Here is a 72,089-nt window from a genome sequence, read left to right on the forward strand (position 1 = left end):
ACAAGACCAATGACAAAAATTCAAGTCATTTGGGCCCATTTGGACCGAGGCACCTTGGTCTACGTGGGCGTCGTGGTGATGAATCAAACCTCGAGATTTGCACAGAAGCTTTGCGATAGAATACTATTCGCATTGAACTAGGGTTTTACAACTTTTGTGTTTAGAGAAGGGTCCCGAACCCTAGAAACCTTAATATGGTATTTATTAATAAGAGATCAGACTAAAGGGTATATCATCTCATCTCCCTTAAGATCAACTTCTCTTCTTCTATTATTTTAGTTTTAGGTTTTTATATTTTATATTTTTTTCTTTCTTAGTTTGAAGTTTATAAAGAAACTCTACCAGTTTCAAAATCAAGAAGTAATAAAAAATTCTTTTTCTCTCACCTCTACTCTTTCTTTCATGTTCTCTTTGTTTATTTTGACTTTATTGTTTTTGCGATAACTATTGGCTAAATTCTCTGTTAGATCAGTTGAGGAAGCTAGAGCAAGATTTTATCAGTGTTTTCATTGTTCTCATAATTGCTTCGTAGTTTTATTGTGATAGTTGATAGGAAATTATTATTGGGTTAAATATTGATTGTTTCTTAAGATTTTGATGGTTCATTCTTGGATAAGTTCAAGATGAACCATACTTCACAGAGAATAATTAATACTTATACAATAATCTTGGCTTAATTTATCACATATTTTCAATCTTTTTTCTAAAATAAATATTTGATTTTTTGATTTACAAGTATTAGCTTTGTTTAGTGGATCAAGATAAACAGAGAATCAAAAATCATTGATAAAACTTATGAATGTGGATCCAATTGATCTACACTTTCTCATCGTATTCTAAACATTTTTCTTTAATAGTTTATTTTAAAAAATCCCATCTTGAAAACTATTTTTAAAACGTTTGTTAAACTTAGATTGGATTTAAAGTAAAAGATTTCAAGGATTAACGTTGTTTCTATGGTTCGACCCTTACTTGCTAATGTTTTCTTTTATTTTTACTTTATCATCATCTCCAGCTCGAATATCTTGAATTCAAAATTCAGGGACATGACAAGCCTACAGTTTTCATAAGTTTTGCGACTCTAAAGCAAGACATGAATTAGAAATCATTTTTTCAATGAAGTGATACTCATGATCCAAGTCAATATCAATGTCCCTTTATGTTTAAAGGGCACAAATCATGTTTTTCCTTATTTTATTTTATTTTCTAAAAATAGTCATGTTTTAAGGTAACAACTTAAGGTGAAGAGAGATGGGTGCCTAATATTTTTCTCGTTCTCTAATCGAATCTCTTACCTAGACTTTAGGTAGATTGATTTCCTATTCGTACGAGAGTCATTATAAACAATTGAATTTCTGAAATCAATTTTCGGGTAGCCATTCACATTCACTTTCCAAAAATGAATAGTGATGACTCCGAACTATATAGTGTCAATTTTTCACACTCGAAAATCCCATACTACATTCTTCATATGAAAATAATGATTTTTATTTTTTGAATTAGCATTTAAATGAAGTTTAGTCTTTTTGTTTGTTTTATGATAAAAATATGTAATGCAACTTATATTATAATAAAAATATTATTATTTATATATTTTTATATTTTTTTCAATTTTATTTTCATACACTGAATTCAACTCCACAAGTGAACTTTTCTGGGTCCACTCATGATTGGTGTTATTATTTTATTGTATTTTATTCCATTCAAAATGCATGAGTCTAGGGAACCTCTCTTCTTAAAGGGAACCTCCAATTGTTTTGCCAAACTTTTTGACCACAATACAACCAACGTAGTATAAGTTGCACTTTGATGGGCTATGTACTACGAGGAAATCGATTTTCTATCTATCTATTTTTATATATGACCTATAAAAAAAAGAATTGCTTGGTAGGACTTTTTCACTTGATAAAAATATCCTCATTTTAATGTAAATTCCTTTAATATCCTAAACTAAATTAGATTAGTCTTTTCTTCGACTTCTCTTTAATCAATCAAATTCTGGAACTTCTACCATTAAAGCTCTAATACATCATCTATTTATCTATTATTAGTATTGTCACCTATATAAAAAGATAACTGCTCCCTATGACTTTTTCACTTGACTAAACTACTCTTGTCTACTAATATCTTACTTTCCAATCTTCGTACATTCACAACATGCAACTTAGTCCATAATGAAATTTCAGATTCTCCATCATTTTCTTTAGAGATTCAAAGCAATACAAATTTCCACATAAATAAAAACTCTTAATGTGAGCCACATTTCATGGTTTAAATTCCTTCCATAATTTAATGGGCATGACCAAAAGTTGCCCATCACTATTGGGTTGATCTCAATTATAAATCAGAGATAGGAGGAGAAAGCAACTTCAGTTCATGCTTTTTATGATTTCTTTTATTTACTTTTCTATTTATATGAGTCAAAAACTCTTTTAAAAAAAAGGCAATGTATCAGGTAATTAGAGGTATATGCCTACAACACAATCATCATTTAGGGTAAAAAAAGAAAATATAGTAAAATTGGAAAGTTATTATTAAAAAATGAGGGGAGAAAAAGTAAGATCATAAAGTTGAAGGGAGTGATGAGGAAAGACAAGATAGTGTGGATCCCACTCCACTGTAGTTGGAGGGGACGTTTATGCCCCATAACTATAATTAGAGTGGATCCCGCCCCACCATTGTGTTTTATTATATAGATTACCTAAAAATGGAAATAATAGATTGTCTAACACCTTCCCATTCTTTAATCAAATCTCCTTAACTAATTTTATAATGTAAATAAATCTTTTTGAGACACTTCTTTTGTAACGTTTATTTGAAAGAAAAATCTATCATATGGGTGATCATTCACATATTCCTTAGTCCAATGTATGGTGGCGACTTCCAACTCAAGTAATTCACTTGTCCTAAAATATATAAAAAATAATTCTACATAGCTACAATGACCATAGTACACGACCAAGTTTAAGGAGGTAGAAACATGGGAATGATGAACAATTGTTGAAGGTCAAGGCCATTCTTTGGGAGAGACATGGATGCTCAAATTCACTAAAATAATAATGATAATCTGACATCCGCACATGGCATACTCAAAATACTCTCCTGGCGTGGGATGTGCCAAAACCATAGATTTTTCTTTCATCAGGATATACAACTGTACAAATTTATGGGGATGTGTAATTGGGTATCCCAAGGCATAAAGTCTATGATTCTAGCACATGCCACATCGGGAGCATATTTTGAGTATGCCATGTGGGGGAGTCAAATTATCACGACTCTTCATTAAAATCACAATGTTGATACTATTGTATGGATATTTGCCAACATAAATATTAGTAGCGGTGCTTATGATAGCAATCATGGTCTCCAATTTCTTTTTAAATAAAATTTTACAAAAACTAGTACCTAAACAACAGCCAAGACACACAATAAAAGATATATGAGTATTGAGCTTTGAGATATGTTGTGCCCACTATTTATCAATTATGATAGTGAGGCTCATCTTTGTAAGAACCAGGAGTTCTATGTGCGCGGCTTATCTCTAAATCCTGGTTTTAGTACATTGTTCATTTTTATTCCCAAAACATACATTTCAAGTGAATTCGTCACTTTTACAATCAATGAATTCACTGGTATATCTACAAATTTGTAGATATTAAAAGTGACGAACATAGGAGTTCGTAGGTTATAAAAATGACGAATGCATGTTTTGGGAATTAAAATGAACAATATATCAAATTTGAAATTTCGTCATATTCATAAGGCTTCAAATGAAACGAATTTTATCCGAAATCCAAGTGCATCAAATCTGAATTTAGCGGATTTTGTTCCATCAAATATATCTGAATTAAAATATGGGTTAATGTTCCTTGATCTGAGTTGGATATAGATCAATTCTTATATCCGTCAAGATCTGAATGATATATTACTTTGCAAATTATATTTTTATATTTTTCAAGTTATTTTCCATCAATCAACAATAGTTAAATATAGTAGTCAAGACCTGTCTTCAAAATGGAGAGATCTTGAGTCCAAATCACCATTTGATCACATTTTACTTTGAATAGTTTGATATTATCCGACCTGAATCAATTAATTCAATCAGATTCAGATCCGAAAATAAATTCAAATAAAAAATTCAGATATGGATATGAATATACTCATATCCAGACTGTATTCGACCCATTTTAAGCCCTACATATTTAACACACAAAATGGAGATTCACCCAAAGAATTAACACACATCTTGGGGTGGCATTAGTAAAAGCTGGTGTGGCCATAGAAGATCTAAAAATAAAAGGTAAAAAAATAAATATATCCAATGGCTAAAACTTACTAATCGAATTGATTTTTTTTTTTTTTTTTCATGTTTCCACCGTAAGGTGATCATTGACCAATCACTAAAGGAGTGGGACCCTGAGGGAGTGATACGTGGCAAGAATAGAGGGTTGGAGTTGGATAAGAATCTTCTACTCGTGGAGGTAGAGGAATCAGAGACCAAAGCTGATTCCTGAACTCTTGGGCGAACCGAAAACAAATGTACAGAAAAACATGGTGCACGTTAACAAACATAACCCCACCGGCGTACATTAGCACTTGGTATAGCTTTCCTGCTTACCGTCTGCTTTCTTTGATCTTTCTCTCCCTATCATCTTCGTAACTCCATCCATATTCGCGTATCCTACGCACCATTCTCTCACTTCTTCGCTCCCGAAATTCTCCAATAATTTCTCTCTCTATTTTATTTCCCCACCAACTCAAGGTCTCGTCTTCTATGCTCCAACTTGTTGTTCTGCTCTTAGGGTTCCTCTCTCAGAACCTTCAAACCCTAATCCATGGATCGTAATCGAAACGGATTCTCGTACTCCAATCTCTTCAATCTTGAGGTTTGTGATATGGGTTTTTTATTCTTCAATGGGTTGTTTTTATACTTGATTTGAACTTCGTAAATAGGGTAATTGTTTGTGTGTTAGGGATTCCATGATTAGGGTTTTGATAATGTGTGGTTTTTATGAAATGGGTATGTGTTATTATGTTTATTTGTGTCTGTTTTTTTTTTTTGTTTTTTTTTTTTTGCTTTTGTGATAAATTGTTGGTTTATTTTTTATCTGTTTTTTTATTTTGGTGTTTTTTGTGTGTGTGTTTTTTGGGTTTTTTTTGTTGTATTGTAGTCTTTGGTGAACTTTCAACTTCCACAACAAGATGATGGTTTTGATAGTTATGGCAATAGTAGTCAGGATGAGAGCAGAGATAGCCAAGGTACTCTTAATTTTGTTATATATCCCCACTATATTTGTTGTGATTTTGAGTCGAAATCACAAGTGCCCATTTTTATTCCAAGATTGAAATAAGATTTAAAATGCATACTTCTTTTATTTTAGTTGCATTGTTAAATTTTCGATTTTCTAGAATGTGTTAATGAGGATGTTTGTGGCAGTCAATTTGGAGCTTATTTGCATGTCTTTGGTTTTTTTTTTCCCCATAATATTTAACAGGCTTTGGAACCATGGGGGACCATGGTAATGGGATTACGTCGAGGAGGTCGTCAGAATTGGGATTGAAAAAGAGGAAAAAGAAGAAACAATCCTACGTCGAAGCTGAGGCTGGTTCAAATTCTTCTGCAAAGAGAGAGACTGATAGCAACGACGGGTACGAGGAAGACGATTACGGGACCCACATTTCGGAGGAGCGTTACCGTTCAATGCTTGGTGAACACATTCAAAAGTATCGGAGGGTGAGGTTCAAAGACTCCTCGTCGAGGCCAGTCCCCACCCAAATGGGAATGTCTGCTCCAAAACGTAATCTTGGTTCCAAAGGAAGGAAATTGGGGAATGATGACAACTCGTTGGATTATGTCACTGACATTAGCCCTCTTAAGCAAGAGAACTATTATGAGTCTGATTTTACACCAGAGTATAGAGCCAATAGGCTCTCTTCTTCTCTCGATTCTGCTTATTTGGACATTGGTGAGGGCATTACATATAGGATTCCTCCAACTTACGATAAGCTTGCAGTGTCACTGATGCTTCCAAGCTTCTCAGATATTCAGTTGGATGAGTATTACTTAAAGGGTACTTTGGATATGGGTTCCCTAGATGTAATGATGGCAACCGATAGAAGGTTAGGATCTCGAGGCCGATCAGGGATGGGTGAGCCTCAACCCCAGTATGAATCACTTCAGGCCAGATTGAAGGCTTTGTCGGCTTGTAATTCTGTCCAAAAGTTCAGTCTCCAAGTATGTGATATTGGGTTGGATTCATCATCTATACCAGAGGGGGCCGCTGGAAGTATACAACGATCTATCATGTCTGAGGCAGGTACCATGCAGGTTTACTATGTGAAAGTCTTGGAGAAAGGAGATACATATGAGGTTTGTATTCACTTTGAGTTAAAAGTTTTTTATTTATTTATAAGTAAATGCAATTTGTATAAAAAAGTGGTCGAGATAACCAACAAGAAAGATTAACAAGAGATCAAAGAAGAAAAACCCCCATCTCCCCATGAAGTCCTCAAAGAAGACTCTAAACTCCTAAAAATTTACACTAAGATAACACTTTGAGTTAATAGTTATTTCGATGATCAGAGTCTTTTTTGGCTGTTTGCTTATTTAGTCTTCCCCTTTGATTACAGATTATTGAGCGCAGACTACCCAAGAAGCAAGTAATGAAGAAAGATGCTGCGACAATTGAGAAAGAAGAGATGGAGAAGATTGGGAAGGTTTGGGTGAATATTGTGAGAAGGGACATCCCTAAACATCACAGAATTTTCACTAATTTACATAGAAAACAATTATCCGATGCCAAGAGGTTTTCGGAAACTTGTCAAAGAGAGGTACGTGTAGTTTAATCCAATTTATCATCTTTTACATGTTAATAAAATAATTTCAACTTTCTCTAGTTCGATGCAAATACATAGTTAAAAATAGTTACTCTTTATTACTAATAGTTAATTTTCCTTGCCAGGTGAAATTGAAGGTGAGTAGATCAATCAAATTGATGAAGGGAGCCTCCATTCGCACTAGGAAACTGGCTAGAGACATGCTGGTATACTGGAAAAGAGTAGATAAGGAACAGGTACAATTCTTTTTTTCTTTGTCGAATTACCGGAAAACATGTTTTCTTGTCATGGATAATTATTCCTTAAGTATATTTGCTGCTTTTAATCATATGCCATTTGTTTGATTTTTTTTATTTAAATAAAATAAAATTATACTAGAAGGTGGCATGTGCTAAAGCACATGTTTCATAAGGGCCTATTTGTAATTTAAAATGTTAACTAAAGGGTTTTTAAAGATTATAGCATAAAAAGATAATTTTGTAATTTTGAAAGTTAATCAATTTGATTATAGGGACGTGGGATTCTTTTGACCAAAATGACTCTGATTATATTAAGTTTAAATGTAAAAGTGGGGGCATTTGCAGGATCCAAATTTTAGTGTCAAACCACTTATACTCTGCCTTATCTCATTATAATAGTACAGTTGTGGTCTCATTTTATATGATATTCAGTATTAATATCAATCTTGGTTGACCTCACGTCCTATGCCCTATGCATGACCAAATCATCAATAGAGCCCATTTAAAAGGTGAACCATCTCTTGGATGACACCTAGCCCATACTGTGAACTAATGGGAAGATCATAACCACCTAGGCCATAAAAAAAGTTGGATGGTACAAAAAACAAGGTTAACAATCAGGAAAGACTCATAATTCTGGCATTTGTGCAATAGTTATTCTATCTGTCTGATTTTTGGGCTAATCTTTCCGGACTTGATCTGGTATGTCACAGCCAGTATGCACAATATGGGATTGGGGTCTTACATATAGGCAATCACGTGTTTGTGTGCATATACAGAATATGAACAATTTCTATCTGTATTTTCATGGGACAAATGTGTTTATACCACATTCTTTCTTATGCTTAAGATGTTGCCTTCAATGCAATGGGTTCACATACATGTGTTGGTGTCAAACACTGATCATAGAAGTGTACCACGCCTCAGGAAGTGGAGGTCCTGAGTTCGATTCCCCCCCTTTGTGGCCATCCCCTTGGATTTAACTTAGTACACTTGGTACATGTGGAGGGGTGACATGCGTGCCCCGTGGGATTAATCGGGTGTCCTTTAGAGGCCCAGATACACAATGTATATAAAAAAATACTGATCATAGAAGTCAGATTTCATGACCCGGCAGATAAACTAAACCAATGTATCTCTAACAGTTTGTCTTATAAGTGTATTATTTCAGAGTAAAAGAATGTTATAGTATTATTTCAGAGTAAAAGAATTTTAAAAACTAAGTATTTGGTGAAACATATATCTAATAAAACTATATAAACAAAAACAAAATAAACCCCATTTTGTCATATAAGTGTATTTCTGTTATTCTGTCATTCATTGGACACAGACACGATTCCTACACATTCTTTGTTTTGATGGATGAATGCCTCGAGTTTCTCAGTTAGGGATTAAGTTATATACACATTTGAGAAAGATGTTAGCTTGCAAAGCTAAACTGCAGAAAATTTTACTTTTCTACACCCTCTTTTTTTTAGGCAGAAGTGAGGAAGAGAGAGGAAAAAGAGGCTGCAGAAGCGCTGAAACGCGAAGAGGAACTCCGCGAAGCAAAGAGACAACAACAGAGGCTCAACTTTCTATTGTCACAAACAGAGCTCTACAGTCATTTTATGCAGAACAAGTCGACCTCCCAACCCAATGAAGCTTTGCCCGTGGGTGACGAAGAATCAAATGACCCGGGGGCACCATTGAGTTCTTCTGATATTTTGCCAGGAGTTGAGGAAGATCCTGAGGAGGCTGAATTGAAAAGGGAGGCTCTTAGAGCTGCCCAACTTGCGGTCTCACAGCAGAAGAAGATAACTAGTGTGTTTGACAGTGAATGCTTGAAGCTGCGTCAAGCTGCCGAGCCCGAAGAACCTCCGAAGGATGCGTCAATCGCAGGATCTAGTAACATAGATCTACTGAATCCGTGAGTTTAAAATTTTCTTCTTTTTTATCGATTTTTTTTTGTCTTTCCTCGATTTTTTTATTCTTTATTTTTATATCTTACCTGGATAATATTTAGTCAATAGAGATTCTTTGTCCATTAATTCTGATCATAGTTACAAAAATCATGATTTTAATAGTTGTCGATTAAATCACGTTTTTTTGTTTTTTTCAAAAAATCACAAAGTTTTTGAAAAAATCACAGATTATTTTTGTTTTTAAAATTTCATAAGTATTTATTTAATATATAAAATACATTTTTTTATGCTTAAAATTAAAATAATTATTTTTTACCTTTTAATTTATTCGATGTTTTGCTGACTTTTTCTGAAGCTTTCTTTTGCTGAATTATTCCCAAACCCCAACTTTGTCACTATGATTCTGATGCAAATTTTGAATCTCCTCTTTTACATGCTTTCAGCTCAACGATGCCTGTAACATCATCGGTGCAGACACCAGAGATGTTTAAAGGTAGTCTAAAGGAGTACCAACTAAAGGGTCTACAGTGGCTTGTTAATTGTTATGAGCAGGTAATCTATGAGGCAATCTCGTAATGGACTTGACTTTCTCCTAGATTGGAAATGATATTGTTTCTAACTTCAGAAGTTTGCTCTTTGCCTTTTAGGGTTTGAATGGCATTCTTGCCGATGAGATGGGTCTGGGAAAGACCATCCAGGCCATGGCGTTCTTGGCGCATTTGGCTGAGGTGATTGATCCTCCTCTATTTTTTAATGTTTCTAAATTGTTGTTCCCCTATTTATTACTTGGATTGGTTGTACTTTGTAGGAGAAAAATATTTGGGGGCCCTTTCTGGTTGTTGCACCTGCTTCGGTCTTGAACAACTGGGCTGATGAAATTAGTCGTTTCTGCCCCGACTTGAAAACACTTCCATACTGGGGTGGGCTTCAGGAAAGAACGATACTTAGGAAAAATATCAACCCAAAGCGTCTCTATCGAAGGTAATTTTCCACATGAGCTACATTTATCTTTGTTTCTTTTTGGGTGGACATTTTTTATTTCGAAAGAAAATAAAAAGAAAGGGTATTTTAGAAACACCCTCTGTTAAATTGGTGATATTAGGTTTACCCCCCTTGACCGTAAGTCAACGTTTCTTTTACTTGATGATTTAACAGTGAAATTTTGATTTTGTAAATTAAGTGTTTGAAAAGCATAGTGAAAAAATTCAAAATTTTACCCTTAAATCATCAAGAAAAGGCGATGTTGAGTTACAGTCAAGGGGGTTAAATCTAATCTTGCATTTTGCAAAGGGGTAACCTAATATCACCAATTTAATGGGCGTGTATTTCTAAAATATCCTAAAAGAAACCCAAGGCTGCAATGGGGTTCCCAATACCCAACAAACACACATTTTTTTAATCTCCTTACTCGTTTAAGAAATCGATATTTGCCTCTTATGAGTTGCATCTAAATGAAACATCATGATTTTTTTCTAATGTCTTTCTATCCTACCCAATGAAGCAAGGTCTAAACTCCTAAAGACACCCATTGCTGTAGGAGAGATGACTTCTACATTCCGAAGGCTTTGTGAATTTCTACAAGAGTTCACATCATAGGAATTATGAATCTCAATGGAACTTTAAACTTTGTCATTATACTCCTCCCATTTCATATCTAAGGACAACCTTAGTGTGGAGAATCCCAGATTTTGAACTAATATTAGTTTCACGAGTTGTGTTCCAGTGGCTCTTTCCACCACTCCAATTCCATCCTTCGGAAAGTTGTAATTCCTTTGGGTCATCTATCTGATCATTGGTCGATACTTTGCTTTGTGGTTACTAAAATTATAAAATATCACATTTTTTTTTTTTTTTTACAGAGAGGCAGGATTCCACATACTCATTACCAGCTACCAATTGCTAGTATCAGATGAGAAGTATTTTCGGCGGGTTAAATGGCAATATATGGTTTTAGACGAGGCCCAGGCAATTAAAAGTTCACACAGGTATGTTAACTTTGTCTCTGATTATTGTGTAGCTAAAGGATGCCAGATAATTTGTGTCATGAGAGGATTCACTTTCCTGGGAGTAAAATTCTTTAAAAAAAATTCTTATTGGTTTAAATTTATCTCATTTTCAATAAGTTTGCTAAACAACTTGTCTTTCATATTTCATTTTATATTAAAAACATCATCCCATAGTCATTCTCTCCTTATCCTAAACTAGTAGGTGGCATATGCAAATGCACATGTATTACAAAAATTAGGATTTATACATGTTTTACATTTTTTATACTTTAAAAATTATTTTCAAAATTTTAAATAGATAGTCTAATTTATATATCATTTAATGTATTATAAGGGTATTTTTGTAATTTAATATATTAACTAAATTGATTTGGTAGACAACATAATAAAAATGCTATTTCTGTTCTTCAGAAAGCTCAAAACTAAAGTGGTTATCGTGATCGTGGGATTGTAATTCTATTCATTTTGATGAAAATGACCTTGATAATGGTTAAGGTTAAAGGCAAAAGTGGGGCCACTTTTAGTCTTTCGAATTTTGGTGTAAAAAACACCTATTTGGCCTTCTCATTATAATAGTAAAGATCTTGGTATTGGTCACATGGGACGTCTTTTTATCCCTTCAACTATATCTAGAGATACATCTTCTCTCATGTATCTTTTGATCTTTCTTAGTACCTCAAACATATCATTGTCTACTTTCCTTTTCTGTTTTAAATCCTTTCAACTTGCAACAAAGTGATCATTCTCTCTGTTGTGCTTACCCAAATAATCTCTATTGGCTTTCCTTCATTTTATTTTGTAACGGATCTATTCATGGGTTTTCTCAATTTAGTTATACAGATTTATATGCTAAAGGAGCAGTTTGTTATCTTACAATCAAATAAATGTGTCAGTATTTCGTTAATATTTAGCAATGTCATTGAGTGTAGAGATAGTTTTTTTTATTAGTATTAATTTATTAAATAAGGTGTATCATTAGATGGACTATAAATATATTTTTCTTTTTTTGTCTAAGGCATTCTTATCCATATCTCTGTTGACTATGATCTTTGCAGTATAAGGTGGAAAACTTTGCTCAGTTTCAATTGTAGAAACCGCTTGCTTCTGACTGGGACACCCATACAGAATAACATGGCAGAGCTTTGGGCTCTTCTCCATTTCATTATGCCCACCTTGTTCGATAGTCACGAGCAGTTCAATGAGTGGTTTTCAAAAGGGTCTGTATCCATGTGCCAAGATAATTATTTATGTTTCAACTTATTTGAGCTCTGAAAGTTCACAAGCTTCCTTCACTAATTAATTTCCTTCTATATTATCAGGATTGAGAATCATGCTGAACATGGAGGAACTTTAAATGAACACCAACTCAACAGACTGGTGAGTACTCTTCTGGTTCTTATGATTTCACTGGGAGTTTATTTAAAGATATCTAAATAGTCCAGCCAGTGTCCCATGATTAAGTGGTTAAGAATTAGTAGGTGAAGAAGGCAGGTTTTGAACCCAACTCATGGTATCAACACTCAGACCTTAACCAATTTTTATTTTTATTTTTTGACTATAAGATCTTATTGATAGAAAAAAGAGTAGAGGCCGCGGTGGCCCCTATACAAGAGAAGAAAAAAAAAACAAAGAAAAGAGAACCACAAGAACAACAAAGCCAAACAGCCCACAGCACATACCACTACCACACTAAGCACAACAAAGAGCTTCCCACTTGAAGACAAAATCTTCATAAAACATGGCTTCAAACTCTTCGCTTAGCTTGCTCAAAAAAAAAAAGCCCATGATGTCCAGAAACAACTCTTGAGTAGTCTTTTCCTACCCTTAGATCATCCTTCTGTTTTTCTCTTTCCAAATCCCCCGAAACACTGCTAAGGGAAGAATATCTCACAAGTTTCTTTTCCTATTAGAGAAAATGTTATGGGTCCATCTAAGGAAAAGAGTAAAGACCGAATTAGAGAATACCCGACCAACTTAGCAAGTAACTCTTTTAGGTCCTCTCCCCCCCTCTCCTAAGCTATTTGATGCTTTCACTTGGTTGCTTTAGGGGTATGATTGTCATTCTCCTGTATTGGTATTTGATATATCAATAAATTTGTTTCGCACTCTTAAAAAGTGCTACTAACCTTTTTATCTAGGATACAAATATTATTACCGTAGACATCTTCAAGAATAATTTCTGACATATATTTATTGGTTATTATCATTTTGGCAGCATGCAATTTTAAAGCCATTTATGTTGCGACGAGTTAAAAAAGATGTCATTACTGAGATGACGGGCAAAAAGGAGGTCACGGTGCACTGCAAGTTGAGTTCTCGACAGCAAGCTTTTTATCAAGCTATAAAAAACAAGATATCTCTTGCTGAATTGTTTGATGGTCGTCGGGGGCATCTTAATGAAAAGAAAATTCTGAACTTAATGAACATTGTCATTCAGCTAAGGAAGGTACTTTATTGATTTGCATTGAAATATTCCTGTACTGAGGGTCTGGTAGAACTGGAGGATCTTCTTGAGTTCATGATGTGTCCAGTACGTAGGGCTTAATATGGGTTGGATTTGAGCCAGATATGAGTATATCCATACCTAGATCTGAATTTTTTTCGGATCCTATTGGCTAAAACCATATCTGAACCATTTTGCTTTCACTAAATCCTGATCTGACCCAACCGAATTGCTTGATTCGGGTCAGTCGGATCGGAAAATTTCGGACCGTTCAACTATTTTTTTTTTTTGCTATTGCTATACAATTCTATTTTACTACAATAATTTTTTTTTTTATACGAATTCATGTTATGTTAAAGTCGTAGAAAAAAGATATTGTAACATAAAATTTTAATTTTCGAAGCAATATATCATTCGGATCTGGTGGTTATAGGGATGCATCCGTATCCTACCAGGATCTGACTTGGATCAAGGGACATCAACTCGCATTTGATCCATTTTTTATTTGGGTCTACTTCAAGGTTCCAAACCCGGATCACACTGGTTTTGCTTAAAATCCAATCCATTTTATGCACTACAGGTATAGTTCCGTTCTCAGTCATTGTGGAAAAATGATGAATGTTTCTTTTGTATATTCTGATAGGTTTGCAACCACCCAGAATTGTTTGAACGGAATGAGGGGAGTTCATTCTTGTACTTCGGAGATATCCCAAATTCTCTTCTACCCCCTCCCTTTGGGGAATTGGAGGATGTACATTATGCGGGAGGTCAGAATCCTATAACATACAAGGTACTTTCCTAAAATCGGTTCATTTTTGTTTCTTTTGGTGTCGAGAGTCTTTTTTTGTCTTCATTTTTTACATGATGCTTGGGTCAAATTTATCACTTCAGATACCAAAGTTGGTCCATCAAGAATCTCTCCAAAGTGCCGACATACCTTGCTTGGCAATGGGTCACGGTCTCAAGACAGGATTGTTTGAGAAGCTTTTTAATATATTCTCTCCTGAGAATATCCATCGATCTGTCCTTCCAGAAGATAAAGTCTCAGATGGGTCTTCTTCGGTTAACAGCGGAGCATTTGGTTTTACTCATTTGATGGATTTGTCCTCAGAAGAGGTTTCATTTTTAGCAAAAAGTTCTCTTATGGAAAGGCTGTTGTTTTCGATTATGACCTGGGATAGACAGTTTTTAGATGAATTCTTGGACCTGTTCATGGAAGCCGAGGGTGATTATCTTCAGAGTTACATTGATCTTGAGAGAGGGAAGGTGAAAGCTGTTACACGGTTGTTACTTATTCCACCAAAATCCGAGATTAATTTACTCAGAAAGAAACTTGTATGGGGTCTTTGCGATACCCCAATTGACACATTAGTTGTCTCTCATCAAGATAGGATTATTTCCAACACCACGCTACTTCACTCAACATATGCTTTCATCCCCCGAAGTAGAGCTCCGCCAGTAAGTCTGGTTTAATTCATGTATTTTTGAAAGAAATTGGTCTATTTCAATACCTTTAATGGTTCTCTTCTCCAATACAGATTAATGCCCACTGCTCTGATCGAAACTTTGCGTATAAACTAATTGAAGAACTGCACAACCCTTGGGTTAAGAGGCTGCTATTTGGGTTTGCACGTACATCCGAGTGTAATGGACCAAGAGAGCCTAATGGTCCTCCTCATCGGTTGATACAAGAGATCGATTCTGAGTTACCTGTTACACGGCCCATTCTTCAGCTCTCATGCAAGATATTTGGGTCTTCTCCACCCATGCAAAGCTTTGACCCTGCAAAGATGCTTACGGTAAACTTCTTCCTTTCTGGTTTCCATTTTTTGACCTTTTAATGATGTTTAAGCTGAACATATATTTTATTTCTATTTAGGATTCTGGGAAGCTTCAAACGCTGGATATATTACTGAAACGCTTGCGGGCTGGAAATCACCGTGTGCTTTTGTTTGCACAAATGACTAAAATGCTGAATATTCTTGAGGTATATCCAATTCCTAGTTTCTCTTCTTGTCAGCTAGTTAGTTGGAATGATAGACTTCTTCTCAATGTGGAACTATTGTGGGACACAAATCAAGTCAATAGTCACGAGTTTCAAAGAAAATTTTGTAATTATTTAGGTTTTCACTTATACCCTTCCCCAAGTAGAACAAAGTTAGAATCGAACAGATCTAGGTTGTCCTGCATTAGGATCTCTGCCAACTCAGAATGATTTGAATTGGTCTTTGCTCGGTCAAGTCAGTTCCACATCCATAATAACTTAATACAGGCTTTGTACCAGTACTGGTAGCCACTCACAACCCAAATTAGCCTTGCATTGATTTTTTTTTCTCGCCCTAAATATGAGAGACTTTAATAAGCTCTACTTGGTCCTGGAGTATGAAATCTCGTTAAATATGGAGTAATCTTGAGGAAGAGATTTCTTTCTCCTGAAGGGGTCCTTAATTAGCTGAACATGGTCTATTGAAGGCTTGAAATCTCATTAAGAATGAAAAGAATCTCATTAACTTAGAACATTTTTTGCTTCAAGGGATGGTTGAAGGTCATATGTCTCATGGTCAAAATGGTCTATAGGAGGCCTGAAATCTCATTAAGAATGAAAAGAATCTGATACATGATTTGTTCAAAAGCCTAGAAGCCATCTCTAGGTCCTAGGGCTTCTCTAAAACCTCTCAGTGTGTCCTCCAAGCTAAGGGCAACAAATATTGCCACCAACCCACTTCCAACAAACAGTTCCGTCCTAGTTTCTTATTACCATTTTGTGTTTTTTTTTCCCCTGAATTTAATTTTCAACTGACCAAATTATGTTGTCTTGCAGGACTATATGAACTATAGGAAATACAGATATCTTCGACTTGATGGATCCTCCACTATTATGGATCGTCGTGACATGGTCAAAGACTTCCAGCATCGGTAGGCATTTGTTAGATATATTATGGTTGATACACGTGCTATTAATTTTCAGAACTGCTATTGACACCCTAACTTTTACTTATCACACCCCAATTTCTTAAATTATTTATCACCCCTAATAAATATTAACACATTCTTCAAACATTACAAAGGTTTGAGTCAAATTATAATCTCAACATTACAAAACATTATAACACTCATACAAACAATTTTAGCAGTTGTTTTCAATTATGATTATGCCCATATAAAATCCTAAACCCAAAAAATAAAAATCTAGCCAAAAAATGAGAGCTTCTATTGGCACCCCAATTTTTACTTATTCTCAACCATTTACTTATTTTCTTTATTTTTAATTTGGGTGTAATCAGTAATAGTTGGGGTGTCAATATCAGCTCTCGTAATTTTTTTTTAGCAACTTTTAATCTTTCTGCTTCCTGTTCTCTCCTAGAAAATTAATCAGTGCCATCTGTTATTCATGTTGCAGGAGTGATATATTTGTGTTCTTGCTGAGTACCAGAGCCGGTGGTCTGGGTATTAACTTGACTGCTGCTGACACAGTCATCTTCTATGAAAGCGATTGGAATCCGACCTTGGATCTACAAGCAATGGATAGAGCCCATCGGCTGGGTCAAACTAAGGATGTTAGTTCAATATGTTATGTGGCACTCTGAATTTTACTTCTACCACTCAGGAAGTTGTCCCCATGCATTCCTTCTTGTTTGTAGGGCTTAAAATGTTTCGGGTTGGGACCGGATCTGAGTATATCCATATTCAAATTTTTTATCCATATCCGAATCTGACTTGGATCTTATTAGCTAAAACCGTATCCAAACCATTTTACTTTCAATAAAACTGGATCTAGGTTTGACCCGACCGAATTACTTGATTCAAGTCAATCGGATCAAATAATTCCGGACTGTTCATTTTTTTGTTGTTGCTATTTTCTTCTCTAATTGTTATACTATTCTATTTTACTGTTATAATTCTTTTATTTTATAGGAATTCATGTTGAATTAAAGTAGTAGAAAAAATTATATTTTGAAAAACATAAAAATATAATTTTCAAAGCATCTAGGCGGATATAGGGATGGACTTGTATCTGGCTCGGATCAAGCGACATCAACCCATACCCATTTTTTTGGATCTACTCCATGTGTCCAAACCCACTAAATTTGGATCTGGATCACTCGGATTTCGGATAAAATCCAACCCATTTTAAGCCCTACTTGTTTGAGTTGCTTCTCTGGTCACCCCTCCTTGCTTGGATATGTAGCAACTGATATAACCTTGGATTCTGAAATGCATTCACGTGCTCATGTTGACGTGGGGGTCACAGATGCAATGACTTTTTCTAATTGATGGTTATGAATTTTTTTTTTTTTTTTTGGGTGCATGTGTATAGGTCACAGTGTATCGATTGATTTGTAAAGAAACGGTTGAAGAGAAGATACTGCAAAGAGCCAGTCAGAAAAATACTGTTCAGCAGCTGGTCATGACGGGTGGTCACGTGCAGGGTGACCTCTTGGCACCTGAAGACGTTGTTTCTTTACTTCTTGATGATGCCCAGTTGGAGCAGAAATTGAGACAAATTCCACTGCAGGTATGATTTATATCTAGTTATTTGTGCCTTTTGAGCTAAAGCTATTGTAGTATCATACTCTCTCCTTCTGATAAAGATATGATTCATTGTTTCGGCAGTTTAGAGGAAAGCAATCATTCTTATCTTTATAATAAGGATAATAATGATTTATGTGATGTGTTACCTTACTGGATGTATGATGTACCTATTTATCAAAAAATAAAATAAAATAAAAATTATTATTATATATCTCTCTGTAGACAAGAGAATACGCTTGTGTTAAGCCCCATGACCTTCTTATATTCATAGTTCTCCCTCTCTCCAACAGATCGGTCTTTTGGAGTAGTTGGTTTGTTAACATGGTATCAGAGCACTAGGTTCGTATAGGTTATGGGTTTGATTTTTTCCACCCTTATGGGTGATGGGGAGTGTTGATTGTATATTTTCCTCCACTCTTGGGCAAGTCATACCCAGTTAAGACCCGTGACCCTCTTATATTCATAGTTCCTCTCTCTAACAGATTGGTCTTTTGGAATTAACAGTTTGTATATTTTCCCAAAAGGATAATTTCAATTGGGAAAAGTTATTTTTTTTTTTGAAAAGTATAATATATTGATCAGAAAGGGGAAATAAGAAACAAAGAGGCCGAGAAAGCCTCAAATAAGAACAAAAAAGAAAAGAAAAACAACATTAGTAATTACAAAATGAGTGCCATCTAAACACAAAATCATCAAATGTAGTCCCCGCAAACTCTATATGCTGCTTTGACCAAAGGTATAACAAACCCAAGATCTCCAAAAAACCTGCATGAGAACTGCTACTCTGATTATTGAACACTCTGTTATTTCTTTCGTTCCAGATCCCCCAAGCGATAGCTGAGGGGAGCAAAGCCCAAAGAATCCTTTTTCTGGAGTGGAAAACGTTACTAGTCCATTCTACTAACAACGAGGAGAACTTACGAGGAGGAACCCAATTCAAACCGAAGAGACCAAGGAATTTCGACCAAATATTATAAGAAAATGAGCAATGGATCAATATATGATCGACAGATTCCCCATCATTCATACAAAGAGGGCAACAATTGGGAATGATCCAACCCCGCACAATCAAATTATCCAACGTAAGGATCCTACCCAGATTGGCCAACCAAACAAAAAAAGATACTTTAGAGGGAACTAACCTGGACCAACTAATAGATCCCGCTAGGGAACTCTCTGCGTAGGAGGTAAGCCAAACATAGAAAGATCTGACAGAGAACCTTGAATCCTTAGCCCTTACCCATTCCCATTTGTCCTGTTCGCTGTCGTTGAGTTGAACTGTATGCATAAGATCAAGGAAAGATGTCACCTCAGTTAGCTCCCAATCATTAAAATTTCTTCTGAACCCCAATTGGGAAAAGTTATTTATCATAACATATGATAATTTCTTTCCAATATCTTGCTATAATGGAAGTGTCACACTAGAGTTCCTGGAGTGCTAGAATTAGACATGGGTGCTTTACCCTTTTAGAAGAACCTATGTAACATGGCATAGTGGTACATGTCTCGACTTGTACTAGAAAATTATTTCAAGTGATTAGGAACCTGTTTAAATATCTGTATTTCATAAATAAAAGATAACATATTTGGATGAATTAAGCATTTAAACTAATTTAGTTTATATCTGTATTATTACATTGTGAGACATCACTTATTTCTGATATTGTGCTCCATCTATTTTGAGATATCTAATCGTATGAGATCAAAAGTTAATTTTTCTATGGAGCACTATTTCATAAGGTTTCCCATGATTGTTGTCTTTACAGGCTAAGGATCGTCAGAAGAAGAAACAACGTGGAACAAAGGGCATACGTCTAGATGCCGAAGGTGTTGCATCCTTGGAAGATTTCGCAAATATCGAATCACAAGTTGTTGGGCAAGAGGCCACTCCAGAGCAAGATACTGGTAACAGAAAGGTATGCTAAACATGTCTCCATTTATTGTTACATGTTGTGAGTAAAATCCGAGCCCTGAATCAAGATGGGGTTCGTGATAGCTTTCTATTCCTACCCATGGCTAGACCATCTCTTGTTTCTATCTTTTAATGCAAAGTGAGGACCGATTCTACCCCACCATTAAAGGTATTCGATCCAGGAGGGAAATCGGCCGGTTGATGTGTTTTACATAGTTTTTTTGGGGCCTACATAGAGATGAGTGTATGGTAAGGATGATCTCTACGTCGTGTAGGCCCTTCAATGGACCGGATCAGACCCGAAATCTTATCCGTTCCGATCCGATAACTTCAGATCTGGATTGACATTTTGGATTCCAATAAGGTTTCAATCGGATATCTTATTGGATCGGATCTGGATTAACCATGTACCGATCCAATATTATGTTAGAAATTATATAAATATTCTATATATTTGTTGAGCTATATATAGTTTATTTAGATTTTGAATATAAAATCAGGTTTGACCCCATCCGGACCCAATCCCCAATCTGATTGTCGATCCAATAACTTCGGGTCTGGGTCGACATTTTGGATGCCGATAAGGATCCGATCCGATATCATATTGGAATGGATCTGGATCAGCCATGTCCCGGTTCGATCATACGTTAGAAAATATATAAATTATATTATATATTTGTTGAGACACATAAAGTTTATTTAGATTTTGTATATAAAATCAGGTTCGGTCTTATCTGGACCCGAATCGATTGTTAATGGATTGGATCTGGATCTTAATATGGAGATCCAATAAGGGTTTGATCCAGACCCGTTCCATTGACAACCCTAACATGATAGAGATCATCCTCACTGAAAATCAGCCCATCTTGAAACTACTTTACCTGATAATGAGTAGATAACAAGCTAAAACATTTCATGATTCTCCCTCTCATGGCTATAAACAAGTAGATTCATATTACGTAAATTCTTAATTTCAGATTCACAAAATCACGAGTTCAACATTCATAGCTAGTTTATACATTGTAGCTTTCTGATTTATTTACTCTTTGCATCATTTGGTTGCAGAGGAAAGTGAGGTTTGAAATGCAAGCCCCTCCGAAACCTCAAAGTTCTCATAGAGCTCCCAAAACTACTGATTCTTTTAAGGGGACGAATGAAGCTTCCACTGCAGGCTATGACTTTGAGGACCCCCTGAGAAACACAGAGCAGAAACCAAAGAGACCAAAGAGGCCTAAGAAAAGTGTAAATGAGAACCTTGAACCAGCATTCTCTGCTGCCACCATAGTAGCTCCAGAACCTAATGAGAACCTCACACCTATATATGGTTTTAACCAACCCGGTTTCGGAACAGAAGTAGGGGAGGGTATCTCACCTCGGCACCACTCACCAAGATAGGAGTATAGTAAGGAAATGTAAATCCAAAATAGTTAAGACTTCAAAATTTGAGGGTTGCATGTTCGTTCGACTTGGAGTTCAACGATAATAGATTTCTTGGAGCAATCGAAGCCATATTGATAACGTGCTTCAATGGGTTTGCACGAGATCCGGTGCATCAGGAAATGGACAAGTGCATTATGTGGGATCACTATTTCTTGTCATCTCAGGTGGGTAAGCTTTGTCTCGGTAGGGTTCTGTTATTCTTTTTGAAGTAAGCACATTGTATATCCAGATTTTTGTTGTTAACCATCTTCTGCGCGCTCCCGTAGTTGGGTTGGCGATGGGGAAGCACTCTGTATAAAGGTTGGGTGTCGAGGAAAGACGAATTTTATACCCTGGAGTGGATATAAGATGGTTAATCCACCGATTTATTACATCTTTCTATATTTTGAAGTTGAATACACTACCATTGATGGTTTATCCATTGGCTGTACACAAATAAAAATCAGAATATGACATTGTCTGTGGTCAAGATCCTTTATGATAAGATATCTGATCAAACAAAAAAAGGCAAATTGTTGATGCTGAAAAGTATTAATCTAGGCCCTTGCTAGCAATCTCCCGTTCAATTCGCTAAAAATTCATGATTTTTGTTTTGTTTCCATGATAGTATTATTCTCCCGATTATTGAATTAATCCGAGTAATTCCCGTATTTTAAATTTAAAAAAAAGAATAAAACACTTTTATTACAAATTTTGTCTTTTAAGAATTTTTATAAAATTAGATTGGATTTAAAAAAAGAGTACGGTAACTTATTGAATGTTATAAAGTGTAAACTTGTAAGTTGTAACGTGTAACATAAGTACGATTTTGACGCAATTCTGCTTCAAAATTTTGGGGGAATCTACCTTTTTTAGCTGATAAATATCTCTTTGTTCTTTTAAAAAATAATGTCTTTTTTTATATTTATTCAAGATACTATCTTAATTTTTCAAACTTATGATTTGTCTCATGACTTTTGTCTTCTCAATGTCCTCATTATTATCATCACCATTATTCCATCACCAATTTTATCATCATCATCACTATTTTGTTTTTGAATGTTTGAAATGAGACCGATAATATACATATAAAGGCATATGTTTTGTTTACCAAAATTTAAATCGGATGTTTGCAACACAAAATTGAATAAAATTTGAATTTTTCACGTATCAAATTTTTGCCATATTCTGAATTGTTAACAAGGGTCTCTATCATTTTGTAAATTTGGGCTTCGTGTGATTGATCAATATGGGATTTTGTTAAATCCCTGATTGACTTTACTGTGAGGGAAAAAAAAATTCCATTTCGCTCGTACAATTGAAAAACAAATTAAAAAAATTATGGACTTTCAAATTACTAACGAGAGAATAAAAGTTTTCCAGACTACTTTCCCAACGAGGTGGGACATGCTACACCACAGGGCACTAAAAATCCTAAATTTGTAATTAAAAAATTTCAAGATTGAAAATTAAATTTAATTGAATAAAAAAAATTAAAATTGTTTTTATTTTGTAATAATTTTGATGTGTGATTTAAACAAATACCATTCCACATTTTGGAGAATATTGGAGAGCATAGTAAAAACATTCGGATTCAATTATTATTGGGGGCTCAATACGCTTAATTAGGGTTTTTTTTTTTTTTTAAATCGCATAATAAATACATAAATTTCTTATGTCTGAAAATTTTGCATTTCTCAAGTTGTTATGCACATTGATAAAGGAATTATTAATTTTAAATTACATATTTCATTCAATTTTAGCCAAGTTTAATTTCTTTACTAGAATCGTTATCAATTTTAATTGACTCTCTTGCCTGCACAATAAGTATTTAAAAATAAAAAAAAACTTTTATTGATCAAATTAATCGGTTTTTTATTATTATTTATTATTCTTGTGGTTTTATCAATCTAATCACTAATTTTTGTTGTTTCACATCTAATTTTTTGGGTAGAAAAGATGGATTTAAAGATTTTTCTTATAAAATTCATCTCAAAATTGGATTATTTTGAGTTGATTGTATTACGGCTCGCTGTACTTTGATGTTCTATGCGAGCCCCTTTCGGATCTGAAAAGAGCGAGACTGATAGCGTATTTGCATGCGAGTTCCCCTCATTTAAATTCTCTAACCCTAATTTTCGATTTTTCAAATTTTGTTCCTTTGGATCTGAGTTTTCCCATTAAATCTCAAAGACTTTTGATGTTAGATTGCGATAATCCATGTAGACCCAACAATCCTTAGTAAGATTTCAAATCTTACTCATTTAGTCGTGCTATTCTAATTCATAAAGTAAGGTAACAAACTTGATAAACTATGAGGATTTTTGTAATAAAATTTTGCATTCCTGTTTAAGGGCATTGCTCACAAAATATATGTATATTCCTCAATTTTTTTTTTTTTTTTTCATTTAATAAATTTTATCGATCATCTTCAAACTTAGTTGTTACAATTTTGTTTGAATTTCACTTTAGATAATTTTCATTCATATATCATTCTACTCTCTACAAACACATCTTATGTGATACATCATCACACTTACATCATGAGTAAAATACTTATCTCTCCTTATATATTATAAATAGAGAGAGAAAATAAAACTCATGAAATATGTTTTTACTCATTAGTATATGAGTGAAACTATTTTGTTATGTGCATTAAAATGATATTAGCTGCACAACTGAAATATTGGAGGAAATTGATACAGGTAAAGCTAATCTGCGAATTTATTAATTTTCAATTACATATTACATTCTATTTTAGCTAGCCAAGTTTAATTGCTATATAATTTATCAATTTTAATTGAATCTTTTGTCAGCATTTTAAGTATTTGGAAAAAAAAAAAATTTACTTTGACGATCAAATAAATTGGGTTTTTTTTTTTTTTTTTTTTTTTTTAAATTCTTATGATTTTATTTTTTATCTAATAACTAATTTTTGTCGTTTCAAATATAATTTTTCAGGTAGAAAAAGTGGATGTAACGAACTTTGTCATAAAATTCATCTCAAAATTGGATTGTTTTGAGTTGATTGTATTGTGTTACCTTAAATCTCCAGATAGAAGCCAATTTATTCTTGAATGCGATCGATATGATTGTCACCGACTAGTTTGTGGTCTGAAAAAAAAGTCTAGGAGATACTGTTTTTACCAAAAAAAATAAAAATCTAAGTTGATATAACAGTGAATCTGTTTTCACTTTGATCTTCAATGACTTTTTGAAGTCCATCAACACTTTCCCCAAATCTCTAAATATAAAATTTATGTAATTTCTTAATACTATCAACTCATCGTTGACGCTGGCCAAACATGATATTATCAATGAAATCCAAAACAAAGCATTCTGTAGGCCTCGTCAATGCTAAGAACACAACAACAAATCACCTGTTGTGATCTAGAGCTCTTGGATACTCTGGGCATTAATAAAACAATTTTGTTGAGAAAACACTATCTGTATTAATTTATCAAATTTGAGCTTTTTACACAAACCGATCCTATCTTTACAAAGATTAATTAAAAAAACAAACACATTTCACATTCAACAGGGGTGATCCCTAACTATGGTTTAAAAGGCGACAATATTTTGAAAATCTCAGTGAAATCAATCAAATGCATCCCAGGCAACTGTAATTTTGTATATTTTAATTCAAAATAATTAATTTTGCTTCAATTTAAATATTTATTATCTAAATAAAATATGATTTTATGATTAAACATCTTCCAATCTATCTTATTTTATATATATAAAAAATTATAATTATTTTAATATAACTATTAATAAATAATTGTAAACCAAATTAAATGATTTATTTCGTGCAAAGCGAGTTTGACTCTTCCAAGACAACTCGGTCTCATCCATGAACAAGACGGAACATCAAACTGAGTTTTGAAACCATACTCGTAACCCAGAGGAACTAACTTGCATGCTTGCTTTTGAGCAAGCTCAAATAGGCATAAAATGAAACCTATTAGTCTGAAATCACCACTTCACAACAAGTTTATGCAGATCGATAATATCCATTGGCGATAAAAAGGTATCCGAATGTAAGACACGCAAATCAAATTTTAAAGTGATTCATTGTATCAACATAACATCAACAAAGGTCGTTCAAAATCACATTATTAACTTAATAATATCTTTAACAACACTTCTAAGTTCTATTTTCATCCAAAAGAAACTTTTTCAAGGAGATATAGTTGTAGAAGATATTGGTTGCCATTCTAGGGCTCAAAAAGGCTTCAGAAATATGAGATATTAAAGGACAAGAGCTTGTGCATGGTGTCGGATATGATCGTCGATAAAAGTAGCAATGAAGAAGTAGGAGTGATCATACCCAGGTTGCAATCGCAGAAGGAGTGGCACATTTGCACTCTTGCATGCTTCCTCAAGCTTGTGGGGCAGCAGTTGTTCATGCAAGAACTTGTCATCACCCCCCTGTGACCATACACATCATAAGATCATTATTGGCAAATATGTACCAAAGAAGAAAACATCAAAGAGAAAGGAGTAGATACATATCCAAGAAAAAACTGTACATTGTTAGAATCCAAAATGGGTACTTTTACCCACTAAAAAAAAAAGAGAGCTACTTATCACACCCCAATTTCTTAAATTATTTATCACACCCAAATTAAAGATTAAAACACAATATTCAAACATTACAAAGATTTGGCACAAGTTAGTAATCAAGATTACAGAACATTACAACACTCATTCAAATAATTTCAGTAGTTGTTTACAATTAGGATTAGGCTCAAACCTAAAAGAAAAAAACAAGAGAGAGAGAGAGAGAGCGCCACTATTAGCACCCCAACTTTTACTTATTCTCAACCATTCACCTATTTTCTATTTTTTAATTGGGAATTAATAAGTAAAAGTTGGGGTGCCAATAGCATCTCTCTTAAAAAATCATGCAGCATGATTGGAGGAAACAACCACCAACCAAGACTTTGTTATTGGAGATTCATTAAGTGATAATTCATGAGAAACCCCCAAGCATTACATCAGGAAATATCTTTTAATACTTTAGCAATGATGTATCTGCCAGAGAACTTCTATTGGCACCCCAACTTTTATTTATTACACCCCAATTAAAATTAAAAAACAAAAAAATTAATAAGGTGAGAATATCATTCTCTCACATTAGTAAAGAAAATTAATTCCACATATCTTCTTCTCTTTGATGAGAGATGTTGAAGAGAGGAGCATGAGATCAGAGTAGACGATCATCATTGATGTCAACTTGCTCTTTTTGATGGGTTATTGTTAATAGTGGCAATTCGTGACTTTTTAATTTTGTGCATGTATTATGAATAAAATTTTGATGTGGGACCATTATTCTTATTTTAAATGGAGTATGTTAATTTGCAATCAGGAACGGATAAATAATTAAAGCAATTTTGGGTGTAATAAGCAGAAGTTGGGGTGCCCATAGAATTTCTCAAATTTTATTAAACATTAAGGGGACACTATGACTAGGAAAATATTTTCTAATCCCTCAAAAAGAGATCCTTTTTTATCTTTAGAGAAGTCCCAGGGTGGCAAATTAAATTTTCTTCACACTAATTATATCGCCTATAACAAGAAAAAAAACAAAAACAGAAAACAGAAAACCCATATTCTTACTTGATCAATCAAGATGGTAGTCGAAACATTGTTGTACTTGGAAATTAGGCAAGTGGCATCATATTCCTGCAAATTTGCAGATTGTCATTTTTTAAAGTTAGTTTGAAACGTCTAAGAAATTGGCTATAAGAAATGTGCCAACATGATTGTGGAAAAAGCTTACCTCCCAATCTGATTTATTGCTGCCCAAATAATTTGAGAAAGCCTTCTGACCCCATGGACAGTTTATAGGATTGGTAATTGGTGAATAGGCAGACACCGACTGCAGGAAAAAATTACGTAAATCAAGGCATCCATGACAATGCCGACTTGAAGCCATAGATCGGGACATAGCAACATTTCTATCAACAATTAAAAAAATTGAGATAACACACCTTATACTTGTCTAGATTTTTCAAGTAGATTGTCAAAGCACCATGACCACCCATTGAATGTCCAAAAATGGATGCTCGTGATGTGTCAAGTTGCTCAAAATTTTCACTCAGAAGTTTCGGCAATTCCTTGACAACATAGTCATACATACGCCAGTTCTTCCACTTTTCTTGTGTGGCATTGAGATAAAATCCAGCGCCTGATCAAAAAATGAAATTTGATGGAGATTTCCATCATTTCCATAATATTTCTATCATTTTGAGATAAATGTTTCCACTTTACTACATTAGTCGAAGTGTTCCTACAGAACCATTTCCATTTCCAAGCAGACTGAAATGAGGACCAAAACCAAAATCCAACTGAAACCGGGGACTACAAGCGCGTAGTATGGGAAAATTTAGCTAACTCAGTAAATTTTAACCACTGCCGCACTAGCCTCTCAAAAAAATATGTTTGAGCTCCAAATTATGGAGCTAAAGGTCCAGTTACAAAATATGCTTGTTTAATACCTTGACCGTGACCTCAAGGTTGTGACAGAACACATCCAAGTTTAGCTAGCATATAAGTAGACCATTTTGGCACCAAACATTATTAATATTTGAATGTCAAAATTAATACAAAAACTGAAATAAATTATGGAACCAAGTTGCATACCTAAACCAAAATCCCAGTTGTCTGCCTCTCCTTCCACATTAAGGCCTCCTACAGTGCATTAAAAAGAATGAAATGAAGATTTAATCAGCACAAGGGCTCTCAAAACCCCAACGCCATTTAACTATGCAGCTTGGTGGAAAGGAAGACATGTTTAATGTAATGAAGTTGATTGGTAATAACCATTAACTTTTATGGCTGGAGAAAAACACAACTGATTGTGATTAAAAAAAAAGAAACCAAAGTTGAATTATAACTAGCATGAAGTTCACATGAACATGACCATTGCGTGCAGTATGGTTTCAATATATCTGTAAAGGTTACTTTAAGTGGAGATATAAATAAATTTTCCAATTACATCCCACATGAATTAAAGAATGCCAGGAAACAGTTCCAAAAGGACCATAACTTACTCGGAGATGTATCTGGGGTGATTAGTGCAATACCCTCACTGGAAGCTGCACGTTGGGCTCCAGACTTGATGATAAAATTTTCATCTGTGCATGAAAGGCCAGAAAGCCAGTAAAGTACCTGCCAAGAAGAAGGATAATATCAAGCAACAGTTCAATATTAAGATTCAACAAGTTGGTGACAATAGGAAAGTCTATGAGAGTGAACTACACGAATAACTAAACTGAAAAACAAAATTTTTTAGTGTGTGTTTGGTAACACTTCTGAAGTATGAATGGAGGTGGTCCACCTTTAAAATTCAGACTTTAGAAGCTTTATTTCCATTTGTTTTGGTTCAGATTTCAGACTTCAGTACCAAAATTCAGAAGTTTTGAACTAGCTATGGAGGAATGCTGGACGAAACTTCTGAAATCTGATTTTTTTATATTCCTAAAATACCCTCCTCAAAACCCTAATTTCTATCACTTATCCTTTCTTTATATGAACCTTAAAACCCTTATTTTTAACTTTTCTACTTCTCATTTCTTTTCTACCTCTCCTTCCTCTACAACTATGTTGTCAAAGTCTCTCCTCTTTATCTCGTTTCATGTTCAAAAATCCTATATTTTTATACAAACCCTAAAACCCTATATTTTTCAAATAGAAAATGAATAATTATTTATTGTTTGAGTATTACCTTGTTAGAATATAATTTCTCAAGTATGAATTCAAATTAAAAACAATACTTTTGGGGTGTTTGATGTGTCAAAAATCGAAATTAAATGTGTGGATGGTTTCATTATGCATAACATGTTATGTTTTTCGATTAACAATTTATTAGAATTAGAAAAATGGTATTATTGTCAAAATGGCCATTATGTTTTAAAATTATATTTCTAACCAGAAACTTTTAAAAATGATAAACAAACAACTTTTCCAGAATAAGATTTCAGATTTCAGAAAACAGACTTCAGACTTCAGACTTCAGACTCCAGACTTCAGACTCCAAACTCCAGACTTCAGAAGTGTTACCAAACATACCCACCATGGATCCAAAGTTCAAACCTTGGAAGGAGTGATCCAGGGAAAGGGCTAACCAGGAGCCCAAAAAGAAGGGTAATAAAGTGAAAACCACCATAGAGTAATCATCAAAGGTGTCAGTGGATGGGCAACTGAGGATCCAAGAAGGGTACCAAAGATAAAGAGCACACTTTCTAGCATTCCTAATTATTTTCTCACTTTTCTCCTTGCCTCTTAGTGTGGAGTTGAAGATGGACATAATTTGCCAGGATTAAAATATAAATTAGAATATAAGTACAGAAAAACAACTTAAACAGTGAATCAAATTACATGAAACTCAAGTAAAGAACAGAAACAAAAGAAGATAAATAAAAACCCTAATTTTGAAGGAGATTGAGATAATTCTAGAAATTAAGAGAATTGTGATCAAACTTACAGGGAATTTACGAGATGGAGAAGAAGAAGGAGGGAAGTAGATGTGGAAGGTCATGGAACAACCCAATGTTGGACTAAAATGCTTAAATCTTTTGTTGTAACCTCCAAACATCTTTGTGCTGCTGATCTCGATTGGTTTTTGATCCATTTTTTAATATTTTTTTTTGGTGAATTTTTCTTTGAATCTCTCTCTCTCTGATCGATCAAAGAAGGAATGAGTGAAGATCAAGACTGGTTTTTTATACTTGGTTTTACTGGTAAAACCTCAAATGGTTTTCAAACTCGGCCGATCCCTGTTTTGACTCGGATAAAATGGGTTAAAAGTTCAACCCGTCGATTGTTTTTTAGGGGAGCTTCTATTGCCACATCAACTTTTACTAACACCACCCCAAATTTGTGCTTATTCCTCAACTTATACATGTGACCTAGGGTTGTCAACGGATGCTTATCGGTTTGGATACAGTAATATCCGAATCAAAATCCAAAATTTTATCTGATATCCGAATTTGACGGATGTTCTAAAACTCTATCTGAATTCAAATTTGATTATCCTATCGGATATCAAATAATATCCGATTAGAATTCGAATAATTTCTATATTAAAAAAAAATACAATTTTTCCTTATCCAATTGATTTTTCATTATTAAAAAAAACCTATTATATATTATATTAGATATATAATAAATAAATCAAGTAAAATAATATATATATTATATTATTTATATAAAAAATAAATAAAATAAAATAATATATATTATATATTATTTTGAATTGGATATTATCGGATTTGAAATGTTAATATCTGAATCTATATCCGATAAGGATTCGAATATATAAAACTATCCAAATTCGAATTCAATATTCAAAATTTTTGAGTAATATACAATTTTTTGAATTTGAATTCAAATCAGATTCAAATTTACGACTATCCATTGACACCCCTAGGTGAATCTCCAAATCATGCATGAAATTCCGATTTTGGTACATTGTTCATTTTAATTCTGAAAACATCCACACGATACACTGTTCAATTTTTAGCGTTTATGAATTCGTATGCTCATCACTTTTAAACTTACGAGTTTGTAGATGTGAAAAAGTGAACAATATACCATGTGCATGTTTTCGTAAATAAAATGAGGAGTGTATCAAAATTGTAATTAGAACAAAAGTTGTGCATGTTTTCATAAATATATGTTACTTATTACAATCCCAAATTAAAATTAAAATAAGTAAAAGTTGGGTGTGCTAATAGAAGCTCTCTTTTTTCTCTTTTTTTCTTTTTTGTTTTTTCTGATTTTCTACTTTTTGACTTTAGGATTTTATGTGAGCCTAATCATAATTGTAAGCCACTATTGAAAAGTGTGTTCTAATTATAAGCCACTATTGAAATTGTTTGAGCTAAACCTTTATTATGTTTGAGTGTGTTTTAATGTTTAATTGGGGTGTGATAAATAATTTAAGAAATTAGACTATTATAAGTAAAAGTTAGGGTGCCAATAACAGCTATTAAAGTTAATTAAAGATCAATAACAAATAAGTAGATGGTTGAGAATAAGTAAAAGTTGGCCTCCCGATAGTAACTCTCTCTCTCTCTTCTTTTTTTCCCTAGATTTCTATTTTTTGAGTTTAAGATTTTATATGAAACTAATTATACTTGTAAATAACAACTGAAATTATTTGAACGAGTGTTATAATATTTTGTAATGCTGAGATTATAATTTGAGTCAAACCTTTGTAATGTTGGAAGAGTGTGTTTTAATCTTTAATTGGGGTGTAATAAATAATTTAAGAAATTAGGGTGTGATAAGTAAAAGCTGAGGTGCCAATAGCAGTTCTATTGATTTTTGTATATATTTATTAGATGAAATCAATACTCATTTTGATCTCACAAATGCCAAACTTAATATAATCAAGGTCATTTTGGTCAAAAACTAAAATCTCACGATTCTATGATTACGTTGATTAAATTTTAACTTACAAATATATCTATTTTTAATATGTAATTTTTAAAAATCTTTTAATTAATATTTTAAATTACAAATAAGCGCTCATGTATATACATGTGCACTTGCACACATGGCTTTTAAATTCGTCCGAGACCGAGACATATCGTCCGAGTTAACTCGGTATCAAAGCTGAACAAGATTAACTCACAAAGTCATTTTTTGACCAAAATTTATGACTCATGTTCATTTTTTTTTATTTGACTCACGAGACGTCTTAAACGTATCAGAAAACTTGTCCAAGATGACTCGGTATCGAGCCTAGACGAGACGAGACGAGACGAGACGAGAAATCGAGTTTAACAACCATACTGGCACATGCCACCTTCTAGTCTGAATTAGATGGTTTACAATAAAAGTCTTGAGCAAGGAATGCAAAGTAAAAGATAAACACTCCACAATGCCAAACAAAACGAAAAAATGTGATAAAATCTCGTACTCGACCCTACCATGGATAAGAAGTTGATCCATTGGTTCCTCATTCTCCTTACAGATAATATAATAATTCATCGTGCAGAGGGACCCCTTATAATAATTTGTACCACCGTAAGACTTTTGTCCAACGCAGGCCACAAATTAAAAAAAAAAAAAAAAAAAATCTTCAAGGGCACCTTTCTAGCTCCCAAAACGACACAATTGGGTGATTCATGGAAAACACATGTTCTTGATAGCACAAACACGAAATCCAATGGTCATATTTCATTATTGGGATACATCTAAATCCCAATAGTTGAATTTTGTTTTTTAATGCTCTGGATCACATGTTTTTCGTGAGTCATCTGATCACGTTACATATTTAATAATTTTAAATCTCTTCAATTGATTTAAATCAAGATTTTGTGATTGTAAAAATCATCCTCACAAAAAATCAGCCCATTTTGAGCCTTTTTGACATTGAATAAATTTAGAGAGCTGCTATTGCCACACCAACTTTTGCTAACACCACCCCAATCTCTTCAATTTTGATCATTATCAACAAAATTTATCAAAGCTCTTGATTGTTGTCGATCAACAATGACAGCTTTCTAGAAAGAGAAAAAAAAAAAAAAAACATTTCCAAATGTGACCAAAATTGGGCTTGATCGGATTGAGTAACAAATTATGGTTATTTAAACTATGTCCTTGGTCTTTCTAAATTCACTAAACTATCCCTCCAAAGCATGGTTTTTAAATCTCTCGTCTCGTTCATGAACAAGATCAAGTTGTCTGAGACAAGTCATCTCGTATCAAATGAGATAAACCATTTAACTTGGTATATAATTTTTTCTTTTTACGAGGCAAGCAAGGTGGCTAGAAGTCATTGTGTAGGTGGGTTCAACAAGATTTGATCACAAATCACCACTCCACACGCCTTTACCCTTTCGAAACATGATTACCAATCTTGGTTTGACTTCTCATCTCATTCACAGAGGAGAACGAGTTGTCTCGGATGATATAAGTCATTTATTAACTCGGTTTATAATTATTTATTAATAATTTATACGCATATTATTGTAAAAAAAAATTATAAAATAAGGTAAGACAAGAATATGTTTAGTTACAATATCATATTTTTATTTGGTTATTAAATGTTTAGAATAAAATAAAAAAATAAAAAATAAAAAATAAAAAAAATTATCAAAACAATACAAAATCCTGATTGACCAAGATGAGTTTTATTAATCAGTCAAAATTTTCAAAATATCGTCCAAGTGATCTTCGGGTTGTCAAATGAGACAATGTGTGAAACAAACGACATTGAATAACCGTCTCATTGTACAACGATACCGAGATGATTCAAGCGATTCAACTCAGTCTTGGATGAGATTTGAAATCATGCTCCAAAGTCCAAATGACCAAGCTGATTAAGGACGACTTCTATTCAATGAATATAAAACTCAGGCAATCCAAACGGCCAAGCTAGAGTGATCGATTAAACTTGGTATTGGTATTATTAGGGTTGTTGAAAATTGAGTGAAGCAATTTTAAAGGCTTGAGAAATTGTCTATGATGTATTTGCTCATTCTCATATTAGAAGTTTGTTTATGGGAGTAAGAGGACTAGCCCTAATTGGGACTATATAAGTTTGATGGCATTATCATGCATGCTCCAAGGATATTAATCTATTCTAGTAGTTAGTATTGAAGGTGATGCATTTGGGGGTCCAACTCAAAATCCATTGGGAATGAGTGGAGAGGCCGAGGAGTTTATAAGGAGAGAGACCAACCAATGAGTGTCCGACATGGGACTAAACTCAACACACACTCGCATGTGTGGGCCGAATTGGGCCAAAGCACGTAGAGATATAAACTAGGTGACGTAGAGGAGAGAAATGCCCACTTAATACCATGATAAATTTGGGGGTCCAACTCAAAACCAGTTGGCAGTGAGTGGAGAGGCCCAGGATCGTATAAGGAGAGAGACAAGGCAATGAGTGTCAGATGTGAGACTAAACTCAACAGAAAAGTACATCAATAGACCATGCCTTAGACCCACAATTAGTGTCATCAATGCTACACAATTTTTGGAAATTTTTTGATACAATGATGAAAAATTAATATTAGAGACAAGGATTGGTGTCGGGCAATCATAAGTTTTTTAATATTTTATTTTGCAGATTGAGGATGGTGATGATGACTACAACTCTAACACCAACAGTAGTAGATTGTATAGACTCAACAATCATAATGACGATAATGATGATGACTATGATGTAAAGGGTTGTGACAATAACGATAGCAATGATGATGATGATTACGACTATGTCGATGGTAATGAGCCCATGGATTCTACGTAGGTTGATCGATAAGGTTCCAATACACATATTAAAAAATGTCCACAAAAAAAAAAAAATTCAACTTGTATGAAAATTCATTAATGTTTAGGACTATGTATGCCATATGCCTTCTTGCTCATGGGTGATGATAAGAAGCAACTTTCCTTTTTATATAGAGCTCCCATTGCCACACCTACTCTGTGCAATTCTTTGGTGATTTATATAGGAATTGTTGTGGCATTAGCAAGAGTTGGTGTGGCATTAGATGTAAACGATCAAGTCCTAGCCCATGTCCCACAACTTACATTTTGTAAGAAAGTGAGATTAGCAGATAATAATTAGCAGGTGAAGATGGATTTTGAACCAATTAAGTCAACAAAACAGCATTTATTTGAAAATCCAAACGAAGAATCTATTCAAGGGAGGACAAGAGAGAGATTTTGTCCCACCACATAGAGAATCAGACCACTTGAGCCTAATTCGCAAGCCCTAACCTCAATCCTAAACATGAATTGGACCTAATCCAGCTGGAAAACTAAATGAGCCTACTAACACTAGCCATTCTCGATCCACGATGGATCGGGTTGGTGCCACAACCCCACCCATTGGCAACCCTACCTTGTAGGAGGTCACCTGTTCAATTCCTATTGTCTTAGCACCGAACTATTGTCCCATGGGTACATCCTCCTTACTTGACGTAGCGTGAAACAATAAAAGGATAAATAAATCCGGAATCCACCAGAAAAAAGTCTCAAAGAGAAATTTTATTGAATTGAAGATGATCTCTACATTGCAATTACAACACTTTTGTAGGGAAAAAAAACTTATAGTCCTAGTAAAATATGAAATTTGTCAAAAAATAATAAAAAATTGTTAAAAATAGTAAAAACGATTTAAGCATGAGAATAAATATTATTTAACCCTAGAAGTAAAGTAGAATCAACAGTGCATGATTTTAACTCCTATAGCTAAAGTTCTAAGCAAAACGAAAAACTACCAAAAATAATAAAAGTACCTAAAAAAATAGGGCAAAATCGCAAAACAATTGATCTTGACGATCCTGACTTTTCCGTTCAAGAATGACTCTCCTCAAATGATTATGAATATGTTGCTTGTCCGAATCACACAGTACACACACTCACACTTGCACTTTTTAGTCAAGGAGAATTCTTTAATATTCAAGGATCTGACACTGTCAGTGAAAGCTCACGCTTGAGGACCTGACAACATTTTTGTTCGGGGAGAGTTTTACGCTCAAGGATCCGAACGCCCTGACGAATTGCTAAATCAGGCTGCAAAATGAACTGTCATTAGCTTTGGCATTCAGATATCGCACTATCTACCAAAATAGATTTGCTATCTAGTTTGCTTCAACCCTCTGCCAAAGAGGGGCATCTGTAGACACCCCATTTTTGCATCCGCCTGATTAATCAACTCGTCAACCCGATTGCAATGATTCCCAATGATGGATGTGTATTCCATTGCTTTATTTTGTTACCAGATATGTTTCAGAAATCCGGATGAGGTATCTCGAACTGACAAAACTTAGAAACCACGCTACGCTAGGTAAATACGACCCCATAAACATAGAAATCATCATCTTGCAAACCAAAAAGAAGCTTCACGATAAAAATCACTAAAAACTATCAAATTACCAAAATACCCCTAACCTCAAAACAACCCTAGAGCCTACGTTACGCTTAGGAAAACTCATTCAAACACATAAAACAACAAATCGAAACCAAATAAATCATTTCGCCAATTTTCACAGAATTTGACAAAATTACGAAAATGCCCCTCATAAAGTTCACAACCATTTCACACAAAAAATTTCATAAATAACACAAAATAATATTTCCATTGAATTCCTTACGAAAAATCGATTCTAAAACATCCTAGAACATTAAAAACCGACTTAAAACGTGAAAAGTCCTCTCCGGGGGCAAAACGGTAATTTCACAATTTTCATAATTAAAAAATTCGAAATTAATAAATAAAACATTAAATAATTAAAGTGAAATATTAATGAAATTAATTTAAAATTTTGAACCTAAAAAATCGATTAATCGGACTCTCAGGCAAAATTGTTGAGGGTTCGTGAGATATTTCTTTAAGGACCCCTCCATTTGGGGGTCCAAAGAATTAAAGAAATAATGGAAGGGGGTTCTCCAAAAATTAAAAGTAAATCAAGCAAGACTGAAGTCAAGGTAGTAAAGTCAATCAAGTAAAACTGAAGTCAAAATTAAAGTCAATCAAGTAAGACTGAAGTCAAGATATTAAAAGTCAATCAATTAAGACTAAAGTCAAAATATTAAAAGTCAATCAAATAAGACCAAAAGTCATAATAGAACTCTAATTAAATAATAACTCTATCTAATAGAGTTGTAACTTAAAAACAATTCTACCTAAAACAATTTTAATTAAAACACAATTCTACCTCAAATACGTCTAACTAAAACACAACTCTAATTAAAAGATCTCTAATTAAACACTAACTCTATCCAAATCAACCCCTAAAAATATCTATAAATAGAGGTGTTCACACTGAAAGCGCCCTCGATCCGCGGGGTGCGCGGATCCGCTTTTGACCCTTGAGGTTTGGGAGTCGCCACCTAGTTATTGTGATCTAGGAACCATACTGACTCTAACATGGATAAAAAGAACTAATCTACCATAAAAAATCTGAATTCGGGGATCAAGTTACGTAGATTAGTTCTTTTTATCCATGTTAGAGTCAGTATGGTTCCTAGATCACAATAACTAGGTGGCGACTCCCAAACCTCAAGGGTCAAAAGCGGATCCGCGCACCCCGCGGATCGAGGGCGCTTTCAGTGTGAACACCTCTATTTATAGATATTTTTAGGGGTTGATTTGGATAGAGTTAGTGTTTAATTAGAGATCTTTTAATTAGAGTTGTGTTTTAGTTAGACGTATTTGAGGTAGAATTGTGTTTTAATTAAAATTGTTTTAGGTAGAATTGTTTTTAAGTTACAACTCTATTAGATAGAGTTATTATTTAATTAGAGTTCTATTATGACTTTTGGTCTTATTTGATTGACTTTTAATATTTTGACTTTAGTCTTAATTGATTGACTTTTAATATCTTGACTTCAGTCTTACTTGATTGACTTTAATTTTGACTTCAGTTTTACTTGATTGACTTTACTACCTTGACTTCAGTCTTGCTTGATTTACTTTTAATTTTTGGAGAACCCCCTTCCATTATTTCTTTAATTCTTTGGACCCCCAAATGGAGGGGTCCTTAAAGAAATATCTCACGAACCCTCAACAATTTTGCCTGAGAGTCCGATTAATCGATTTTTTAGGTTCAAAATTTTAAATTAATTTCATTAATATTTCACTTTAATTATTTAATGTTTTATTTATTAATTTCGAATTTTTTAATTATGAAAATTGTGAAATTACCGTTTTACCCCCGGAGAGGACTTTTCACGTTTTAAGTCGGTTTTTAATGTTTTAGGATGTTTTAGAATCGATTTTTCGTAAGGAATTCAATGGAAATATTATTTTGTGTTATTTATGAAATTTTTTGTGTGAAATGGTCGTGAACTTTATGAGGGGCATTTTCGTAATTTTGTCAAATTCTGTGAAAATTGGCGAAATGATTTATTTGGTTTCGATTTGTTGTTTTATGTGTTTGAATGAGTTTTCCTAAGCGTAACGTAGGCTCTAGGGTTGTTTTGAGGTTAGGGGTATTTTGGTAATTTGATAGTTTTTAGTGATTTTTATCGTGAAGCTTCTTTTTGGTTTGCAAGATGATGATTTCTATGTTTATGGGGTCGTATTTACCTAGCGTAGCGTGGTTTCTAAGTTTTGTCAGTTCGAGATACCTCATCCGGATTTCTGAAACATATCTGGTAACAAAATAAAGCAATGGAATACACATCCATCATTGGGAATCATTGCAATCGGGTTGACGAGTTGATTAATCAGGCGGATGCAAAAATGGGGTGTCTACAGGTGAACCTAAGCCTTATGCTTGGACTTTTGACGATCTAAACATTCCATAAATTCTTCTGCAACTTGTCTTATATCATTACTTGATGAACAATGATGCATGAAAGGGGGCCACAATGACAAGGACCTATATCCAGCTAAAGAAACAGAAGGAAGCTAATTTCTTTTAAAATCAATAATTTTTCATTCAATGTACCATTTACAAAAATTAATAAATGCACCCAAGATAAATTCTTCGAACCACAACCTAACTAAAGAAAAACAAAAATCAAGCATTCCACATGATGTTGATTATCAATGTCCTTGGCTCATCATAATGGTGTTATTGAGCATTAAAATAGATGAAGATCACAATTTATTTTGAATGTAAAAAATGTTTCAAAGAAAAAAGAAAAAAAAGGAATTTCAAATTGGCATTGTCTTAAATATACATCATCTTCATCCTTGGTGTTGTAGGTCATTCAAAAAACTCTGAAACTCATTCCCGACGAGTAAGAAACTCAAGCATGCCTTATAATCAAGACTTAGACATACTCCTTACTCAGCTAGATTTATAACGTGCTTTGTTCTTCTGATACACATTGTTACTTGAAAAATATTTTTGAATACAGGGGCGAAACTAGGATTTTGTGACGGCAACCAAGATTAGAAAAAAAATCATGATAGGAAACAGTGACGGATTTCTTTATCCACCGTTATTATCTGTTGCAATAACTCATAAATCTTTATAGACTTTGAAAATCCTTGTGAAGGCAAATGCCACCACTATAGATCCACCCTTAATTGTGCATAGATGGGCACTATCTTTCACCACAACAACCCAACAAAAGTCGCCACCCCTCCCCTACAAAACAACTTGAGGCACTTCGGCCCTACAAGTATAAGACTGTTTATGCAATCACATGATATGCTTCATTCCTTACTAATAAATAACAACAAAATTTTTACCATGATTCAATTATTTTAGAAATCAAATTGATGACACCTTTTTTAAATATTAAAACCATTGTTTTTATTGTATTACACTCAATTAAAATCATTACAAATGGATATAATGGGTAAAACATTCCTATAACCATGTATATGCTAATTAATAATAAACATATACATGTATACTTTTGCATTATAAATATTATTTTTATACATACAATACATCTCATTACATGTATATTGAGAAGGAAAATCCTAGTCTCCAATGATGTTGGAAGAATAACATACCCTATAAGGTAAATATGGGAAGATATTCGTAGGTATTACATACAAAATGGATCCATAAGAAATATATATACATATAGGGGAACGTTCGGCAGAGCATCTTAGGGGAACAACATTGGGAGATAAAATTTGTTTTATATGACTTAAAAATTTTGGATTAGCATGGTTTTTTGTGAGGATGATCTCTATGATGAGAGGAGATCACTCTCATAAAAAATCAGCCCAATCTGAAACTTCTAATCTCATCAAAAGTGGTTTACAAAGTTGAATAATTGTGGACTGTCAATTTTTATCGTTAATTTGTAAATCACTTTTGATGGGGTTAGAATTTTCAGATTGGGCTGATTTTTTGTGAGGATTATCTCCTCATCATATTAATCATTCTTACAAAAAGTCAGTCCATATGACAAATTTTGTCTCCTAATGTTGTCCCCCTAACATTACCAATATATATAAAATGTCTCAAATCTCATAGAGACATTAGCGTTCTCCAACACTTTCACTTTTTAATATTACCCCTATTAATATTATTTTTTAGTGAAAAAGATAATGATATATTAGTCTTTTATATAATAAATGTTTGTTTGCATAATAAATATTTTTTTACATTATAAATGTCAAGAGCATTTAAATCTTTAGATTTAAATATTTTGTTTGCAATGAATACTTTGAGAATTAATATCAATATAATAAATACATCTATTATGTAAAAGGCTAAAATACCCTTACTTTTTCTCACTAAAAAATAAAATAGAGTATCTTTGGAGAGTGAAAGTGTTGAAGAATGCTAACGTCCCCTTGAGGTCTTTGACATTAGCATTCTCCTATATATATAGCACAATAGTAGACCCCACTCAACCATAGTTTTGTGTGGTATAAAGATTGAAACAAAGGAGTGAGATTGAAACAACCCCACTTATATCGCCTTTTCCCTTCAACTTTATTGTCTTTTCTCTCCCCCCTCCCTTTTTTTTTAATAATGTCCCTCTAACTTTACTATCTTTTACCCCTTTAACCCCTCTAAGAAAATATATTGGTATGACGTATTCCTAAAATCTTGAATCCAACCTGTTAGGATTATAAAAAGTTCAACAATGTATCAAGAGATCTGGACGATCTTTTCTATCCACTGAATGGTAGGGAGATTGATTTGAGTTAATTCCCTTATATAACCTCATCCCTCGAGCTAATAAGCTTATACTTCAACATAAATCACACAAGGGTGATCGAGAGGAAGGGGAAAGTGTACCTATTTTGGTCTTTTTTTCTTTTTAGAATAGGGATCTAGTCTGATGTCCCATTCCTAACCAAGGTCAGATGGCATCGCATTTTATGTCACGTGGCATTTTTGGTGACCAACTAACCGTACAGATGTGTGGTCCATCCCTTGGTGACTCAACACACAAGAGATCAGTTTGATTGGTGATGTCAATCCTTTGATAATAACATTGTCTTATGAATGATTTATGATCATTGTATTTAAATTCTTTCTCAAGAGATTTTATCTAGTGGATACAAGTTATCAAACACTATAATTTTCGGTAGGTGAGTTCACCAAGGGATGGACGACATATCCATACGGTCAGTGGGTCTCCAAAAAGAGTCGTACTGGAGTAACATTGAATTTGACATCGTTTGGGACATTGGTGTGCACAGGACCATAGATGCTTTTCACTCTTATTTCTATGAAAAGCATCTATGGTTCTATGGACACGTGCACATCAGCAATGTCTGAAACAATGTCAATTTCAATGTTCTTTCAGCATTTTCCCTAAAAAAAAATGCCATGTGGCATATAATGGGAACTCACCTTTGTTAGGAACAGGACACTTTGATAGGGTCCATACTCATTTCATTGTCTCTCTAAATAACTAATTACTTAAATAGATAAAATTTATAAGGAAAATCATTTTTTTTTAGGGGGGGGGGGGGGGGGTTGGGTTTTGACTTTTGTGTTTTCACTGCCTTGATGTGATAGCCATAGATGTGTTTCCTCGAGATACGAGTAAAAACTATCTACAGTTATGGGAGCACCTCCACGTCAAAAATGTGAGAATAGCAATAAATCCTAATGTCACCCCAGCATTACTCAATTTATAATTGTCAACAAAGTCAGCTAATTAGGGTGAGTTCTTGACAAGTGGTCCACCAGCAAAGTGACCAGGATCCATTGGTGATACTACCCATTAATTCACTCATATTCCATTTTGTTTTGATTGTAATTGGTTTAAGTTTTGGCCCAATATTACTAGGCCTATTTAATTATTGGGTCAGGCCGAGCTATGCATATTTAGTTATCTAGCAGCCCGACTCAAGCCAAACTCGATGCGATATAGGAATATATAAATATATTCATACAAATTATATATTTTTATTTATTTTTATAATATTATTATTTTAATTAGCTCTTTCTATATGTATTTTTAGTATGTAAAGAAATTTTTTTTTTTACTTTCTTTTTGTTTTGAGTCCATTTAGATATGTTTATATATAATACCCATAGATTTCTTGAAGATGAAGAGTCATTTTATTAATGATATTGGTATTAAATGTTAAGGAGTGAAAGGAAGTTTCATCGACATTAATTTTTTATTTCATCTTATTATTATGGATTGTGGACAATTTGATATTATTAGTGTGGACATTGATTTAGTTTTAGTATGGTTTATCTAAATCCTTTTTGAATGATAGATTAAGAAGTTGTATGCAATTTTATTTACTTGTGACTTTATTTTTTATATTGTACTTTATTTATTTATTTATGACGAGGGTTCTGCACCCGTAGGCCCGACTAGCAAGGGTGAGGTAACTGGCCTCTTAGAGCACCATATCTCATCCAAATCCCTTGGGTACATGCAATACCCTACAAACCACGCATACCAACTAAGCATGGATAAATCCCTATGAGTGGCCAACGAGGAGACTTGAACTCCAGACCTTTGTGTTGTATTTCTTGTTTAAAATATACAATTTATTTGCAGATTGAAATAAATTTAAAATCGCTCAACGATCCCAACCTGTCCAACTCGCCCAAAATTACTTAACTTGGGCTAATCCGAGCTCAACCCGATTTAAGAAGCTCAAGATCAAGTTGAGCTTGAGTTAATGAACTCTGGCCCAATAGTTCGGTTGAGGGTTCTATCATTTGGGTTGAGCCTAGGTTTACCCTCCAACCTGCCCAGGTTGCTGCCCTATATTCTACGATTTGGAAAAGTACATAGTACATGGTTATGATTAGAGGTGAGGTAAAGGTATTATAAAAATTTATCAAACCCAAATCCAACCGATTTAATAATCGTGTCGAAAACTTAAATCCAAACCCAATCATTTGTAAATAGGTATACTTGACCTAACCTGTATATAACCTATTTAATAAAATCCTAGTCCTTTTTTGAAAACTAAATTCCATTTCCACCACCAAAAATAAAATATCATTACTAAAAATAAAATCACACAACCATAAACTAAGTTTAATGGTGAAAAATAATTTTTTTTTGAATTTTTTTTTCAAAGTTTGTAGAATTTTGTCCTTTACAATAATGTGGCATCAGATTATGTTTTTAGATGTCATAAGATGATGTGGTCAGAAAATTTTCCTTACTAACTTAGTAGTGAAAGTGTTTTTCAATATTATTATTATTAGCTAAGCAAAGTGTATTTCATTATCACATGAGACATGAGAATTTTACTCAAGAAGATCTTAAATCTTATTGAGGGTCAGTTTGCTAATATTCGAAATCAAACACTACATACCTCTAAGATTTAATGGAGTAAAATTGTAAAATCCCGAGTTTTCAATTCGTATCTTGAGGAAAAATAAATAATGGAATTTTGAGAAAATCTTGAAAGTGGGACTTAGGAGTAAAATTTTAGGATGTTTCTGATCATTTTTAATGAAATCTGACCTCATCATTGGATTTGAAATGATCGAAAAATATAGTTTAGCCTATAAGTATGCTCAAGTGCGAGTCCGAATAGAAAAGTTATAAAATCCTCGATTACCTAGTCGAACCAGGCTAAAATAATGATTTTTTATTAGAGAAATAATTATTAATATTCGATCATACCATTGAGTTCGTAACGAAAAATTATTGAACATGGACTATTTATTTTTCATTTTTGGAGATCAGGAAATCGAATTATCGTCAAAAATGAAAACGACATCAATTTTATGGGTCACCTTAGGCCAAAAATGTAAATTTTTATTAGAGATAAAATTTGTAAAAATTAACTACACCATTAGATCCGGAACGAAAAATTAGGCGAAATAGAGTATTCATTTGTCAATTTTGGAGTCCAGACGATCAAGTTATCGTCGATCGAAACAATAGGCGAAATATCGATTTCGTCCCAAATTTTATATAAATAAAATTTTAATAATTTTTTTTCATTTCGTCTTCTCCAACTCATCCAACAGCCAACGCGTTATAAAAAAAAATTTAACTTCCACCTCAGATCTCTTACAAACGGCTCGCCGTCGACGACCGACGTGGAATGGAGAAACGTCCGCAGCCTCGACATCTACAAAACCCACCCAACCTTTTTTTGTTTCACTTTCTTTTTCACCCGATATCGTTGAAAATCAACCGTATGTATATACGGAGATTTCGTAATTTCGACCTCGGATTTCGTCCGTTTCGGGGTCAAACTGTCCTCCGTCGCAGAAGGGAGAAGGGACGAGCACATCGAGATCTTCGAAACCACCGGGCCGGTTTTGAAAATCAACCGTTTCGAAATTCGGTCCATTTCGATTTCCACACCGATTGCCTCAATTTCCGTGCACGCGCTTCGATCCTTTCGCCTAGAAATTGTAAGAAACTTTTAATTTCTATTAGTAATCGTAGATTGTGAAAATTGCATTTAGGATTTTATCAAAAAAAATTTGATGTATTTTCAACATATAGAATTATTTTGTTATTTAAAAATTCACGCTAGAAATTGCATGTTTGATATGTTTAATTGTAATTTTTAACAAATATGTGGGTAGGGTATTTTAACGGGTTATTTCCATCAATTGGGTCTTGTGCACTGCTCGGACCCCATTTTGATATAAAATTTGTATTCTTTTTCAATATTATTGATAAAAAAATAAATTATATAGTTGGAAAATGTGATTTAATATTCAATGAACTCATATTGAGTTGATGAATATCAGAAAATGAATATTTTATTGAAGAGATTGAAAATTGTAAAAATCAGAAAAAGAAAAAAAAGGGTATGAAAGGGTAAAATGTCAGAGTCACACCCGAGGGGTGATGTCTGCATTTTACGTTGTTGTGTTGTGTGTAGGTTGGTGAACAGATATCTAGGGATAATATTACTGATTGCATGTTTATTTCATTTCTGTTAACGTGAGGCGCTGTTTACGTTTCCATTATGTTATTTATTTTAGGTCGGGTGGCCACACTTACATGGTAGGAAACTGGATATCCATTCTTAACCTTATATTGTTAATTTTTCTTTTGTTTTCAAATGAAAGTAATATATATATGTAACTATTTTATGAGCTGTTAAAGAGTCTGTGAATGCCTGAAGGGATAGTGCGTTATATCATCCGAAGTGGTGTACTATCCTGGGATGTACGGTAGGGACCACCAAGCTCATACGTGGTATGGGACGCGTATGAGAGTGGAGTCACAACTGGAATCCGGGTTATTCCTCTCTATCTTTACCAGTGAACTTGTAATGTAAAGGTGGTCGTATACGAATGGTTTGTATATTTGGGAATCACATGCACGCCTGATAGGCATAGACGAAGATGATTAGTCAGTGATCACTAACAATCTATAATAGTCGAACGTTCTGACACATCGAAAAGAGACCCATTGCTTACAGTCACGTCAAATGACCAGCCTGAGCCGGATAAATGGTCAACCAAGCTTGATAAACAGCGACCAACCACAAAATCAGAGAAGAATTGTAACATCATGTCCCGACTGGGAACAATCCAGTCGTGAATCCCAACTCTCTAATTCCAATACTCCACCATTGTGTATTATGTATCTGTTGTCTTATTTTGATATATAAAATGAAATGCATGTTTAATGTTTCCATTTGATCAATTAGATTTGTATAAAAATAGAATGTTATAATTAGTAATGATGATCGATGTAATGTGAGTTTTAAAATTTTAGTTGCTCATCCCTGGCTATATGTACCAGTTAATCGTAGTTCTTTTGTAAAATTTTACATATTTTAAAATGATTTAGTATGCTTATTCGTTCATGTTAGAAGAGGTTATTGGCAGAAATTGTGTTCTTCCTTACTGGGTAACTATTGTTACTCACCCTTTCCTTCTCCATTTTTCTGGTTTCAAATCCGAAGCTTGACGAAACAAGTGTAGAAAACGAGTGAGAATCATCTGGTGGGTCAGGTAAACAGTCAGAGTCCGTCACTTGGTGAGTATTGGGGTTATTATCCCTAGTGGTGCCGATTCGTCCAAGAGTAATATAGATTTTTTGTTTCGAGCGTTAAGAATTTTGTTAGAGTGAGAAGTCTCTGTATAATCCTGTATATAATTTTTCTTTTTCCGCACTCTGATCTATCGTACATTATTAGACGTATTTAGGCTTCCGTTAGTATTATATTTTATTTTTTATATGCAGGATTATATGTGTTTATCAGGTGCAGGTTGAACGCCTTGGAATGCTAACATAAACAGAGGAGACCATGCCGACATTTCGAAGTGCCACCTAGTACCTCAAGATCTGACATTGGGATTTATGTTAGCGTTTGGCGGGGCGCCACAAAAATTATATAAATATAAATATTAAGAAAAGTATTTTTCTTTTCCAAACTAAAGCTCAATCATTTATTAATTTAAAAAATCTTAAAACACCCTTCATATTTTATAGAATTTGCTATAAAAAATATATATATTATGAAAAAGTTATAGAAAAAAAATGAGTAATTTAAAAAATTCTTAAATAATTATTGATATATTTAAAATTACATGTTAATGACATAATAATTAACGTATCTAAACGGGTTGATGCCCAAAACCCAAACCGAACCCATTTAATAATCGTGTGAAATGGGTTGACATTAAACTTGACTCAAACCCACTAACTTTTTTGTCGTTTTTGAGTCGTGTTTACAGATCATGTTGAGATTGCCCCCCCTACTTATGATCTATATCATTTAAGGTCATTTAATAAAAAAAATGTGATTGTAATTGACTTTGGTTCTTATACTAGTGGATAAAACTACATCTTTCATCTTCTACGCCGTGTATCATACGCCCCAACTATTCATATGATGTGACTTGTGAAACAATGTGTAACAATTTATATATGGTTTTGTTAGTGTCTTGAGATGTATTAAATACACGTTGGAAATAAGCATTTGAGGGTATTTTTTATAGAAATTTTGTTAGGGCATTTTTTATAGGGAAATAAAGTCCCCCTCACCACAACACACATTACACACACATATATTCTTTATGTGATAGACAAGCGAAAAACTACAAGAGACCATACTAAATATGGATAATGCAAATTCTACTCCACCAACTCAATGCCATATTCCTTGTAGGATTAACTCCACTTTGGTAAAAAGTCAAGAAAATTATAATCCACTACTCTAGCCTTTACTATTATAATGAGTGACGGCGGAGTAGAAATGGGTCGACATCAAATTTTGTAAATGCCCCCATTTTTACATTTAAATTTAATATAATCAAGGTCATTTTGGTTAAAATCCAAGATCCGTTAGTTTTTAAAATTATAAAAATACTATTTTTCTATGTAATATTGGAAAACCCTTTAATCAACATTTTAAAGGGTTCAAATTATGTCAACATTGAGCTATTGAACTCGTTAAAAACAGGTTTACCAATTTAAAAAAAAAAAGAGAATTAAATTTAAATTACAATTAGTCAATGTTAAGCATGGTGACTAAGGCCTCGCTCAATAAAGGAAGAAGTTTTGAATTCAACTCACACCTTTATCCTAATAATATATATTTTAAATTACAGATAAACCCTTTTTATGCATGTGTGTTTGCACATGACATCTTTCTAGTTTCTTACAAAAAATTAGGGGTATAACTTGATTTGGTTTGAGGTCAAATTGGAACCGAACCAACATAGGTCGATTCCACTAAATAAGAACCAGAACTGAACCAAATTCCATTGGAACCAAACCAACCCAAATCGAACTAAAGTCGATTTGGTTCGAATCTACGGATTGTCAATATTCTATAAATTATAAGTAATATTTTTTAATGTAAAAGTAAACACAAAATTTCATACAATAAATCACTAATCTATCCATAAAAGGCCATTAGTTTATCCATAAAAGATGGCTAATATGTGTCCCATACATATGTATATTATTTATTGCATAGGAGATCGGTTCTCAGTTTGGTTCGGTTCTATACAAGTTTGATATGAGAATCAAACTAAATTGATCAGTTCTCCATTTTCGTAACTTGGAATCGAACTGCAACTTGTTCCAAATCGAACCAAATTACCTCAAAGATATCAATTTGATTCAATTTTCAGTTTGAACTAGACCAAATTGCACCCTTATAAAAAAAAACAATGGGAAGATTTTAAGACTCAAAAAAACAAAAGTCCTAATTGAGAAAAATGAATAAAAGAGGATGGGAAAGACAATGAAAATTTATGGGAGTGAAGAAAGAGAAAGAGAAAGAGATGAGATAGGGAAAGGGACAGGAATGAGGTGGTTAGCCACCCCCACATTTAAAATGGGAGGTGGCAGGCAACATCCATGACTTCAATGCAAACTAATGGGCACCCAACCCAACTCAACTACTCTGGCTTCTACATTAAAACCTGGTCAATTTTCACATGGATCCAGGCTCATTAAATTCTAGTGGCCCTGTAACCCTAAACTTGCTCATCAACAGTAGGATTTGAACATTTCTCATCAAGGGTTGGCAATCTTTTTTTTTTTTTTTTTTACTCGTGAACCTGATTTGAAAATGATCCTTTCAATATTAGTCGTACCCAATTGTTCGACGACAAACTTCTCATTACTTTTACTTACGAATCACTCGTTGAATTGGTTGATTTTGAATCACAAGATCGACAGATGTCACCAATGATAAATCATTTTTTTTTCTCATTTATCACTCTATCTTTTTTCACTATAATCAAGTTTGGATTCGAAAATTATTCAACAGTTGAAGGAGAGGTGATCATATTTGACTCATTTCACTTAGGTCTGCTTGGTACACTACTAATCATTTGCACTGCAAATGATTTGTAATAAATGATTTACTATTGCTTAGTAATCATTGAGAAATCTCTTGCGAAATCTTTTATTATAATTGATTGATCTTTCTGATAAAAAATTTCATTGTAAAATGATTTGTGGTACTTTCTATGCCGCAAATCATTTACTAAAAATTCTTAAGAATTTAGGTGACTCATGAAAAAAATAAAATAAAATTTGCTTGTGTAACCGAGCACCAATAAAATTATTTGCATTTGCAAATGATTTACAACATATCAAGAAGGGCCTTAATTTCAAAAATGATTTAAAAAAATTCAAAAAGATAATATTTTTAACTAATAAAATATGTGCAATAGGAGTTGAGATTTTGAGAGATGAAATAGGGGTAAGAATTAATTCACTGGATACGAAAAAAAAAAAAAAAGTTTAGGAGATGGAGAGAGACAATTGATCAGATTTTTTTTCCTTATCGATACAATCATTCATCAATTAATTCCACGAACCACCAATAATTCTGTGAATTAATTGAACAACCACCTATTCGATGAATTCAAGTTCTTTCTAATTTTCGAAAAAATTCAAAGAATTTCATGACATGTTGAATCAAAATCTTATCAAATAACTATCAATCATCAATCTAGCTGATTTTTAGTGGATGGATTTCCCTCGCTATGGGAATTTGAAATGTGGGGTCATTAACAAACATCAAAAATCAGACTCAAAAAGAAAAAGTAATAAAAAAAAATAAAGAAAATTAACTAAAAGTCTCCTTTTTTTTCCTACTTTTTGCACATCAATTTCCAATCTGTCACTGCATGCAAATCTCGTGTGTGTCTCTGTTTCTCCTCAAAACCCATGAAATTGGTTTGATTACTCACAAAACCCAAACCGCCAAAACAGTCCCTTTGTTGGAATTTCTCAATTTATCTCCTCCTCTGTTTGATTACTGAAAAAGAAAAAATAAAAATAAAAATTAAAAAGAAACAGAGAGAGACTCAACTCTGCTTTGGAGAAGCCGACACGAAAGGGAAGGTTGTTTATCTTTCATTGTTTCTTTTTATTTGTTTATTTAAGGAAATAGGGCCAATCAGCAAATAATGTGAAGGTTGGCAAGCTTGGACAATTATTTGATTTTTTTTTTTTTAAGATTTTTTTTCTTGGTTGGTTTGTTTGGTTGTAGTTGATGACCAAAACCCATGCGGAGATCTCGAAGTAGGTTTGAAATTTTGCGGATTTAGAGAAAACCCATGTGGAGACTTTTTGAATTTGAAGGTGAGTGAAGAAAAGAAAAGTCTGGAATTTATTAGGGCTGAAAATCTGGTTGGAGCGATTAGTTCTAGTTTTGGTGAGAAAAACTTACTTATAAAATATGATCTTTTTCTATTTTTGTAGGGATTCAGGGACAGTAAATTTATTGTTTATAGTGAAGATTTGAGGATTTAGAGTGTGTTAAGTGTAAGATCCATCTAGTAATTCAATTGGGTTGTTCAGAAATCTTCCAAATCGAGCAAATTTGAGGCTGATTGTAGTTTGTTGCAGAGATTGGTTGTGATTTTTTTATTTTTTTAAATTTTTTTTAAAAAGAGAAATCCCACAATTTGGATTTGTTTGTGTAGTTGTAATCCATCAAGTATTTTGGGTTTTGGGTTAAGTTTTTCTTTGAAGAAGATGGTTGGAAGCACTGAAGGTGTGACCAATAACATGTACTCAAATGGTTCTGTTCAAAATTTTAATGGTACAGAGGAGAAGCTCGATGAATTTCGTCGTCTTCTCGGTAAATCCGAAGGTGACCTTTTGAAGATCGTGGGTGTTGGGGCGGGCGCTTGGGGTAGTGTTTTCGCAGCTTTGCTGCAAGATAGCTATGGTAGTTTTCGAGAAAAGGTTCAAATCAGAATATGGAGAAGGCCAGGGAGGGCAGTTGATAGAGCTACGGCGGAGCATCTCTTTGAGGTGATCAATTCGAGGGAGGACGTATTGAGGCGACTCATAAGACGTTGTGCATACTTGAAGTATGTCGAGGCAAGATTAGGTGATCGAACTTTGTATGCGGATGAGATTTTGAAAGATGGGTTTTGCTTGAACATGATTGACACACCACTTTGCCCTTTGAAAGTTGTGACCAACTTGCAAGAGGCTGTGTGGGACGCCGATATTGTGGTGAATGGGTTGCCATCGACAGAAACTTATGAGGTATTTGAAGAGATTAGTAGGTATTGGAAAGAGAGAATTACGGTACCGATCATTATTTCTTTGGCAAAGGGTATAGAGGCTGCATTGGTGCCTGTGCCTCATATAATTACTCCCACACAAATGATTAATCGAGCAAGTAAGAATTCTCAATTCTTGATTTCTGTTTTCTATCTATGTTTTTTATTCCTGGTTTGATTTTTTGTTGTAGTTTATGACTCTTGTTGAAGTTTTCATTGTCAACTTTCATTTTGGAGATTATAGGTTTCTAGTTTGTGAGCTTATAGTGAAACAATGTGTTTATTGGTCTTGCAATATCTTTGTTACATTAAATTTTACTAGAAAATTCAGGAAGGAGGAGAGCATATGACACATCAGTAATATTAATCAATTCAAAATGTGTAGGTTTTTACCAAAAATATTATTTATTTATTTATTTATAAGGTAGTTGGATTCTCAACAATCAAAAACTGACACACAAAAAAACACGTTTTGTAACATGTCCCCACCCTGGACCAGGTAACAATATTGTCTGCTTTGGGTTTCCTCTCACAGCTTTAAAACACGTTGTAATAGGGTAATTCAAGGAGGAATCGAACCTTTACAGGAGCATGATCTCCTTACGGACCCTCTTCAACTTTCCGTGATACTTGATTCAAGTTCTTTACTTACTTATTTTGAGTTGATTTATCTTCTCGTTGGAACTGCATCGGACACCGGGATCGACTGCTTTCAATTTCAACCAATGGAATATCTATTCAAAGGCGAGATTTTCTACTTATTAAAAACCTGTGATCGTGGTTCCTGGCCTTTAAGCTCAATTCCTGGTTTGCAATGAATAGATTCCTTCCGCACCCTACGCTAATGCTACCGCATGCCACTTCTTAGAGGCAATTCAAAGTTGGACTACCTATAGCCCAGAAACTTGAACATTCCCGGGTTGATGTGGGACTAACTTCACCCTCCTCCTTGCTAATCCACCCCGCAACCACAAATCCAACCACACGTGCCCAACAGATCATGGGTCCAACCGGTAGTGCACCAGCTAGGATGTGACACTTTCATTGGATGATTGAGTTGTAGATAATCTTGCTGGAATCATGGTGGCTGTTTGTGGTGGTAAGGAGTAAGGGGAGGTTTTAGATCGTGGGACCTGGCGCACGAATTTGGGTAGTCAATCAATGCAACAGTAAGCTGTTGAAGGAGTGAATTATAAATTAGTAATGTGTGAAGCACTTTTCTTACCTTTATGGAAATATCTTGATTCTTGAATTCATCTATTTTCCAATAGGTCACTTTTCTGCTTGTTATAATGAAAATGTTTCTTTCTTCCATCAGTGATCCTATACTTGCTATTGAGAACTTCTATTGCCATGTCAACTTTTGCTAACGTCACCCCAAGATGTGTGCTAATTCTTTGGTGATTTACATATGAATTCGGTGGTGTTAGCAAAAGTTGGTGTGACAATAGAATCTCTCTTTCTATTTCATAGTTTTAGTTTGAAGTTGAGCAATGTGAAAAGAGTCAATGAAGTAATGCCAATATCCATGATTTTCGCAGTTCCGTTACTGACTGTTTAAATGATTTCTTTATAATCTGTCCCCAAGGAAGTATACCGATAGAGACCAAGATTTTTATATTTCGACCTTCTTGTTTCATAGAAAATTTGAAATTCCTGTTATAGGATTAGTTTTCCCTATCTACGTTGATTAGTTTCCAATCACTTCTAGTGCTGCACTAGGACTTTATTTTTTCCACTTCTTAATAAATTTGGTTTTTTAATTTTTTTTTTAATTTTTAATTTTTAAATCTTGTAAGCCTGAGTATACATGTGTTGCAGCTAGAGTTCCCATGGAAAACATTCTTTATCTTGGTGGACCAAATATTGCATCGGAGATTTACAACAAGGAGTATGCTAATGCTCGAATCTGTGGAGCTGGAAAATGGAGGAAGCATCTTGCAAAATTTTTAAGGCAACCTCATTTCATTGTTTGGGATAATAGCGACCTTATCACTCACGAAGTTATGGGCGGTTTGAAGAATGTTTATGCCATTGGAGCTGGTAAGGATTCACTTTGGTAATATTTTTAAGAAGATTTGTCTAAGAAGTGAACAAGAACTGTCGTTAAGACGATTTATCTTAGTAGTCTACCGTAAATTGAGCCTTAATAAATGTGTTTCGTATTTGAGGTGGCAACTCTTTTTATGTATTGACCTCAAATGTAGAACACATTTAAGGAGGCTCTATAATGTAGAAATGTGTATTTTATGACCTTTATTTTGGACTTATTTAGAGTCAACTCTTTTGGTCTGGTAATGCTTTAAAAGCTTTGGGAAAGGACACTTGAATCTGGAAAAAATTTGGAACGACCAGGAAACCATACGGCACTCGAATTCAATTAGATATGTTGGTTAGACATGTGGAGTTTTGTTCTCACGTCCTAGGTTTAAACCTCTTTGAACCCAACTTCACCTTGCTAACCACTAATTTTTTTACCTATATTAGAAAAAAAAAAAAAAAATTCAATGGTAAATAGGAAATATTGATTGGCACAAGTCAGAGATCCCCGGTTTCCAATAAAAGGTATAGATAATGTAAAAAATACAAGATAGCGTGGAAGTTTCCTTACATGTTAGTGTAGTCCAAAAAATACACAACAATGTAGGCAACGAAACAAAATATTACCTTGGAGTACAAGGTAGAGTCAAATTAGAAGTCCTTTAGCTTTCGACAACTGGTCTTTTCTATTTAAACAATGTAATATATTGTTTTATATAGACAATGAATGAATGAATAAAAAAAATTACTGAAGTTTTTGTTTTTTCTTTTGCTTGGATTTGGGGAGAATCCACCACACATCATTAATCCCTTTGCCAAATCTACTCTATACCTTAGCTAATCCATTTCATACCTCTAAACCTAATTACAACACCCTATTGTAAAACCTTTTCTTTACCAATTAGCCCTTCTAGGCTTAAACTTTTTACCTTTTTAATCCTTCAATCTTCTTCTTTACTTAATTAGCATTTCCTCCACTCTTCCTAAAGTAAAACAGACCTAGAATCGGTAAAATCTAAGTTGCTGTATGTCAAATCCTCGTGTATGAAATCCCCTCAACTCGGCTTTCCTCACAGATCACCAAAATTATGGATCAAACAGCTCTAATACCAATTTGATATAACCTCATCGTGTCACATGACTCAAATCACATCAAACAAAGTGAAAAATGAGAAACTAAAGAAATTGATCTATTTGACACATCTAGTTGCTATCAACATGTCTTGTTCCCCTCAATTCAGCTTTCCTCACCAATCACCAAAATTATGGATCAAACGGCTCTAATACCAAATTGATACAACCCCGTCGTGTCACATAACTCAAATCACATCAAACAAAGTGAAAAATGAGAAACTAAAGAAATTGATCTATTTGACACATCTAGTTGCTATCAACATGTCTTGTTGCTTTGTTGGCTGCCAATAGTTAGTTTCTTAGGTTTGTATGGACGAAATGGCATACTAATGAAGTAAGCAAAAATTTTATGGGTGCTTCTTTGAACTCTTAATGCCTCTCTCTCTCTCTCTCTCTCTCGCAAACAATAAAAAATGTCTTTTTTTTTCATGGTAAATATAATGGCATATCCTAAAGGATTTTAGCTGTAGACAGTAGTGATAAACATGCTGTAAAGATTGAAAGTAATGCTTTTTGTGTTATAAATTTCTTTTGGGAATAATATTTAGTTTCAATATTGGAATCTATACAAACTTCAATTTTGTTTCCATAGGAATGGTAGCAGCTCTAACCAATGAGAGTGCAACCAGCAAATCGGTATACTTTGCACATTGTACATCTGAGATGATATTTATTACTCATCTGTTGACGGAAGAACCAGAGAAGCTCGCTGGTCCTTTACTGGCCGATACTTACGTAACCCTTTTGAAAGGTCGTAATGCATGGTATGGCCAAATGTTGGCCAAAGGGGAAATAAGTTTGGATATGGGTGATAGCATCAAGGGGAAGGGAATGATTCAGGTACGAATTTTAATTACTCCAACGTATCAAAATGTATGGTACATTCATGGTTTAAAATATCGGAATGTATTGGTCAATAGATATTGGTATATGCCAAGATCGTAACCAAACATTGACCCCAAAACCTTGAATGTTTCGGGAATGTATCGACCAATACCGTATTGGTTTTTTCATTAATTGACACACTCAATCGATACGATATTTTAAGAGAGCTTCTATTGCCACACCAACTTTTGCTAACACTGCTAACGCCACCCCTAGATGTGTGCTAATTCTTTGGTGATTTACATATGAATTGGGGTGGCGTTAGCAAAAGTTGGTGTGGCAATAGAAGCTCTCTATTTTAAACCTTGGGTACATTCAAAGTAGAGTAGAAGGAAATTCTTGTCACTTCGGCAAATTGTTGAGTCCCCACTCCAAATCAGGCTAGAGTTTCAGAGCCCTTGAATTAATCTGAACTTATATATGTGTTCCCATGTCCTTAGATTTGTTCATCTTTTGTTTTTTTTTTTTTTTTTTTCTTACTCTTCACTTACTAGTAACTATGCTAACTATGCATTTTACTTCTCAGGGAGTCTCTGCTGTGCGAGCATTTTACGAGCTACTCAGTCAGTCTTGCCTGAGTGTGTTACATCCCGATGAAAACAAGCCCGTTGCACCCGCTGAGCTTTGCCCAATCTTGAAGACACTATATAGAATTCTATTAACACGGTTTGTAACTTACTAGCTCTCCATTCTCCATAAACTTCGCTCTTAGGTCTTCATGGAATATAGCTTAAAATGGATCGGATTGGGCTCGGATTTGAGTATATCCATGTCATGATCCAAATTTCTTTATCTGAACCTGAATCCATATTTGACTCAGATCCTTCTAGATATACCATATCCGAACCATTTTGATTTCACTTAATCCAGATCCGACGCAATCAAATTGCTTAATTTGGGTAGGATCAGGTCAGATAATTCCATATAGTTCAACATTTTTTCCTTCTATACTTATTTGTTGATTGTTGTACTATTCTATTGTACCGTTACAATCATTTTATTTTATAGGAATTTATGTTATATTAAAGTAGTAGAATATGGTATTTTAAAAAGCCTAAAAATATAATTTTCAAAGCAATATAATTTTGATCTAGGCAGATATGTATCCGACTCGGATCATGGGACATCAAACCATATCCGACTCATTTTTTTATTCGGATATACTCCAAGGATCCAAACCTGTAAATTTGGATTTTGGATCACTCGGATTTCGGATAATATCCAACCCATTTTATGCCCTATCATGGAAACACGGTCGTGAATTGGTTGTTTTCATAATGAAACCCAAGAACCATAATACTTTTCAATCTCCAATGTGTTTTGTTTATATGGATCTGCAGGGAGCTTTCATCACAAGCCATTCTTAGGGCATTAAGGGATGAAGCCATGAATGATCCTCGTGATCGCATTGAGATAGCACAAAGCCATGCGTTCTACAAACCTTCGCTTCTTGGGCAACCTTGATCAACAAACGCTCGCTTTATGGACAACCTTGATTGGTTTTTAGATAATTGATGGATGTTACTTTACTCGGATGCACATGAGGAGCTACAGATGAATCAGAAGACATAAGGCTTTGTAATGTTCAAGTTTTTCAATTTTCAATTCCTTCTTTTATTCGAGTTTGTTTAAGGATCCAATGATCAAACTTTTTCCCTTCATATATACATGTTATATATTTTCTCTGAATCGGCTTTGTAGAAAATCATATTAGTGTTTAGAGAAGAAAATAATGGAGAAAGTGGGAGGAGTCGAACTTGACTCTCTCATAATGAATCGTGGTATATATATAAAACTAAACAAGAAATGAAATTACACATATGCCCTTATGTCACATATAAAAAATAGCGATATATCTAACACTCCCCTTCAAGTTGGAGAATATATATCATATAATCCTAGGTTGTTAGGAGTGTCAATGAGTCGTTTCCGGTTCGGTTCTTAAGGAACTTATAACCATAACCATTATACTAGTTCGGCTCTGGTTCTTGTCGGTGTCGAATCCAATTTCAAAATAAATGGAATCGGAAACAGAATCATCAAAAATCACAGGTACCCATTAGTTCCAGTTCTCAAGTATCAAATGACAAAAAAGTATTTCAAATCATTATAAATAAATAAAAAATCCTTTCAAAAAATTAGCATATTATCAACAAAATTATTAACTTTGTTATAAATTGTTATACTTGAGATACCAATTAATTATTTTTATCAAAAATAAAAATTTATCTTTATTAAAAGTAATAATTTTTTAGAAGAGCAACTCATTTTAAGTTATAATTGATAATTTATATGAAAAATTGAAGAATTTTATATAACATGCATTTATTTTTTAAATAAAAAATACCTTAAATCATTTATAGTATGGAAAGAAATGACAAAATAAATCAGTTTCGAGTACTTATGGGTACCCATTGGATAGAACCTAACGGTTCTGGTTCCTATCGGTTCGGTTCTATTTTAGACCGACTCTAATCGGTTTCAATAAAAAGGGATTCGGAACTGGGGTATTCAATTATGGTTCCGGTTCGGTTTCGATTAAATGGGTACCCATTGACACCCCTACATCTTGCTGTACAGATAAGTAATCTTATCACTTTTTAACGACTTAATAAACAGATCAGCAAGTTGATCTTCAGACTTTGACATATGGTGTGGCAATTTCACCACCTAGAAGTTTTCACGAACAAGATGATAATCCACTTCGATATGCTTCGTTTGCTTGTGACACGAATTGAAAGCTATATGCATGACTGCCTAGTTATCACATAAAAGACTCATAGGTGTCTCTACTGTGAAACCAATCTCCTAGAGAAAATATCTCAACCAAAGAAGTTCATAAGAAGTATGAGACATGGCTCTATATTCAACTTCTGCATTGACCACCACCATTTGCTTTTTACTTTTCCATAACACATGATTACCTCCTATGAAGGTACAATAACCTGTGGTAGACCTCTTATTTGAAGGAGTCCAATCTGAATCTATATATCCTTTAATCCAAGTATGACCATTAAGCTTTTACAACAAATTACGTCCTGGAGATTCCTTTAGGTACCTCATAATACACTGAACAACTACCTAGTGTGGCATCCTAGGTGCTTCCATAAGCTAACTCACAATGCTAACAACATGTGAGATGTATGGTTTTGTGGTGGTGAGGTAATTCAATTTTTCAACTAACTTCATGTATTTACTAGGATCATCAAACACATCTCCATGTAAGTTTCAACTTCTAGTTCTTTGGGGTACTTACCGGTTTGGACCCAAGTAACCTCTTTCTCTTCTAACAAATCTAACACATACTTTTTTTAAGAGAGACTAATACTATGACTTGAACGAGCAACCTCAATCCCAAGAAAATACCTTAATTTTTTCAAGTTTTTAGTATGAAATTGTGTTGAAGATAAAACTTCAATCTGTGTATCTCATCAGCATCACTACTAGTCAAAATAAGGTCATCAACATAGACTATCAACAACACATATCCCTTTTCAAATTTCTGATGAAAAATTGAATGATCTGTCTAACACTGCATCATCTGAAATGCAAGAACCGCATCATTGTAGTTACCAAATCATTCTCGTGAAAATTGCTTCAAACCATAGAGTGTTTTTTGAAACTTACACACTTTCCTATTTTTCCCTTGAGCAACAAACTAAGGTGGTTGCTCCATATACATTTCCTTATATAAATCACCATGTAGAAAGACAGTTTAATATTGAACTGATACAAAGGCCAGTCAAACTTAACAACTAATGTGATCAACACTCGAACCGAAATAATTTTCGCAATTGGAGAAAAAGTTTCAGCATAATCAATTTCATAAGTCTGTGTATATCCCTTAACAACTAACCGAGCTTTCAATATATCAAATGTGTCATCAGGATGACATATGGCAAGATGTGTGGAGATTGGGGGTTTAGATTAATTGATGGGAGAGAATGAGTATTTGACTTGAGAGGAAGGGTGTAGGTTTAGGTTGTAGAGATGAGTTTATAGGTAATAATAATGATAAATTAGGGGAAGGTGATGGTTGGTTAGTAGGGAGTGATGATAGTAGGTTAGAAGGATGTGTGGGTTGATATGATTTTTTAGAGAAAAAGTAATGTGATAGTTAATTTTTTAGAGAAAGGTGATGAGAGTTGGTGGTTTGATGAGGGAGTGAGATGAGGTGATGACATGTGTCATTTTTGATGAAAAAGTGACGATTAGTTTGATATGGGTGGTGGTTTGTGGGTTAGGGTTATGGGTTGGATATGCATTGGATATGGGTTTGGGCTTAGTAGTGTTGGGCTTGGATTTTAAGAATTGGTTGGGGTCATTTTGGATTAGATTTTTGATAGTGGGTAGGTTTTAGGGTTTAGGTAAAATGGGGTTGAACTTATGTTAGGGGAGGGTAGGTGAGATATTGATTTAGGAGAGTTGAATGTTTTATGGCCTCAAGTGAGCTTAGGGTATTTTTGATTTGGAAGCGGAGAGATGAAAGTTATGGGAGGTAGTGAGTATCCCAAGTCTTATTTTAAATTATTCATTTTTTTGAGGTTTTTTGAAATCATTTGATTGATCAAAATGCCACGTGTTGGCAAATCGAGTTTTTTAAGTTTGTTGGTGAATTTTATTGATAATCGGATGTTTTTTATTTTTGAGAGCGGAACGGTGAAGGTGGGGGTAGGTCAAGTCCTTTTTTATAGGTCCACTAGTCCCTTAGGGGGTCTTAGAGGTCTTTGGTTCGATTAAAACGTCGCATTTCGATAAATTAGGCTTTTTAGGCTCGTCGATTAATTTTATTGAAAATATGATATTTTTGGGCCTTTTCGAGTGAAAGCCCGTTCAAATTAGGGTGTCTACAATACCTACTAATAAAATCACTTGAAAACAGTTTTGGGAATTAAAATGAATAGTGTACTAGACTCAAAATTTCATCATATTCGGAACACGAACTGGTATTTTACCTCTTTCTTATTTTCTTGATTTCTAAGCAGGGTGTAATAAGTAAAAGTTGGGTAGCAATAGCAGCTATCTTAAATGAGTGTTTTTTAAATTACCCACACCACATTGGTAAGGGTAAATCCGTAATTTTGTGTTACGTTCTTTATTCTACTCTACTTATTCTCTGCAACTCTGCTTCCATCGTATTGTGAGAAATAATTTAGGGCAATCGAAAATGGCCGAATCCACGAAATCAAGCGATGTGCGTGAGGTGTTGAAACCCTTCTATCAAAGAGCTTCTGAAGCAGAGGTTAGAGAAATCTCATCATCTTTGATTTAATTTTCTCTGAAATTTTGTTTCTTAGTATCCGATTCTACAGTGTTAAGATTTGCTTTTTCAAGATTTTTTGTTTTAATGTTTGTTTATAGATCTTTTCCAAGTTTTAGGGTTTATTGAATTAGGGTTTCTGCAAAATTTTGATAGTTAAAAAACTAAGCTACTTACCTTTAATGAATGATATGTAGAGTAGAAACTCATCCTCAACAACTAGGGTTTATCTTTGTGGACAAAATTTGACTATCATTTGGTCTGAAATTATAGAGAAGACTTCCGATTAAAAAAACAATATATTTATGGAGAAGACCGAGATGACTCGCCCGAGTCAACGATTTTTTTAATATTAATTTTTTAATAATTTAAATATTTATTATTAAGTTAAAATAATATGATCATGTGACTGAGCATCTTCTGATCAACTTATTTTATTAAAAGATTTTATTATTTGTAAATAAATATGTAATAATAAATAATTGTAAATTGAAAGGTTTAATCGTATGAGACTTGATGACTCGGGTGAGTCAATTGGGGATCAGTGGGGGATAAGTCGAGATGAAATACCAAGTTTTACAAAACCCTTCTTCTTTTGAGTAGATTTGAGGATGGGGTTGTCAATGGATTTGGTAGAATTCTGATATAATCCAATCCAATAATTTAAGGATAAGGTCATTTATAAATGAGTTTTGTTAACCGTTAAGGTGCACTAAACCTTGGGAATAAGCATTTGAGGGTATTTTGGTAAGAATTTTCTTTTAGGGCAGTTTTGGTATAAAAATCAATTCCCAAAGTGCATGCCCTTTGAGCACATGTTAACAAAACACTACATATATACACTATATCATATATATTGTTGCCTATGTGTATATTTTATATTTGTTGTGTTTGTTGGGTTGGTTGAGATAGACTCGATCCAAGATGATATAGATTTTAATTTTTATTTAGTTTTCTATTTTAGGGATTTAATTATATATTTTTTGAGCTTATTTTAATGTTTTATTAGCCTATGATGTTAGTATAGGTGTTAGGGGGCTATTTGGTAATTTTATATTGATTTTTTAATGAGTTTTCATAGACTGAAAATTCAAAAGAAATAAAATTACGGGATTGGGACATAGATGATATTTCTGCTTTTGTTTTATTTAAGTTGTTTTAAGTTTATTTACAACTATTGGATCTCCTTATTTTAGTTGGATGGTTGAGATTAATGGTGTGGTGTGAGGCCATTTTGGAGTAAATCCAATATAACATTATTTTCTTCCAATCTTTATTTTTCTTTTTTCTATTCTTTTATTTTTCTTGAATTTTTTTTAGTTCCTTGTTCTTGATTTTCTTGATTCTTGAATCCTTTATCCCTTTTCTTAACCTTTAACCAATCTTTAATCCTTTTCATCAATCCTATTGAAATTGTCATAATTGCGAAAAGAAAAAAATATTTTACTTTTGGGTTTACTCAATCCTAAATCAAATCCTTAACCCAATCCCCAACCAGATTTCCCTAAATCCCCTATTTTGCCTAAAATCATATTTCATTTTCTTATCTCCCCTCATCATCCTGCATCAACGGGGGTGTTCCGAGCTTACATCTAACTTGGGGGACTGGAAGAGCCTAGGCTGGAGGCATATAGGTCCCTTCCCCGGGCATGTGCAACACCCGCGCATCACACGCACTTGGTAAGTGAGGGTGCGCCCTCGCGGGTGGCCCCGAGGAAATACTACTCATACTGGATATCGAACTCACAACCTATGGACTCTCACCGCTTAGGTCCGATTGATTCAACTTCAAAACACAAATTTTGGTCCGTTTGCGGTGTGAAACAGAGTTTTGAAGCTGAATCAAATGATTCCGACGAATTGCGTTAAAAATCTGAGTTACCGAATTGCGTTTCTAAATGCAAATAAGAAAAGTGCAAATTTACCGCTTTTTAAATCGCGTTTGTGGGAGACGCAAATTACCAAAAAACGTCTCATGTGAAAAGATGTTATTGCCCCTCAACTCATTTCTCTTCTTCTCTTAATCGACAGAACCCCACAGTCTTCTTCGTTCTCGTCATAACCACACACACACGGTCTCTCTCTCTCTCTCTCTATTCTTGACAGCACGCAACTGTGCTTGTAGATTAATAGCCCTATAGATCATTGTTCTCGAATCTCGACACAAATCTCTATCATCGTTCTTGATAGAACCGCAAGGCTTTAGCCTATCTCGACTTCATCTACAACCTCAAGGCGATCATGCAGTATCATCTCTCTCTCTCTCTCTGTCATAGAAACCCTCGATGTGCAAACCAAACATTCGTTTTATGTAAAAATGTTTTACCTTTTGATTTCTGATTGACGGCAAGGCAAACTTGACATTCGTTGATTTTTGATCGATGGCAAGGCAAACCAGACTTCATCGTAGAAACCCTCTATTTGTATATAAAAATGAATGATTGTTCATTTTAAAAATCAAGGGTTTTGGTTGATAAATCGAGGGTTTTGGTTGATAAACATCAAGGGTTTATAAATCGATTCGAAAGATAAGGGTAGTTATAGATTATAATTTTTTTTTATTCATAAATTGTATCGAATGCTTTCGGGTATTCAATAATTTATATATATATTTTTTATAAATTGAATATAATGTTATTGGGTATTCGATAATCAAATTTATAAATTTATAAGGGGAGTTATCGATCTCCAACTCAACTCACCAAGATCTGAAACCCTAAACGAACAATAGATTCGTATATTATCAGGTTTTAGTTTCCTCAACTTCAAGAGATAAATAGATTCATATATTTTTTAGGGTTTTATAAAATTGGGTTTTCGTTGTCGATTTGTTTACCTAGATCTACAATGAAAAAAAAAAACTATATCCATCTGGAGTTCTATAAATCTGGATTTTGATGTCCATTTGCTTATCCAAGTCTACAATTAAGAAAACATAGGCTCATACCCCCATCTGAAGTTCTATAAACCTGGTTGAACCTCTAAAATAAAATATACCATAGAATTGGATTTAATAACTTCGTATTGTGCCTCATTATAAAAAATCATATATTTTAGTAAGTCTTGTGGATCCATTAGACTGTCACTTACCTATTCAAAGTTCGTTTTAATTTTGTTTATGTATTTTTTTTTTAGGGATAATTTTCATTTTAATAGAATTTTTTTGGATCGGAAATGATGAGTGTTAATTGTTATTATCTTTATAGAGGTAAATCGTGGGTGATTTTACTTAGATCGGAACTCCAATTGGAGAACAGACATGTGATATTATTTTCACTTACTACTGAAATTTAGAAAACAAAGATGAAAAACAATGACAATTGGAGTGATATTTTTTTAATGTAAATTTGAGAACGTTGTACTCATGGGGATAAGAGAAGATAGTAAGATTTAATTATATTTGAGTGTGAGGAATGTTATCCCTTCTCTTACATGATTAGTTTGCATCCCCTGTTTGTCAGCATCATCATCATCTATGCCTTATCTCAAATATTTAGGTTTGTAACGTCAATATGTATTCATTATTCAACTCTATCCAAAGGTATATATTTTGTCAAGGCACGGATATTGATAGATTTTCTTATTGTTTCAACCATGTGATGATGAATTATTATCATTTCCATTTTCGATACTTGAATACTTTTAGTAAAACACAGATTCGTTAATGGGTTTTGAATTCAAGACTTGGCAACCAACACTTTTGCTCCTGACAAACTCAGTTGAGTTGGCAATTGCTTTGTTTAACTGCATGAAAGTAACTTCTATCTCTCTGTGAATTGACTTCGATAAATTTTAAAATTTAGTTAATTACATGCAAATAACTTGTGACTTTTCAATCTCATCTGTTGATAGTTAGTTCAAAACATAAGAGTTGGTCCTACTTCAATAGTAATTGAAATGAAAATGTCAAAATATATATATATATATATATTACACACGCACACACACATCAATTACTGTATTTTGTACATTCAAAGATTGATAGGGCTCCCTCACCGTGGGACTGAGAATTGTACGTTCTTCCGGCTATCTATATGGTAACCTGATATTGGCTCCTGGTTTCTCTCTTTGATTATACACTGTGCAAAAATTGTAGGTTGAGATGGCGTAAGTAATCAAACAGTTTACAGTTTTGTTTTTTTCTATAATTATATTAGTTTTAGATCATTGTTCAGCCAATGAATCATGTTATAGTATTTTAAATTGTGTGGTCATAATACGTGGGGTCATTTTATATTACAAGATGAATTGAAATAGAAAATGACATTTTCCGTTCTATGACTACTCTTGTTATTACCATTGACAGATGGAAGATAACAATTCAAAGAGTGCGAAAGCAGATTGGACATCCAAACGACATGAAGTTTGGGTCGAGATCTGTTATGACTTAGTTAAGAAGGGGAGGAGACCGCATAAAGTGCTTGACAAGATCGGTTATGAATTCTTGATCAAGGAGTTTCATAAAAGAACTGGTGTTTATTACGATAGAGGGCAAATGAAGAACAAGTGGGATAGACAAAAAGGTATTTGGGGACGTTGGAATAAGATTTGCACGAATACTGACATCTCTTATGATGTTGACACCGGCATATTAGATGCAAGTGATGAGTGGTGGGATGGGTGGTTAAAGGTACAATTTTTTGTTAATTTATCATTTTAATTATTTTAAGATTTTTGTCCATTAATGTAAATTAGGGTTTATATTTTTTTATAGCATCATCCAAAAGATACAATATTCCGAAAGCAACCTTTGAACTTTGCGAAACAATTGGATTTCATCTTTGGAGGTACATATGCTACTGGTAGCCGGATGTGGTTGCCTGCATCTGGTACAATGCCATCTACATCAGCACCCCAGGATGAGAATCTAGATGCGGATGATATAGATAATGTCATGGGGACCCAGCATCCAGAGTCTCAGATACTTCTACAGTTTACGTCTGATGATGTTGATGAGTTTGAGGTTGACGCTACCAATACTGTAATCCCACCCATAGATTCCACTCGACGTAGAAGTGGGGATACTCTACAATCTCAAAGTCGTAAGCAGAAGATGACTACTGTTATGCAAATTTGCCAGTCATTGGAGATGCTCGTAGATGCAGTTCACAGTCAGATATTTGCTTCTACTAATCCCACTCATGTTAAGAAAGGCAGTATTCAAGAGTCGGTAGAACTCTTAGACCAACTATCAATTTAACCCCCAAGTGTGCTCTTTATCGTTTTGCGTTGAAGATGTTTATGAAGAACAAACAATTCAGAGAGGTTTTTTGTGCGTTACGATCAGCAGAGGTTCGTCTTGGGTGGTTGGAGTACGAGATGTCTGATTTTATGGCTAAGAAAGATGTTTAGACATGTTTATATGTTACTTTAATATTTATGTGGGTTTTATGATGCACCTATAGGGTGTAATATACATTGGTTACTTTTTGCAATATACTATGAAGTTTGGATAATTTATTTTCTATTTGATGGATATCTGATTTTCTGTTGGATGTATATTATATTTTCTGTTAGATATTTTATTTGTTATTGGATGGATATTGTGATTAATATTTTCTATTAGATGGATATATACGACTAATATAGATTCATAAGTAGGTCATATGGATTCAGATGTTGATACCACAATTACTATCAATTCAGATGATACGACTGATACCATCGGTTCAAATCGAGTCAAGTGTTTTAAGTATGGTCACTACAGGAGCCATCTTAAGCTCATTATTTTATTACGATAATTTCATATATAGGGAGCCACATAATAATAGTCAGTTAAAGGGGATTGACTTTGTGCGGGAAACACTAGATGATAATCGTGCGACGTGTCATGCATTATTCAGAATGGAACGACACGTATTTTTAAATCTGTATAGTATTTTGAAAGATCGATGTCTACTGAAGATGAAACGCTACGTTATTATTCAAGAACAAACGATGGTCTCATTGATAATAGGACATAATCAAGGACAAAGATTAATTGTAAATAGTTTCGATCACTCACCTCAAACAGTTAGCAAGTATTTCAACAAAGTTCTTTTGACTATTGTGAACTTGTCAATGTTCTTAATTATACCTCCCAACCTCAATGAAGTCTCTTCGCACATCCGTAACAATCCTCGTTTTTTCATATTTTAAGGTAATTATATATATATATATATTTGATATTTTTTTGTTTTATTAATGTTTATATATTAATATACCTTAAAAATATGTAGGATTGTATAGGAACGATAGACGGGACATATGTTAGTGCATTTGTACTAATAGCAGAACAACTGTGATATCAAGGACATAAAGGACTCACAAAATATAATGGCAACATGTTCGTTTGACATGTTTACTCATGTGGTGGTTGGTTGGGAAGGGTCGGCTAATGATTCACGTGTCTTCCTTAAGACAGTGAATACTTTCAGTTTAAATTTTTCATATCCTCCACCAGGTCTGTATTTAAGCGTTTGTCAATTATGTATGTTTATATTTAATCTTAGAAATTAATATTTTTTTTAAATAATAGGTAAATACTATTTGGTAGACGCTGAGTACCCACTCATGGATGATTATCTCGCACCTTATCGAGGTGTTCGATACCATCTACAAAATTGTAGGAGATCACAGGCAAATGGTTGAAATGAACTATTCAATCATTTACATTCTTCACTTCGGAATGTGATCGAACGAACCTTTGGGGTTTTAAAAGCAAAATGGTCAATCTTGAAGTTGATGCGTTCATATAGTTTGGACAAACAACGAAATATTATTGTTGCATGCATGGCATTACACAATTTTATTAGAAAATATGCGATTGTCAATGAAGAATTTGCTCGATTCAAGGAAGAAGGATCAACGGGAGTGAAAGAAGATGGTATCACTGATCAAGAGTATCCAGTTCCCTCATTAATAGGTCGTTAGAGTCAACAAACAATGAAAATACATAGGGATTCAATAGCTGATGTCATTTTTACTGGCAATCATTGATACATTTTCATATTATGTTTTTTACTTTGTATTGTAATTATAAATACTGTTATTCAATGTTGGAATAAAGATTATACTGTTTTTAAGTATATTTCGAAGATTCGATGCTTATTTATTTATGTTCTTTGTGTATGATGAATAACATTGATGGCAAACTATACATATCTACCATGTTGTTCATATAGTCGAGTGATAACATTAGTCACAGCTAAAATAAAAGAAAATTATGAGAGGATGTTTTATAGGTGTCCATCTTGGCAGGTAATATGACATTGATATTAATGTTAGGTGTGTATGTTTGGTGAGATTGATATTAATTCATGTGTTATTTTACTTTATAGAGACATGCAAGATCTTTTGTGTAGGCAAATGAAGTTGACATTATCAATAATAATGTTCCTCAAGATAAAGTAACGAAGTCAAATAAGAAGAATGAAAAATATATTTTGTATGTATTTGTTGGATGTATATTTTTCATGTTTTTATTTATTTCAGTTTTAGTTATATATTAACTATGATTGTTATGTTTAAATGACGTCAGAATATAAATTAGATATTATGTGGATGTGTTATGTATATACGATGTAATGTGAATGTTGGATTGCGTATTGTGCATGTATTTTGTTTATTAGGAAAATTTCATATATCCATTTTTAAGAACATTAATTTTTTTTTAGAATTATAAACATTTTAAAATGAAAATAATTATTTTATTAATTTTTTATATAATTTTATTATATTTATATATATTTAGTATAATTATATATTTATAGGGGTGTTCTGGTATTTTTTTATGTATTTTGGGTGCATTATGTTGGATTGCGTATTATGTAGGTATTTTGTTAATCAGTAAAATTTCGTATGTCCATTTTTAAAAAGAGATGTTGTCGAAATTTCTATAGAATTATAAATTTTTCTATAATTTTTTTTTAGATTATAAACATTTTAAAATTAAAATAATTATTTTTTTAATTTTTTATATAATTTTATTATATTTACATATATTTAGTGTAATTATATATTTATAGGGGTATTCTACTAATTTTTTATGCATTCTGGGTGCACTATCAACCTTAAGGGCATTCTGGTCATTTTACTCTATTACAGCAGATTTTAGAAGTTATATTAAACAATAATTACTAGATTCTAGTCAAAGGCACAACAGTTTTAAAAAGTTCTATCAAACAAGCTTTTCAGTGTTTTAGATTCTGACAGCAGATTTTGGCAGCTGAATCAATCGGGTCCTTATTGGATCCGAAATTACCATTGAGCCACCCCTTCGGGATTCCTTAGGTTCTCTTTGGGGTTGTAAATCCTTGAGATACACATTGAATATAATTAGGACTCTATTCAACATGCATCTGTATTTTCTTTTCTTTTTTTAATAAGAAAGCAAATAAAAGGCGGGGTTTGATCCTAGGTTTGTGGTCCATTGTGTTACCGCTGAGACTTTTTACCACCTCACTGACATGGTACCTTCACTTGACATGTATCTTTAGGATTCACATTTCAAAGGATTTGATATAAGTTCAGCAACACTGGACTTCATGTTTACTTTTCACATTTTTCATATTAATAGTTGGTTGTGTCATGGGTAAGTGACATGGTAATGCACATTTTTTTTGTATAGGAAGATGTAATAAATGCATTTTAGGGAAAAAGAACGGCATAAAATGTTTATGATACCCTTGTAATGTATTAAATGTGCCTGCCATATGAAAATGTGCTTGGTTGTAGAATAAATATATACTAGAGTTAGCTTGTGCAGTTGTGCCCACATGGGCATCCTCTTTGGGGATATAGGGGTAAAAGATGGACAATAATAAAGTTGAAGGGGTATTATTAAAAAAAAAAACTTTGGAGTTAAAGGTGTAAAAGAGGAAAAATAATAAAGTTAGAGATGTATTATTAAGAAAGTGGGGAAAGAGGAAAGACAATGAAGTTGGAAGGGTTATATTGGAAAGGGCAGAAGAAGTTGGGGTTATTTTTGGAAAGAGGAAGAAAAGAAAAAACAAAAAAGGTAAACCTCGAGATACGTTGTTATAGTGTATAAATCTTGAGATAAAGAGAGTGGGACCCATTGTATATATGTATGTGTGTCTGTATGTTATTGGTATTGCTAAAAACATATTCAGATGTGATGTTAAGTTTTTTGGTTTTTTTTTTTTCCGTGTTGATATTCCCTAGCATATATTGTAGTGTTTTTTTTTAATAAGTAACACATACCTCATGTGTCAAACACAAGTTGCCATGATTTAAAAAAATATCTTAATTAGTTCAAATAGTTAGTTATCAACTATTGGTTAATATAGTCTATAAATTATTAATATACATGACTTAACTAAATGCAGATTTCTTATGTCGTATAATTTATCATAAATTAAAGAACTTTCTAAAAATTGTTTTTTTTTTTATATGGAAAAAATTGTAAGGACATAACGTGGAAAGTAGTATGTATGAGACTGCTGCGTTTTATTATTTGTCAACAAGACATCAGTGTAATTTATGTCACATAGTTGCTGATACTTTATCTGATAGTAGTATGAAACATCAAGCATATTTTTGTTATTGATAATGTTGCATTGACACTTCTAAACGAGGAAAGACATCTGTGTTACAAATTGCTTGCTGTTGCATATTCGTGTGCATATCTAAATTTTGCAAGCCAATTTTATCTGAATTTTGCATAACATGTCCCAATGGACTAGTTGCAGTTAAATAATCTACTTGATTGGTGATGTAGCATATAAAAACTTGATGGTTATTCCGAGCAACCATTATCTACGTGTTGAAATATGTAGCTTCTAGAGTATTTGTACTCAGGAACGTATTTATCATAGTGTGATCCCTATGATACATTGGGTGACATGTATGTCAATTTGAAATTCTGGACTACAATTGATATGCTAACCTTGGGATCGTAGCCTCTACATCAACTTGATGAGGATGATTCTCACCATACAATCATTTTTCCTTTCTTTGGAAATTTTTTTGAATATGGGCCATGTTATGTTTGTGCCTTATATTTTGTTGGTATGAGTATATTGTTTGAATGGATTGTACACCAAGGAGTGACTCCATGGCTTAAATTACTGCTCTTTGTACTCAATTTTTTAACTTTTTGCCTTAAGGACAATTTCATCTTTGTATGGTATATATATTCCTAGCGAACTCGTTTTTATGGTTTTCTATGAGGGATCTTCAGTTTTTTTTAGGAAACGAGATTGAGAGATTGTAATCCCTGTTTTTCATGGAATTTGTGAAAGGATCTCATCATCATCATCATCATCCATGGACATAGGCAATCTGGCTGAACCACGTAAATTCAGTGTCGGGTTCTCTTTACTTTTGATTGTATTCGTTGTTTCTTGCATCTACTTTCGACACTGACCATATGATCATTTTTCCATCCTTGAAAATTAGAAGAATATGAGTTACCCAATTCATTGGTACTACTCCGAACCAGTTCATATTGGGTTCGTAAAATCAAGCAAACCACGAACCCACCAAATTTTGGTTGGGTTCGGCAAACCAAACAATTTGTTAATTGGTTTGGTGTACCAAACCAATATATTATATAAAATTTTCATTGTTTATATTAAATATTTAAACTATTATATTAATTTGTTTCTATTTAACTTAGAATTTTTTAACATTATGATTGAACTTATAACTTGTATACTTAAATTATATAAATGCACAAGCGAACCAAGCTAGCAAACCGATCTAGGGAACCAAAGCGAACCAAGAAACGAATTATCTCTACCTACCCCTACAAACTGGGTTCATTCTAGAGTGGCGAACCAGAATTTGAATCGACGAACCAGGTAACATTGAGCCAAAACACTCTTAATTAGTGGTCATAAACTTAAATTCATCCAACAGCTTAAATTACTTCGTTATGATACATCTTAAGATATGGCTAAGGTTTATCCTAAGACCTCCTTTTTTCTTTAATGAAGGAACGCCTGTCAAGACTCGAAGCTGCACTTGCTAATACAAAAGGTAAATTCCAAGATTGGACATTCATCCCAAATTATAATTGCACAAATAAATGTAAATAACTCAACTTTTTGCCAATTCAGATACTGGAAATGAGGAATTATCGAAGATTCGAGTTGAACTTCGTGAGTCAAAGCTTGAAGAAATAAAAGCTGCGCAAATATCTGAGAGACAGAAGGTACGGCTTATTCTGTGTTATATTTTTTCTAATTTGGCAAGCCATGGAGAAGTTTTATGACTTTTATCTACAATGTTTAGGCTTCAATGGAGATTCAAAAGCTCGTCACAGAAAATGCAAAGCTCAAATATCGAATAACCCATCTTGTTAGAGCATTAAAAGAGGCAGATTGCAAATCAGAGTCTAACTAAATAGGGTATATAATCTTTTATTTATGGCCTTCATGTGGCCTTTTGTGTGTGTGTGTGTCAGCATTGTTGCAGAGTGCTTCTCGGTACTGGCACTATTGAAGATTGATTAGCCATGGTCGAAATTAGAATGTATTGTTCAACTATCTTAAATGATACAAAGAACTATATATTTAAGCACATAAATTATTACTCTTTTTTCGTGTCTCTCGCTGAGGAGTTTGTGTGGTTTGAGTTTTGCAAAGCGAAATTCTTGCAGTGATTTATTGTTAAAATAAAATA

At 33.6% G+C, this 72,089-nt stretch overlaps 4 protein-coding genes across 6 annotated transcripts; 3 read left to right on the plus strand and 1 right to left on the minus strand.

Annotated features, from left to right (window-relative positions):
* Nucleotides 1-4,504: 4,504 nt before the first annotated feature.
* Nucleotides 4,505-21,735, plus strand: LOC147383967 (chromatin-remodeling ATPase INO80-like). 2 transcript variants are annotated; one of them, XM_086424797.1, is made up of 22 exons: nt 4,505-4,886; nt 5,172-5,259; nt 5,496-6,370; nt 6,631-6,831; nt 6,963-7,073; nt 8,555-8,985; nt 9,424-9,532; nt 9,628-9,708; nt 9,789-9,961; nt 10,840-10,965; nt 12,042-12,203; nt 12,306-12,363; nt 13,202-13,432; nt 14,073-14,219; nt 14,321-14,887; nt 14,968-15,228; nt 15,309-15,416; nt 16,251-16,345; nt 16,830-16,986; nt 17,748-17,945; nt 19,729-19,878; nt 20,940-21,735. In XM_086424797.1, the coding sequence occupies exons 1-22, from the start codon at nt 4,836-4,838 to the stop codon at nt 21,267-21,269; spliced, it is 4,710 nt and encodes a 1,569-aa protein (XP_086280923.1). In that variant the 5' UTR covers nt 4,505-4,835; the 3' UTR covers nt 21,270-21,735. The 2 variants fall into 2 exon arrangements, with proteins under 2 accessions (XP_086280923.1, XP_086280924.1); XM_086424798.1 differs by lacking the exon at nt 5,172-5,259.
* Nucleotides 21,736-25,347: 3,612 nt separating this feature from the next.
* SFGH (S-formylglutathione hydrolase) lies at nt 25,348-30,007 on the minus strand. Its single transcript, XM_086426417.1, has 7 exons — nt 29,785-30,007; nt 28,352-28,469; nt 27,942-27,989; nt 27,290-27,486; nt 27,079-27,177; nt 26,916-26,981; nt 25,348-25,724 (listed from the first exon to the last, which is right to left on the minus strand). The coding sequence occupies exons 1-7, from the start codon at nt 29,929-29,931 to the stop codon at nt 25,545-25,547; spliced, it is 855 nt and encodes a 284-aa protein (XP_086282543.1). The 5' UTR covers nt 29,932-30,007; the 3' UTR covers nt 25,348-25,544.
* Nucleotides 30,008-49,985: 19,978 nt separating this feature from the next.
* LOC147383969 (putative glycerol-3-phosphate dehydrogenase [NAD(+)] 1, cytosolic) lies at nt 49,986-56,865 on the plus strand. The gene is made up of 5 exons (XM_086425530.1): nt 49,986-51,261; nt 52,964-53,185; nt 54,909-55,156; nt 55,728-55,867; nt 56,542-56,865. The coding sequence occupies exons 1-5, from the start codon at nt 50,604-50,606 to the stop codon at nt 56,663-56,665; spliced, it is 1,392 nt and encodes a 463-aa protein (XP_086281656.1). The 5' UTR covers nt 49,986-50,603; the 3' UTR covers nt 56,666-56,865.
* A 3,417-nt stretch (nt 56,866-60,282) lies between these two features.
* On the plus strand, nt 60,283-72,014 carry LOC147383970 (uncharacterized). Of its 2 annotated transcripts, XM_086425402.1 has the most exons (5): nt 60,283-60,443; nt 64,768-65,091; nt 71,402-71,444; nt 71,525-71,619; nt 71,700-72,014. In XM_086425402.1, the coding sequence occupies exons 1-5, from the start codon at nt 60,369-60,371 to the stop codon at nt 71,808-71,810; spliced, it is 648 nt and encodes a 215-aa protein (XP_086281528.1). In that variant the 5' UTR covers nt 60,283-60,368; the 3' UTR covers nt 71,811-72,014. The 2 variants fall into 2 exon arrangements, with proteins under 2 accessions (XP_086281528.1, XP_086281527.1); XM_086425401.1 differs by lacking the exons at nt 71,402-71,444; nt 71,525-71,619; nt 71,700-72,014 and adding an exon at nt 65,176-65,937.
* The last annotated feature ends 75 nt before the right edge of the window (nt 72,015-72,089 follow it).

The sequence above is a fragment of the Akebia trifoliata genome, chromosome 15 (assembly GCF_017979445.1).
Source record: "Akebia trifoliata isolate Shusen 1 chromosome 15, ASM1797944v1, whole genome shotgun sequence".
Lineage (NCBI taxonomy): Eukaryota > Viridiplantae > Streptophyta > Magnoliopsida > Ranunculales > Lardizabalaceae > Akebia > Akebia trifoliata.

What these genes read in the sequence shown, in the direction of transcription:
- LOC147383967 (XM_086424797.1), top strand. Translation starts at nt 4,836, where the DNA reads ATGGATCGTAATCGAAACGGATTCTCGTACTCCAATCTCTTCAATCTT. An exon ending in AGAAAGGAGATACATATGAG is followed by an intron (nt 6,371 to 6,630) that starts GTTTGTATTCAC and finishes CTTTGATTACAG; the next exon opens with ATTATTGAGCGCAGACTACC. An exon ending in TGAGACAAATTCCACTGCAG is followed by an intron (nt 17,946 to 19,728) that starts GTATGATTTATA and finishes TTGTCTTTACAG; the next exon opens with GCTAAGGATCGTCAGAAGAA.
- SFGH (XM_086426417.1), bottom strand. Translation starts at nt 29,931, where the DNA reads ATGGATCAAAAACCAATCGAGATCAGCAGCACAAAGATGTTTGGAGGT. An exon ending in CACCCCAGATACATCTCCGA is followed by an intron (nt 27,990 to 28,351) that starts GTAAGTTATGGT and finishes AATGCACTGTAG; the next exon opens with GAGGCCTTAATGTGGAAGGA. An exon ending in CAACTGGGATTTTGGTTTAG is followed by an intron (nt 27,487 to 27,941) that starts GTATGCAACTTG and finishes TTTTTTGATCAG; the next exon opens with GCGCTGGATTTTATCTCAAT.
- LOC147383969 (XM_086425530.1), top strand. Translation starts at nt 50,604, where the DNA reads ATGGTTGGAAGCACTGAAGGTGTGACCAATAACATGTACTCAAATGGT. An exon ending in AGGGGAAGGGAATGATTCAG is followed by an intron (nt 55,157 to 55,727) that starts GTACGAATTTTA and finishes TTTACTTCTCAG; the next exon opens with GGAGTCTCTGCTGTGCGAGC. An exon ending in TATAGAATTCTATTAACACG is followed by an intron (nt 55,868 to 56,541) that starts GTTTGTAACTTA and finishes ATGGATCTGCAG; the next exon opens with GGAGCTTTCATCACAAGCCA.
- LOC147383970 (XM_086425401.1), top strand. Translation starts at nt 60,369, where the DNA reads ATGGCCGAATCCACGAAATCAAGCGATGTGCGTGAGGTGTTGAAACCC. An exon ending in AAAGAGCTTCTGAAGCAGAG is followed by an intron (nt 60,444 to 64,767) that starts GTTAGAGAAATC and finishes TACCATTGACAG; the next exon opens with ATGGAAGATAACAATTCAAA. An exon ending in GGTGGGATGGGTGGTTAAAG is followed by an intron (nt 65,092 to 65,175) that starts GTACAATTTTTT and finishes ATTTTTTTATAG; the next exon opens with CATCATCCAAAAGATACAAT.